Below are 67,857 nucleotides of genomic sequence, written 5' to 3' on the forward strand. Positions count from 1 at the left end.
ACCCAAAGCATGTAAAGTTTGAGTAAATGTAACGGACGTAAACGTAGTGAAAGTGATTAACATGCATATTTGTCGTATACGTAAATAATACACTGTCAATAAAACGTCATTTAATGATTTATTATTAAATCTACTAAATTTCTTTTATACTACAACAGGGGAGGAGACCACGCCTTCATAGAGACACTAGGCAAAACAACAGCTGTACTTATATTGCATCATTGATGTGGCAGGGGTTTTAGTATTTAAGATGATATTTTGTCTTAACATGGCCTTTCATGTACTGATTATGGCACTCAAGTATTCCAACCAAACAACACAAAAGTGTATTTTTATTAGGCACGCAATACGTGTACGCTTGAAAATAAGTTGGCAACACTTAAAGACACTACGACTACGATCAGCTGGTGCAGCATTGCCCATTTCGTTCAATACTTGGATTTAACCAAACCTATAACGTGTTGTTTAGTATTTGAAAGACTAATAATTTCCATGCTTTATAGTAACTGTATGAATAATATAATGTGTAACGCAAGTGCAAAGTGTCTTTGTAGCACTTAGTAACATTCCACACTCGCCTGGCTCGTGCGTAGACATTTCCCTCATGTGCAGCAAAGTGAACCTTCGCACACTAGTTACAAGAATAAATATTCCATTCAACGAATATAGCATCAAGTATACATTTATACATTTATTACATTTTTACATTTATAGGCCCTAAATTGTTTGTTATATTTTCACATTATAATTTCCTTTCAGTAACTATAAAGCATATAAATAATTAGTATTTCAAACACTAAAAATACGGTTTAGTTTAGGTTAAATCCAAGCGTTGAACGAAAATAGAATGTTAACACGAAAAAACATTTGATGTCGTAGTATCAAAATTCAAAAGGCTGTGAAACGCTGCACCAGCTGATTGTAGCCGTAGTGATATTATCTTTTCCTACAGTCACCCGACAAAGTTGGCTTCCTTGTACTGTTTATAGTACAGAAAGCTGCTAATTGCTGCATATTTATACTTTTCCGTACGGTTTATACTTTGCCGTACGGTTTATACTTTGCCGCACATCAGGATTCCAACGAAACAACACAAAACAGCGTGGTTTTATTATGCACGTAATCCGTGTACGCTTGGGAATAGGTTGGCAACACTTAAAGATAAAAATACTATGAGCAGCTGATTGACTATTATAACTACGATTTAACCTGTCATTTCGTGTTTATAGTTTCGGTATTTCTGAACTTTCTGGACTTTTCTTTTAAACGTTTTTAAAACATTCCTACGATCTTAATAAACAAGAAAATACCTTTAAAGCATTTTTAGGCGCGGAAACCACTTCAAATTAGAAAAACATACGGAACTATATTCTCAAAACGCGGAGCACATTTCTTGCCGAGGAAAAATAGCGGAGTGATACGGACCGCGGGTACTACTTTCTCTAGGGCACCATTTGTGTCGCCAGCTGAACCTAAAAACGTGTTGTATAGTGTTTGAAAGACTAATTATTTATTATGCTTTATAGTGACTGTAGGAAAAATATAATGTGTAACACGAGTGAAAAAGGCCTTTGCTGCACTCGAGATCATTCCGCACTCGCCTGCGGCTCATGCGTAAACATTGCTCTCGTGTGCAGCAAAGTGCCACTTTCACCACTAGTTACACAAATAACTATTAAGTGTTGCCAACTTATTTTCAAGCATCCTATATCTTAATAGGCAAGAATGTTTCTTGAAATGTTTTTCTCAGCTCGTGTGCATCGCAGAGATAATCTAAAAAGTATAAATAAAAACCTCAAAAAATTAACATGGGCCTTATGAATTGCTATGCTGGTGACTAAATAACATCAAGAAACAGAAAATCAAAAGAAATTTAATAAATTCCAATCACATGTTTTATTTACAGTGTGGGGTTAAAATAGAGAAGACAGTACATTCCATATTTTTGGCCGAGTTTTCGACCAATGGACGACCTCTAGTTCTATTTATTACATGCCTAATAACAGCACACATTTTTGAGTCGTTTGGTTGGAATACTGTAGTGCGGCAAAAAAATGATTGCTATAAAAGTAAGTAAATGCAGCAATTAGCTACTTTGCGTGCTATATTCAGTGCAAGAAAGACTGCTTTGACAGGTAACTGTAGGAAAATAAATTACCATACACTGTGTAGCTTAAAATGAGTTACCTAGCAAAAAATAAATACCCTAGTTTATGAAAACATTATGTCATACATAACATTGTCAATTTAAAAGGAGTTCGACTGGGCGTATTTCAACTCAAATATTATGTGTGGAGATGAGTGTGGGCTTATTTAGTCCGGACTACACCTTAACATCCTAATCATCTGGGACCACTAGGTCCAGCAAACAAACCATTAAAGGTTTATGATTAGTTCCTGAATTGAACCGGCAACTCTTTTGCTGTTATACGAGCAATGTGTTTTACAAGCTTTATTCTGTGTCGGTTTATTCTGTTTTAACTTTTTAAAATCATAACATGATTTTTTGTATTTGACCAAAAATATTTTGACGACAGAAACATAAAATGCAATAAGAATTGTCTAGTAATTTAATTTCAAACCTTCAACTTTGAAATGAACAATTAAAAAATTGTAATCACTTTCGTTCCACGTGACTAGTAATGGAAAGTTTACAAATGATATATCAGTCTGGCACTAATAGACTTTGTAAATAATTATTGGGGATGAATAATCATCCCCCTCTACACCTCCCAGACAACCATATGGTCGGCAGGTTGACACGTACATGTGATCACACGTGTACCAACCGTACGTAGGAGGCATAAATAGACACAGGGTTACCAACATTGCCTATTATTAGCATACCTAAATTTACTACCGATCTCATGTTTATTCAGTGGATAATTCTTTCTAGATATTGTGTTCTATGCTCTATATTTTTTTATCAACTCGTAGTCACACTAAAACGACTTCATTGCCAAGGGAAATTGCGGGATAAAGAAAGGACGTAAAGGTATCTGGAGGTGTTTCATTTATTGAACGCATGTTCACCAGTGTTTCTTACATAATGTAAATCTTTAATTTTGAATTATTGGAAAACACATCGGTCTGCATGATTTACTGTATTTCTACCAAGAATCAATAATCTTTATTGCCGATAATCTATGAAATACAGACATTAACATAAATAAATTAAATAAATTTAAATATATTTAATATTCTAAAATTACAATTACTTTTAGTTTAATACTTTATGATACAGAGTTGAACAATAATAACAGAAACAGTCAATAACATAATTATTTCTGTTTCTAGCTATGTTCGTCTTTTTCAACTAAAATGTTAAGCTTTAATTGGTATTTAGGAGTTAACAGCTAAAAGCCTGGTTAAATTATGAAATTATTTCGCTAGCAGAGACCTGTTCTAATATCTTTAAACAATCAAATCTGGGGCCTTTTTCATAATAAAGTACAAACTAATATTATTAGTAAATCAAATCAGTGAGAGAACATGTACATTGTTAGGTAACTGTAGGAAAACAATAATTTACAACATCTAGTTAATATTATGGTTTGAATGAAAAGAAACATGAGATCTTGCTTCTAAAAAGCATTGCTCCCTTAGCATTGATTATAAAAATATATCATTATATACTATGTGAACAAACAAAAACACTAACGCTCTTACTACTAAAACAAACAGAAGTATACTTAGCCCTACTAATTATAGCTCCTACTATTCATGCACCAAAGGCAAGTGCATAATAACTTAGTTTTTTTATTGTTGTTTTTAAATTGAAATATTTGTATATCAGCTTAGAATTAGGAAATTTAACGTCATTCAAACAATGTTTATGTCGAGGGTAGGTTAAGTTAAGAGGAACTTGGTTGAAAATATACATATCATGACCATGAAATGCTCATAAAAAGTTATTCATTGAATAGAATGTGAAATCTACAGAAAGTGTCAAAAGTTATAATATAGATAGGTAGTAGCTACCTCTGGATTAGAAAACATCATAACTAATCTATGGGTAGTAATATGAAATTATGATTTAAACATTTGTGAAAAGGCAAATGGTGTAAGCAATATTTCTCTCAAAATGGCAAAAATATACAATTAATTATCTCCTTGAGAAAAAGTTTCAATTTTTAAGGTGTGTACCCTACTCTAAACACATGTTAATTGTTCAAAAATTTTAAAATGATTCAAGTAAATGTGAACTTTATAATTTCACTATTTTTACACCAAAATCTTTCAATACAATTATTCACATTAGCGAAATGTTTAATAATTAATTAGGGATAGATACAACAACAGATATACAATCTCACTTATTTAATAAAATCAATAATCAATGAACCATCAAATATAAGAATAAATAAACATGTCACATGATTGTAGAGAATAGTATATGCCTATTTATAACCCAGCTGTGGAATTGTGAATTAATGTGGTTTGACAGTTAAGATTGTTTACATTTGGGTGGCATAGCAAATTGCAAACATTGTATGTGTTCTCATGGCAGCCATGGAGACCAATCAATATTTACTTTTAAAATCCTCACCTCAAAACTTATAAAGCCAAAAGGGGCAAAGCCCACGGTCAGTATCGAAGTGTGAATAGTCCTATAAAGGTCCTTGGTATGGTAGCTATATTTTTGTATAGTTTAAGCCCAGTCAGTTCAGTAGTTTATGCGTCTATTAGTAACAAACATACAGACAGACACCGCTAGATTTTTATATAATAGTATAGTATATGCTAAGGAACACCAGTCATACCAACTGGCTACCAATGAACTGGCTGTTTTGTAGGGTGATTATGGTCAGTTACTATTGGAAGTGAATCTGGAAGGCTGCTTGTTATAGTTAGACTATGGCTAAACTCTAGAGAATGACAAGTTTTTAGCTTAAACTGAATTAAGTTCGAAATATATGAACTCTGAACTATTGTTAATTGGTAATGAAACTAATTTATAATGACAAACCTGAATGCCTCTTTCATAAGTCTTAACTAAAAATATGTGGCGTCTAGAATAGTAATAGAGTAATACCAATCATTGTTGTTCCTCAAACGGACTACTATATTTGAAATCATTAATTGCATTTCATACTGAGCACAAATGGCCAATCAAGTCTGCTATAACCGCTGAATGGTTACAGTTAAAAAGTTCTTGTTTCGGACCCTTAGATATTTCAAATTATGAATGTTATGGTCAGGAATATCTTGAGCAATCAAAATTATGACTGGTGATAGTAGCATTTTGAGACTCTACTTGTTCAAACTTACGATATCTCTACATTGGTTCCAAATGCCGTCAGCTCAGTCGTTTGTAAAGATGGTATGAATGATATTTTTGAAATGAATATCGAAATGATTTAAGTTGAAACGAGATGGACAGACAAAATGTCTTCTTCGAGTGCCGAACCAAGATTTAAAGTTTAAAAGAATATTTAATTTAAGCTGCTGCTTGCTGGTTTCTTTAAATAGCTTTTGAGGAGAGTCTGAGAAAATAGTTGAATGTGAATTGAATAAGCATTGGATATTTGGTGCTGCAAGAGCCATTGTATTATTATTTCTATATATTTATGAATGTCAGGTTAAGTGTAAGAAAGGCCCATGTGGCCCTAACTTTGCCTGAAAAAACTATTTTTTATTTTCATTTTTTTTACGAGCTTTTCATTATATTGCAAAACCTAAGGGCATTTTTTTATTCTCCTGGCTAAGTTATAATTTGCTGATGTCGTCTACACATGATATGATATCTAATCGCCACATGTTACACGTAATATAAATACAGTAAATCGTTTTAAATGGCTTAGGTGGTAAAAAACAAAAAAATATAAATTGTAAACATAAAAATTATTTGTAAGGTATTGTGACGGACAGATTGTGATCTAAACTGTATTCACCTTATCCTCAAAGCATCCCTAAAGGCTTTCATCCGATTAAGGTATAAGTAAGCAAAGAATCTCCAAATGTTATCTTGCTTCAGCGATTATTTTTATGGTAAGGATCAACGCCTTGAGTAAGGATGACTGTATAATGGAGTGTAATGCCTTGTGTTTGTGTAGCTTTGTTACTGTTTAAGACCAGCTGTTTCATTAGTCAGAACCATTTCTTAAAAGCCCAATAATAGATCAAGAACAGCTTGGCCCAGTTTTGGACCATCTAAAAGCTACACACTTTTCTCAGGATCAACCCGGCGACCTTTTGATTACTAGGTGAGCACCAGTGAGTTACTCAGCTCATTTTATATAGGCAGGTATTTAGATCATTTTCACAATTCATATTTTAACAGTGATTTTCAAACAAGACTCGAGGTTGAATAAGTTAATTCGGATTTTATTCCAATGCAATACATTCCTCTAGTATGTATATTTCGTTTGGTCTATCCCTTGTAGACTAATTACTGCTAAGCATAGCTCTTGTGTCAGCATTTTTGCACCAATGTGTTTTGTACAAAGTTTTCCAATGTGTAAATTCAACACTAGTACTAATAGACATTCCCAATGAAATGTGACGACTGAATTCAATTCTTAGTAGTAGTCTTTATAGTTGGCTTATTTATATTCCTGCAATGCCCTGTGATCAGTTTTAGCCTTTTTAGTGTTCATCGGACTAATGCACCAGCTTCACACAATCAAGAATGATCACATTTTGTTTTACAATATTCAGATAGTCTAGAAGATGACATCCCTGCCTAATCCTATATTCAACAGCTGTATCTCTTTATTGTCTATGTTTTGTCATGGGATCAATAATTTTAAATACAACGCAATTTAATTTGATTTTATTACATTGTGTATCAAGTTTTACATTCGAAAACAGGTACATCAAAAAGTCAATTTGAAATTTGATATGTTTGGATTTTTTAAATGTTTGTTTGATATTTCATCAAAAGTATATTTGTTGTGTTAGAATCCATTTGAACATATTATTTGGATGTTATGTTTTGTAAGTTGAGTTTACTATAAAACAACTGGGCCATTTTGATCACCACTTTTACACACCATTACTATTTCCTCTGATTTCAAACAAAGTAAACTTGTATCGTTACTAGTTCCAATCTGTCTTTCTCATTACTGTAATGTCTTCGTAACACCCATTACTTACACTTCATTCTTCGTCTTCAGTTGATGTCTTCAGCTTTAGCTCAGCTTCACATACACTTATAACTATTTGTTTTTTTTTCATATGACTTTTTACCTTGCAATGCTATTTTAAGTGAGCTTGAAAACTTGTTTGCAGTATACAATAAGCTTGTATTTTCTTGTGATGTTAGTAATTCTTAATTTGGAAAACAAAAACACCATAATGTCATGTTTCTTTCATTTACAAATATTTTTATAAATTTCTGCTTATTAAAAATGTTTGTTCATTATTATTTTTATGATATTCAACAGAATTAATTGAAAATTTAGAAAAGTACAATCTGTAGTTGACTTTTATTATTTTTACTAAATAATATGCTCACTGAGTCATGTATAGATTATAGAAAGGTTTGGAATGATAAGAGTTAAATATAATTGTAGATACAACCTCTTTATTGGCAAACTACAAGAATATAGTAAATACAATATATTATATACAGTATACAATCAATATAAAATATTTCCGTAGAAAGTGCACAATTACAAACTTAACATTTCACAATACACATCGATCTCAATTTCAATTACAAACTGTATTTATTGAGTTTTTGCAAGTTCTAAGAAGATTTCTCTGGAACTGTCAAAAATTCAAGTTCTTCTGACATAAATGACAAATTATAACGATTTATTGCAATATTCGACAGATATTTCAAATTATTGCACAGTTAGTAGAAATTCAGAATCGTTAATTAGCAAATTGAGTTTTATGTTTACAAGGCACAGACTTCTTTTTTAGAGTAAGCTGGACAGTTTTATATTGGTTATTAATTGAAAAGTAAATGCGTGTATTTAAAACGCATATGTTAAAGTACAAATAAGTTATATGTACGATAACTAACTATTCACATCTGATAAAACATTTTTACTAGTTTTATCAGTAAAATTTACTTAGAGAACCGGAAAGGCACTACATCTTAATCTTTACTTTAAAGTTTGGTGCAGCCAATAATTCCACTAATTCGTATACTCGATAATAACACAGCCTATCATCTAGGAAAGCACAAACTCGATACATAGTTTGATATAGAAAATGTTGCTAACAGTGCTACTATTAAAAGCGTATCGTGTATTACTCTAAGGTTTCTAGGAAAGTACCTCGAGGAGATAAAAGTTTATCGGTTACATCCAGGGGTGTGGCAGCGACCGCAGTTCTGAGCACAACAATTGTTCCTTGGCACCCTGATGGTGGGGAGTCCAGAGAGTCCTCGTACATAGGTGTAGGAGACAGGTTGACGAAGGATCTTCTTGGGAGTTGTAGACGCTGAAGACTTCTTCCTCGACGACGTTGAAGAGATGTCACTGTTGGAGTCACTGCTCCTGCGGTCAGAAGGGGTGAGGTTCAGCGTATTCAACATCTTGCAGATTGCAGAGTCGCTGTTCTCCTTGGAGATACAATCAGGAGAGTTATTCCCTGAGCCGGAGTCACTGTTGCCCTCAGATGAACTGGAACGTTCAGAGTCCGTAGAGTCGTACTCGAAGTTCTGTCGCCTCCTGGAGAGTCGTCGGCCGATCGCTCTGAACAGTTTGATGCCCCGGAGTTCCCTGGAGGATGACGAAGAGTTTGGAGACACACTCCTGGAGCGGTCCTCAGGTGTTGGTAGAGACACTAGGAGTATCGGGTGAGACATGACACGGTCACCCATCACGTCACTAGCACTGGCACTACACAATGTGAACTGATATATATCCTGGTAGCTTCACAGTCGCACTGGCGACGCTCTCGTGTCGCGGTCCTTATATCTCCTTGCTACCCCTCGCGCGCAGACTCTCCCCACCCCACACCCTCCGACAATCGCACGTGATTCTTAGCCAAACGTCCAAAGTCTCACGTTCACCACCGCGTGCCCCACCCTTACTGGTTGTTTGTCTTTGATTGCCTTTCTGATTTCACCAGGTATCCAAGAACACTTACAATACCTTACAATTAATAGCCTACAGTTTCTTCCTCAAGAATATTTTTTTTTTTTTTTCAAAATAAGTTGTGTTTTAAATTTTTGTATGTATAATGTATTTGTTTATACGGTTTACGATAACCTCGAATGTATACATGTTTGTTGCAATAGTAAAATTCTATATGATCAGATGAAAATTGTATATTAAATAGTTTATTCACAATGTAGTAACTACTTTTAATTTTAAAGTAAGTATTGTAAATTACATTGATATTTCCATTACTATTTAATTTGTTTCAACTTTCATTTCTATAGCAGTTATTTACAAGGAATTTACAGGTAACAAAGTTTAAAAATTCAATACATTCAAAGCAATCTTTTGTAAAAATCCTAAAAATTACATCGAACATTTGTAAATTACCAATAATTACAATCAGTTTTAATTTGACGAAAAACACAGGGAAAATTTAGGATTTAACAACAATTTGGTTACATAAAAATTAAATAATTAATATTTCGGTTAAGAAAGTTATGGGCTGTAAATAAGTGCATTAACTTTAACTGTCGTTGTTTCTCTAATTAACGATATTCAAGACTAAGCTCAAGTTGTCAGTCATGAGGCGTCAAGAGAACATTTTAGATAGCATAACTCGAAAATAACTTTGTAGCTACCATTCTTTTATTCCCGAAATTATTGTGCCTTTAGGTTTCCATTTTAATTAGATTTAAAACTATGTAACTAGAAAATAGTTTGTTAGCCAGATTGATTGTTGTACTAGCAAAGTACCCATCCTTCGTACGGGGTTGGCGTTTAGGTATAAAATTCTTATTGCAGTTATACTCGTTCTTTAATATCCAGGAACGCATACGTAAGGTCTGTGGACCAAATGAATACCTTAAAACGACACCGATCAGTGTTCAAATAATAAAAAAAATCTCTAAGAGATCTAATAAACAAGATTATTTGTTATTTCTTACTTACTTACTTACTCCTGTGGCCATTGAAAACCAAGGTGGTCTTTGGCCTCGCCAACCATGTGCCTCCAGGATCCTCTGTCCTCTGCCAGCTCCAGGTCTGCTTCCATACTCCTTAGGTCCTTTGTAACTTCGTCAATCCATCTCATCCTTGGCCGTCCCAGTGGTCTCCTGCCCTCCTGTGTACCTCTTATCATTTGTTTCATCATCTCCCTCTCACCTCTGCATTGACCGTTGGTTGAATGTGGCCCAGCCATCTCGACCTTCTACTCTTAACCACTCCCAAAATATCTTGTTTCCTATACAATTCCCTCAACGCCCTTTTTTTCTTATTCCCCACGAGTCTCCGTTTTTTATTGGTTTAAAAATCCTTCTCAGTACTTTATTTTCAAAATTAATAAGTCTTTTTTTGGGATTTTTTGTGAAAGACCAAGTCTCTTAACTTTATAACACTACAGGTTTTATACGTTCTTATTTTGGTGGTTTTGATAGAAGTTTACTTTTGAATAATTTTACTAAGCTCCAATATGATTTTTCTGCTGCTATGAGTCTGTTTTTAATTTCAACATCTCTGTTATTGTTTGTGATTGTTACTCACATATAACTCACATATAAACGTGTTTGCTTTGTAGAACTTGTAGTCTAATACTTCTAAGTGGTCTTCTTCTTCATCTTGCCTACTTATTTTCATGTAGTTTGTTTTACTCTCAATTATTTGTAAGCCCACTTTTCTTGCTTTTTTATTAGTATTTCTGTTATCGCTAGAAGGTCATTTTTACTTTCGGCTACAATGGACACATCGTCTGCAAACGCTAGAAGGTTTATTTTATCAGGAATCCTTGCTCCCCCTTGACTAACTCCAGCGCTATGTTGAATAGTAGTGGCGATAGACCATCACCTTGCGTCACTCCAGTATTTATCTCGAATGTATCTGTATATTCTTTTAAAATTTTTACTTTTCCTCTAGATTCATTTAAAGACATTTTTGACATTTGAATTATTTTGTTTGGTAAACCATGCTTTTTCATAATCTTCCACAATTCTTGTCTGTTTATTAAATCATAAGCTTTACTAAAATCTATGAGCATTATGAATATATCTTTGTTATATTCCCAGTACTTTGAGGCTGTTTTAGAATAAATATTTGGTCCGTTGTTGATCTCCCTTTCATAAAAGCTACTTGGTGGTCTCCTTTTATTTCTTTTGCATAACATTTAAGTCTGTTTAAGACAAGTTTAGATACTATTTTATATGTTGTGTTTATAAGGGATATACCTCTATAGTTCTAGCTTGTCCCCTTTTTTGTGCATCAGAACTATAACTACTTTAGCCCATTCTTTTGACATTTTTTCGGTTCTCCATACTTGAAGAATCAGTTTGTTGTGTAGGCCTATATTAATTAATAGTTCTATTTGTTATTAGTTCTCCTCAAATCAAACAACTGATCGGCCTGATATAACACTCACCAGAACCAACAATGATATAAATCACAGGTGTGTGATATCAAATTAAACTTATGAAACCGATGATTATATGACCACTAATGTAGTATTAATTTAAATTGTGTAATTCTGAACTTTAAATATGTAACGCCACGAGACGAGGTCATCAAATAACTAGTCGATCACAATGAACGCTGTAACAGTCCTCATAACGGCACGTCATGTGTTACTGATTGAATCACTCTTTAAATTGTTTTATTGATGCTGATTTACTATGTAATCCACATTTTATATGATTGTGTGTGTTTATATATAACTTTACTCTAAAGTTGGCAACGTGTTCTCAAACCAAAGTGAGGTTATTTAACGCTATGAAAACCATGATTTTTAACCCTAATTGATATACTTTTTTCGTGTCTTCTAAGACTTGTACTGTCTTTGTGAAACTTTCTACGAAACTCAACGGGCGGATTCTACAAAAAGAATTTGGTCTACTAGACTCCAACTGATTATGTACCTTCGGGTCCGAAATTAATTTCGGATCAATAAAATAGGATTGCTAAGGTAAGGCCTTATAATATCGATTATTATAACTTTACTTTTGGTTAAGTTTGTTTAATTAATTTCTGTAGTTATTTTACTCTATGTATAGATCAAAAAGGTACCACATACATAGTTATGTGAGTTATAACTATGTTATATATTATATTGATTTATCACTCAATCTCATGAACTGTTTATTCAACATGTTGTTTCCGTCATTAATCAAGTTCGTTCTCAATGACAAAAGATTTAGAGCTCACAAAATCTGTGTGATAAAACATGGTGATATGCAAAATGATTATAAAGCTGTGTCGAAATGAAGAAGGTTTTATATTTGAATTGATTCGATCTCACTACAATTTGTATCAGAACACAAGTGTAATTGTTAGACGAATAGAGTGAGTAGCAAGTCATTTATTGGATATTAGAAGGAACATAACTTGTTTTTGGTATAGTTGACTTTTAGTGATTGACTTCCAACTTACATACGAACTATCGTAACGCATTAAAAACAATATTGGACATATTTATAAGGCAGTTGAAATATTAATCTGATCTTCCGAGTTCTAAAACCTATCTCAAAAACATACTAAGGCCCTTGAACATGTATATGTTTTGCATTTAATGCAACGAATCGTTTTACAAATTAGTGTTTACCTATCAAAGACTTATCACCTATCAAAGGCCCTTGAATACGACTGCTATCCTTATTATTCAATATTCAATTTAACATTCACAGCCACGATGGATAGAAGGTTTTGTGATGAAATATTACTATTTTTAGTGTTAAAATGGAATAGAATAAGGCAAAAGCTAGTCAGGTTTGCCCTTTTAATATTTTAACATTTCAGCTATTTCTTATTCGATCTTTTTGAACTTGGTATTTTTTAATAGAAAATTAGAAATGGTAAATAAAAGTGTTCTTGACATTTTTTTATAACATCAGCCATTTATGAGTAATTTAAGTTGGAAAACTTAAAATGGCCTACATTTTTAAATTTAAGATTGAATCAAGATGAATTTTTTATAACATGTGTCTCTACTACCTTAACATACATAGCAAGCTTTGGAAAAATCAGTTAAAATAATAAAAGAAATAAAAAAATAATGTAAAAATACAAAATGGCAAATATCTGGTTAACGAAAATATTTTGGAAAAAATTGTTACTCGTGATTTTCTCTTTATTTTGACCAAAGGAATCAGTGCGTAAATTATGTCCCCAACTTTTTTATACCCTGTATAAGGATGAAATAACACTTCTATATTTACTGGACACGTCAAAACACAGCGTCGCAAAATATACGCTAAAATCAAGTCCACGTGAGAGGTGTCGTATGACAGTGTATTGTTACTTACAACAATACATTATGTCGACGCGTGCACCCTTTGACAACTGCCAATTATTGTTGGGACGAACTAAAGACCGGGGAGTTGCTGTGGGGGTTGTTAAGGGGGGTTGACACCTTTCCGTCACGTGGTCTCTGGTAAATATTCTTCATCGGGTCCTTGTCGCTTGCTAGAACGCGGTAAGAGTGTCTTTGTGTCAAACATGCGTGAACTTATTGTAGGTTTGTGAGGTCGCCAATATACACTTGGAATGGACAATTGTAATAGATCCTTATGGGTTTAGCCAACCGACAGTATTTGACAACAATGCGACATCTGATATCTTATTACAACAATGGTTGAATATCTTATGAGTGGGTTACATGTTTTTATAAATGTATTACTGAAAGTTGCGACGCTACCTTCTGCACTGGAAAAATATTACAATTAAGCGCAGTCGCAACCGTTTGCCGGGGATAGCTCAGCCTACAATGGCTGGGTAAAGTTCCAGGGTCTGCGATAAGGTCAGGGAAACCACTAGGCCAAAAGCCGGGTCTAACCGGTATAGGACTGGCTCATACACGGGCACTGTGAACAAGTCAAAAACAAGTCACCAAAACAAACGTGCAATAATCACTACCAGGCCTACGCCGATTCTCCACACTCCTAGGGGGTCGTTGCTGACTACGCAACTCGGGCTTCGTCCTAACTATCCAATAGTTAAGCCCAGAGTGCCTAAAACGCGGTGAGTTACACGACGACTTGCCAATAAAAACCACAACGCGTGTTATCACCAGGCGGGGTCTACTAGGCCACTATAATCCAATACACAACTCTAATGCCCAAGCCAAGAATCAAACAGTTCACTCAATAATCGTACCACATAATAATATACAAGTACACTATAGGTAGAGTGACTACACCACTAGTAGCTGGTCTCAATAAATACCAAGCCAAACAAGCAAAATTAAATGGCAATTGCACTATTAAAATATTGAGCTACTTAGTAGCAGATAAATAAATATTAAATACGTTCCAAACACTAGATAAATATATTATCTGATAGCCGGTACTCCGCTATCCAAGCTACCAAGATAACGTGTTGGATTACCAAACAAGCTGTTCAGGTTAAATTAAAATAATCAAATGAATAAACAATAACAACCCTACTACTGCTACTGCTACTACCAACTTTGTGTTACTTAGCTGGGCTTCTGTTAATAGGCTAATAATATTAGCTAGAGATATAAAGTCAATGCTACTAGCCTACTGGCCACGTGTTTCCAACTACGCACGCTAAATCGTGCAGCCTAGGTTTGTCGGGCCTCAGAGTTATTAGTAATATAACTAACTCCTGGTACAACGCAAAATAATAACTACTACAGTCAATTAAATTATATTATTTGCGCTCTGGCACCTGCCCAGAACCGCCAGGAATACACTTTTTATTCCTGACACCTGTAAATAAATCCTAACTACCGTCAGGCTTTGACCAGCACGGTTACAACTCTAACTCTCTAACTCTCTTAAACCAAAATACAATAAAACGTCGTCCACTCACCCCAAGTGGGTCACTGTCTCACTACCCAGCTTGAATGCCGACACTGTTCACCGGTATCACCACACTCCGATGTCCCACCAACGTACGCCAGCCGTCTCCACAGGCACAGGACACCAACCGTCACGTACACTCCTCTCTACGTACACCGTACACCCGTCGTCTCCTAGTCGTCCACAAGACACCACACGATCCTCACTGTCCGGGATCCATGACTCGAATGTCTGTCCTAGGCTATCCTGAGAAACTAGGATATCCCAGGCTTATCGGCACTGATAAGCCGGGTCAAAGGGCGCTAGCCAGGTTCGCCGCCGCCGCTTGCTTACCTCAACAATCGGTGCGCGACCAAATAGCAAATAATTACCCCCCTAGGAAAAATAACTCGTTACACCCCCCACTTACATCGGGATGAAAAAAAAGAAAACGGCCAAAAGAAAAAAAATCTTCGAACTCCGGTCAAAACACAATACTCCGGCTCCTAACCCAATGGTAAATCCTACACCACAGGTCTCAAAGCAAACAAAACAAAACTACTTGATGAAACAAAACATCAAAATCATAGTACGCACAAACCATGCACACATCGCTATTTGACTACCCACCACCAACCAAGAATAACTAGGATTCGGTTCTTTCATGGTAGGTCTTAAGGTCCTTAACATGGACGACGTGGGTCTCTCTCCTACCCTCGTCCTTTACCTCATACATATTAGGGGCCACTCGCTTCACTACGGTGCAAGGACCCTGAAACTTAGGGGCCAGTTTGCCCACTATAGCTTCAGCCGCTGAGGACAAGACATGTAGTCTTCTCATGACTTGATCACCTCGATGGTATTGCACCTCACGTCGTCTAAGATTATAATATTTAGACTGGCGCTGGAAAGCCCTCCTCAAATTCTGTCGACAACTATCGTACAACCTCTTAAACGCCCGCTCCCGGTCACTATATACCTCGTCCACGGTTCTCTCACGGTCATCTCCAGGCTCCGGTCCTGTGGTCAGAGACGACCCGATTGCCCTAGGTAGCCTGAGATCCCTTCCAAAACACAGTTTGGCAGGTGAAAACCCAGTGGAGTCGTGAACGGCGGTGTTCATCGCGTACTGGAACTCGGCAATGAGTGCATCCCAAGTACGATGATTATCCTGAACAAACTGGGCTATCATAGTTTTGATAACCCGGTTTGGCCGCTCAACCGGATTGGACTGCGGGCTGTAAGGGGCAGTCTGTCGGAACTCGATTCCCCACTCTTTCGTCAGGTCTCGGAACACCTTAGAGACGAACTGGGTTCCATTGTCACTCATAAGAATCACAGGGGCGCCAAAACGCAGCAATAGCCCGTCCTTGAATGCACTAGCTACAGCCTTGGCCGTAGCTGACCGCAGGGGTCTTATTTCAACCCACTTGCTAAACAGGTCCTGGAAAACTGCAAGAAAACGATGCCCACCTTTGGATCTGGGGAATGGACCCATCAAGTCGACCGACACCGAATGCCAAGGCCCTTGAGGGTTTCGAAAATACATTTGTCCCGCCGGTTTCTGCTGCAATACCTTAAACTCCTGGCACGTGGCACAGGACCTAACGTATTCTTTCACGGCACGACGCCAACCCGGCCAGAAATAGTTTTCCCCAACCCGGGCAATTGTTTTCTTAACTCCCAGGTGGCCCGCCATAGGAGAGTCATGGTTCTCTACCAACACATCCTTAACCTTAGATGGTGGTACACAAGTCCTCCATACCACTCCGCCTTCATCATTCTTATCTTTCCCAAGACGCCTGTATAACTCCCCATCCCTAATACAATAACTCGGGACACGTCTGGGATTGGACAACACACACTCTTTAGTGCGCTGGTACCATATGCCATCTTCTGGCTGTAGACCCTCGGTCTCTAATTCGGCCTCTCGTGGGTCTCCTCCCATCACAGCTACGTCAGCCGGGGTATCGTCATCTTCCCCACCCACGGGCTGACGGGAGAGAGCATCTGCAACCCGATTCAACGTACCCTTACGGTACCGGATCTCGAAATCATGCTGTTGCAACTCCATAACCCAACGAGCAAGCCGACCGGACGGTTCTTGCAGCTTCATCAACCATCTTAATGCCACATGGTCCGTTATGGCCACGAAGCGATAACCCTCCAGATATGGTCGGAACTTCCGCACCGCCCAGACCAGAGCCAAACACTCCTTCTCGGTAGTCGTATATTTCCGCTCTTGGTCTGTCAACAGACGGCTCGCGTATGCCACTACGGCCTCTTTACCGGCCTGGTCTTGCGTCAAAGCCGCACCAAGGCCATCGTTTGAGGCATCTACCTGCAGCACGAACGTCTTCGAGAAATCCGGGCATGCCAAAACTGGTGTTGAGCTCAGGCGGTTCTTCATTGCTTCGAAAGCAATCTCCTGATCTGAGCCCCATTGCCATTTCTCCCCCTTCTTTAGCAACTTGGTCAAAGGCCTGACCAACGACGCAAATCCGTCAACAAATCTCCTGTACCAGCTGGCCAGCCCAAGAAAACTTCGAAGATTCCTCACGCTTCGCGGTGTAGGAAAGTCATTGATTGCCCTGACCTTCTCTGGATCGGTCGCGATTCCAGCATCACTGACTACGTGACCCAGGTATTTTAACCGGGTCTTGAAAAATGACACTTGTCAGGATTCAGGCGCAATCCCGCCCCTCTCAATCTGGCGAAGACGGTCCTCAACAATTCCAGATGTTTCTCAAAAGTTTCAGAAACCAAGACCAAGTCATCCAGATACGCAAATGCCGACGGTTCTAGGTCCGGGCCGATCACCTTGTCCAGCAAACGCTGAAACGTGGCCCCCGCCGAATGCAAACCAAAAGGCATCACTTTAAACTGAAATAAGCCAATCCCGGGCACCGTGAAGGCGGTAACCGGGCGACTCCGTTCATTGAGAGGCACCTGCCAATAGCCACGGTACAAATCGAGAGTACTTATGTACCGGGCCCGCCGAAGCTTTTCTAAAATGGCGTTTATCCTCGGCAGGGGGTAAGCGTCCGGCACGCTGGCCTCATTAACCTTTCGCAAGTCAAGGCACATCCTAAATTTGCCCGAGGCCTTTTTTACCAGCACGATCGGTGAGCTCCATGGAGACGAAGAAGGTTCTATAATCCCATCCTTCAACATAACCTCCACCTCCCCATTAACCACAGCTTGCATAGCTGGATTTCTCGGGTAATGCCTCTGCTTCACCGGAACCACTCCCTCCTTCAGCCTAATAACGTGCTCCAAGAGATGGGTCTTCCCGGGCACATCGTCAAATTTTGACAGCTCTCCCTTCAAGAAGATCGCCAACGACTAGCTTTGGGTTTCCGTCAACGGCTTTATCACTCCTTCGCCCTTGACGTCATCACAAGCGGGATCATAATCCACGCCACTACCAGCCAACGAAGTGTCAGATACTTCGGCTTCAGGAATAAGACGGGGATCTCCATCGTCAGGGCCTCTGGGGTCTTGGTCACTAATTTCGACCGTATCTAGGCAGCCCACTTGACCAGACCAGTCCTCACCCACGCCCATTCTTATCACCTCCGTCACGACCGTCACAAGTCCGAGATGTCGTATGACATCCATACCCAAAATCATATCCGTGGTAAGAGTGGGAACGTACAAGGCGTCTCCAACCCACCGTCTTCCCGCAGCCTCCCCTGCCAATCGAAACGAATACTCGGCCCTAGACCGCGACCCATCTGCCATCCTCAGAGGAGAGGGTTTCCTAAAAGGTTCTACCCCCTGGCGTTGAAGATGATAGGCGACTTCTCGCCCAACCAGGTTAACTACGGACCCAGTGTCCAATAACGCCTTAAAAACGCTGCCCATCAGCACAACTTCAACAAAGGGCCTTGTCTCCGAAACCAGCCGGTTCTCGTCTACCCCACCAACCAGGCTGTTTAGTTTTCCGAGCCACTCGGACCACTCTTCTGAGGTCGTTCGTTTTCGGTGGCCTTGCCCAGTTGACCTCCTGATGTCTGAGCTGGCCTGCCGTTTCCCGCCCGACATCCACACTGACTCACCGTCAAACCAGGTTTGCCACACCCATAACAGGAGACGGTCCTTGGTTTACCACATTCTCGGGCAAAGTGACCAATCTCCTGGCACCTCAAACATTTCACCGTCCCCTTTGGACCCTCAGGCGCTCTAGCTGCTGTCACGGGCCGTTGACCGTGGACCCGATCCGACTTCGAAGCCACCCGCCCAAGCGACTCAGCTTCCGGAGATGGTCTCTCGAAACTCCGCTTCTCGACGGCGGCAGTTTCGGCGCGCTTCTCCACCTTCTTTTTGGGTGTGTAGGCGGTTTCCAAAACCAGCGCTACGTCCGGAGAAGGAGGAGGTCTAAAGGCCGCCTTCTCTCGCAGATAGGCCTCGTAGTCTTCGGCTAACTCAACCATCTCGGCCAGATTGCGGAAGTCCCGCCGTCGCACCATGAGTTTGTACTCTGGTCGCATGTTGTTGTAGATCAAGTCCAATCTACCATGCTCGGACAACGTACCGCTACGCCTAAGCAAGGTACTTATAGCAACCACGTAGTCCCGGAAGTGCTCGCCTTCACCCTGTGTCCTTTTCCGGATCTCCTCATCCAAATTCCTCTGATAACCAGGTGGAAGGAACTGGATCTCAAATTGATGCCGAAAAGCTTCAAATGAATACAGGAGCTCCTTGCAATTCCTGTACCATAGAAGCGCTGAGCCTTGCAACAGCTCCGGCAGCGCTCTGAGCAGGTCCTCTGATGTTATAGAGTACGAGACCATCAGCTCTTCAAGGCGCTCCAGGAACGACACAGGGTCTCGTCGGCCATCAAACCTTAAACCCCACTTCCGTACCGTGTTGCATACTTTGGAGCAATCCTTTGGCTCCACCCTGCTGGCCTCATTTGAGAGCATATCCGAGCCTCGTGGCAGCTCCAAGCTAGAAGGCCGGGCTGGTCTCTCAGAAATATCATTGGGCCGCTGCCATCCCTCGGGTCTACTAGGTAACCCAAAGGTAGGCATTGGAGCAGCCACAACAGGGGACGTAGGGTTGGCGGGTCTTTCGAACCCATAGCCGACCCCATTACTCGGCGAGCCTCTCGCCTGTCGCACCACCGATGCCAGATGTTCTCTAAGAGTCCGGGTATCAGTCTCCAAAGACAACCCAAGGATCTCTTTAACCACCTCTAACTCCCTGCTAAGTCCCACTATCTCTGCTTGATTCGATTCCGCATTACCCAGTACCTGAGGTACGGTTCTCGGGGGGTCAGGAAGCTCCACAGTTGTAGTAGCCGGCGGTACATATGTCGGTGCAGCAGCCCCAGCCGTACACAGCCTATCATCGCTGTACCGACGGGCATTCCGCTGCTTCCAAAACGACGAGAATCGCTGCCGTAATTCCGCAGAAGTACCAGTGGTCACCAAACCATACTGGTCCATCGTTCTCATGAGCTCACCTTTCGAGAGGTCATAGATCCAACCCACGCGACTGTCCCGGGGCTGCGACCCCAAGGACATAGTCGCTGGCGCGGAATAGGTCAACGAAGTTGTCACCGTCGTAGCCACTACCGAGGAAATTGTCGGCCAAACGGGCGAAGACGCCGGCCACAATGACGATGTCGTCATCACCGACAGTTCGGAGCTAACCCCAGAACTAGTCGTAGCAATAGCAGACGTAATAGGCGTACCGCCCAGCACAGACGTCGTATTCGTAGTCACAACCATATTTAAAATTCAAATCCCACGACAAATCCGCAAAAATAAGAGCGAAACCAATTAAAATATTTTTAACACCGTTATAATCAATCAAACCAATTATAGGTGTGAAAGTCAAACCACAAATACACAATAAGGGTTCTCACTCAAATAATATTCAATGATAAGGCTCAATTAATTAGCAAAATTAAAATTACTAACTAATATCTATGTATACAACCACTAAATAAATTAGGGTTCACAACACACCACGCTGTAACAGAAAACAGGTTAGGCCTACCCAACCGACTATAAAATCACAGCAGGTCTGCCTAAAACTCTGCTCAACAGCTCAGGTCCGCAGCCAATCTGCACAAGTCCGCAGCAAATCTGCACAAATAAAATTATTTTGTTCGGGCGCCGTTAATACGTCAGCAACTCAGCACCACTGCCAACCTCAGTCCCTGTTCGCAGGCGCCATCTTGCGACGCTACCTTCTGCACTGGAAAAATATTACAATTAAGCGCAGTCGCAACCGTTCGCCGGGGATAGCTCAGCCTACAATGGCTGGGTAAAGTTCCAGGGTCTGCGATAAGGTCAGGGAAACCACTAGGCCAAAAGCCGGGTCTAACCGGTATAGGACTGGCTCATACACGGGCACTGTGAACAAGTCAAAAACAAGTCACCAAAACAAACGTGCAATAATCACTACCAGGCCTACGCCGATTCTCCACACTCCTAGGGGGTCGTTGCTGACTACGCAACTCGGGCTTCGTCCTAACTATCCAATAGTTAAGCCCAGAGTGCCTAAAACGCGGTGAGTTACACGACGACTTGCCAATAAAAACCACAACGCGTGTTATCACCAGGCGGGGTCTACTAGGCCACTATAATCCAATACACAACTCTAATGCCCAAGCCAAGAATCAAACAGTTCACTCAATAATCGTACCACATAATAATATACAAGTACACTATAGGTAGAGTGACTACACCACTAGTAGCTGGTCTCAATAAATACCAAGCCAAACAAGCAAAATTAAATGGCAATTGCACTATTAAAATATTGAGCTACTTAGTAGCAGATAAATAAATATTAAATACGTTCCAAACACTAGATAAATATATTATCTGATAGCCGGTACTCCGCTATCCAAGCTACCAAGATAACGTGTTGGATTACCAAACAAGCTGTTCAGGTTAAATTAAAATAATCAAATGAATAAACAATAACAACCCTACTACTGCTACTGCTACTACCAACTTTGTGTTACTTAGCTGGGCTTCTGTTAATAGGCTAATAATATTAGCTAGAGATATAAAGTCAATGCTACTAGCCTACTGGCCACGTGTTTCCAACTACGCACGCTAAATCGTGCAGCCTAGGTTTGTCGGGCCTCAGAGTTATTAGTAATATAACTAACTCCTGGTACAACGCAAAATAATAACTACTACAGTCAATTAAATTATATTATTTGCGCTCTGGCACCTGCCCAGAACCGCCAGGAATACACTTTTTATTCCTGACACCTGTAAATAAATCCTAACTACCGTCAGGCTTTGACCAGCACGGTTACAACTCTAACTCTCTAACTCTCTTAAACCAAAATACAATAAAACGTCGTCCACTCACCCCAAGTGGGTCACTGTCTCACTACCCAACTTGAATGCCGACACTGTTCACCGGTATCACCACACTCCGATGTCCCACCAACGTACGCCAGCCGTCTCCACAGGCACAGGACACCAACCGTCACGTACACTCCTCTCTACGTACACCGTACACCCGTCGTCTCCTAGTCGTCCACAAGACACCACACGATCCTCACTGTCCGGGATCCACGACTCGAATGTCTGTCCTAGGCTATCCTGAGAAACTAGGATATCCCAGGCTTATCGGCACTGATAAGCCGGGTCAAAGGGCGCTAGCCAGGTTCGCCGCCGCCGCTTGCTTACCTCAACAATCGGTGCGCGACCAAATAGCAAATAATTACCCCCCTAGGAAAAATAACTCGTTACAAAGTAAATGAGCATTAGCATATATTTTTTGGAGATGTTTCCTAATGTCGACTAGATTAGAAAATTCTAGGCCAACGCAGGGTAAATATTTTAAGATGAGTGTTTGATTCAGGAAATAATGTATCAGTTGTAAACATATCCAATTATTAAAACCGCGATGATAAAAGACTAGAACCAGTTTCGAACCATGAAAAAGCTTTATGTCTTTTCTCGGAATTGAACCACGAACTTCTTTTTTCTTAGTTGGTAAGATCTATATTCACTTATCCATCCAGCTTTAGTTATCTTGGTTCTTTGTTAGAGAAAATTATTCAATCAATGAGAATTTTACTTAGTTTCTAAAATATTCATGTGTTTAAGCCTTCCTGACTACCTAGGCGGGTGAATTTACACACATCAGGTTCGGCTTCAAGCTTTTTTAATTTTTTCAGACTGGCCATGTAAAATTATGATATCATTAATAGTCTTCAATTGAAAATGGATTTTTAAATTATGCTCGAAACCCATTTTGTGATAAACATTGGATTGACAACTGCAATGTACGTAGTCATTACGCCATTTCACCTCACCTCTTTGCCAAAACAAATACATTACATAAATTATCAATTATTTAACTTGGAGACGCCACTACGTGCGTATTTTAACCGTAATACGAGTGAAGGATGAGTGTAGGATGAGTGGCGCGATCTTGTAGTCTTGGTAGTGACTAAGGCCTTAGTGACTATTCCTTAGACACAGCTGTTAATTAATAGCCCAAACAGCTAATGGCAACTAAGGGACCTACAGTTCATAGTGGAATCCGAACCACATTCTTGTCTTGGTATTAACAAATTGGTTTAATTATCTGGATAGTACTGCGGATAGTCGAGGCCCAACGAGCACATAATATAGTAGTCATCACTAGTGCGGTCTTTAAAACACCAGGGAGTATCGCATCCACAGTGCATCTTCATAAATATCCACAATTCGTGACCTCATATTACATAATAATGTATGTATAAACAGCACTAATTTAACCATTTAAATAGTTCACATGTAGTTTGAAACCACCAATTCAATATGGAGCTGGAACTATCGGTTACAGGAGTGGTTTATTACACGATTTGGCAAGGTTTAAAAGTAGTATAATTAATTACACATATTTTTCTCTAGTTTTATAATGAAAATTGATGTAATTTAATTGACCCACCGACAGTGGATGTATTTAAGTAGAGTACAGTAGAAGATTGTAAAATGAACTTACATCACTTTATTATTAAATGGACTAATAACATTTCACATCGATGTAGAATCTTACGCTTATAAAATGTTTTATAACGAGTATTACCAATATCAACGTTGTATAAAGGAATCTGTTATGATAATATGACACAATAAAACAAACATCCTCGGTCACGTTTATATAAAAAGTTTGTGTTTGATTGTTACTCAATCACCAACATAAGCCAACTCCCCTTAACAGACGTTTAAATGACGTTGTTCACCGTTAATGTCAAGTGCAACCCGACCCTCCCTAGTGTGACGCAGAGCGATCACATTTTGTTATAAAAACAAAAAGTTATCAATGAAGACAGTACAAAGACGGTCTTATGGTTAGTACATATTTATACTGTTCACAGTTTTATGTATGGAAACCCAATTTTCAGGATTAACAGTGAAGATTCATATAAAAGCTTCAAATATTTTTTGGAATTTTCTCCGTAACCATTAGGCGCATAATAACGCTTCAATATACTAAATTATTTGTTTTTTTAAGCTCTACAAAATGGTTTGGAAAGAAATTGCTAAATTTTGAGTTTTTAGGGTCAAAAATGGGAAAACCTAGTTTTTACCCCATAAAACCCCCATAGACCCCTGTTTCCATAGTCCGATCATGCTGGTTCGCTAACTCGTTCGAATAAACGTAGGTTTATACCTTTATACTAAATTTCATAAAAATCGGATGATTTTTGCTCGAGTTATCGCGCTAACGGACACATATATAAATATAGATATATATATATACTAGCTGACCCGGCGAACTTCGTATCGCCCGGCGAACTTCGGGGAAAGTTATAGGTTTCCCCTAAGACAGACCGATGGAAAGAAAGTACCGTTACGTTTAATTTTCAAGATGATCTCGTTCGCATCGCTCAATCACGTCCTGGTTGAAGTTCGTTCGCTACGCTCACTCACCTTTGGGTTAAAGCTCGTTCGCTACGCTCACTCACCTTTAGGTTGGAGCTCGTTCGCTGCGCTCACTTGCCTTCAGGTTAGCTCGTTCGCTACGCTCACTCACCTTTTGGTTGCAAATTAGCTGTTGTCATAAATGTAAAAGAAATAATAGTGCTGCACCCTGTTGGTAATCCTTGTAACTTTAATGCTATTGAACATCATAGAACAGAACCAACTTGTTTAATTGAAACAGCTGTTAAGATTCATTAATTCCATTTCTCATAAGGTTAACATGGGAAACTCCAGAGCCACTGGGGCGGAGCCCTTTTAAGAATTTCGAAACGGGAAATAGTTTACGTCCGATTCGCATACCTACAGAATTTACACACCAAATTTCATAACGATCGGTGAAGTCGTTCCGGAGGAGTTTGCAGACAAACACTGTGACACGAGAATTTTATATATTAGATATGAATTTGAACGGATGGTGTTTTTGGTCTCTAGGGACCTCAAAAGGAAAAAGTAAATCGGTCCCGGGTCCAGGTCTTACCATGAGTACTATGGTAATAGTATATTCCCTATTGTTGAAATTCGCTAAAAACTGCATCCACCTCAAGTATAGATTTGATACTAGGTATGCCGCCTCAGGTCCTTCTTACCTTCTTTACAAATACAATTTTTTATTTAAATTATTATGGATTACAAGATAAAAAAATGATCAATACAAACCTCATGATATGTAATTACACGAGCTATTAGCTTTGCTCGATTTGTGTAAAGTCCTGTAGTAGAGAGTTACTCCAAGATCCAAGAAATTATCAATTGTAAATTTGCCTAACTTGGTCCGGAATTTACTTTATTTATTTCTTTATTTATTGCCAACGGGTTTCATCAATTTACAATATTGAATTACAATATTATGAGTTACTCATCATGACTGAATGTACTAAAACTAAGTAACAATGCCAAAATAATGAACAATACAATAAGGATACATGCAAAAACTAAGACAGTAAAAAAACCCTATGCCTAGGAGTAACAAGACATAAATAATAATAAGGACATAATTGAATAAATAGTACAAAAATTTAAGTCTAAGAAATATGTGCATAAAGGCAAGTCAGACTAACCTGGGAAATATAACAATACATATAATTGATATTTGGAGTGATAAATATAATACTGTGGTAACAAGACGAGACAATAAGAAAAACAGTAAAACAGCTGAGTGTAGGACTTTCGGCCTGGGGTGATTATGAGAAACTTACCCTCCGCAACAAACAATAGGGAACGTGGGTGCTGTCTCCAAAAGATTCCCTATAGGTAATTTGAAAAGATTTTGTGGGTAAGAGGGAAGTAGGGAAGGGGTGATATGGGGTGTTTGACACAGCAAGCTGGCCAAAAACTATGAATAGGATTAGGTACGGTACTTCCAAGAAGGACCTGAGCCCCAGAGCACTCCAGAGCAAGAGCAGGTATTAGATGGATTTAAATCTAAGTTTGGGCTAGTTTAGTTACAAACACCGTGCTAAAAGTTGTATATTTAAACAGTTTTTAACCAATTTTAACGACGATTTGACGACATAAGTGTCACCTCAGTTCAAGATACAAAAACAGTGGATATGTATAAATTGACCATCATAATATTAGTTATAGATATTATAGTTTTGTATATACATTATAGCTTTTATAGATAGGCTACTGCAGAAGGTGGGGCCACCATCCGCCTATTGTCACTATAGCTTTCATAAATCACAAACGTTGACGAATTAGTCTCACTTAATATGATTTCAAGGCTTGTTTACATAAGAATCCATCCACTCAATAGTACAAAAATATTATCCATACAACAGTATATTATATTATTACAGTGATACAATCAAATTTTATGTAAACGGTTAAGGCCATTTACCAAATAAAAATATAGGCATATGGCATATCAAAATGAAGCTTAGAGTGTGTAGATTTTGCCGAAAAGTATTGATATGGACGAACTTCCTAAGGGCTCTACCCCACAGGCTGATTTTCAAAAGGCTACGCCTTGCATGTTTTGGAAGTTATTATTTGATTAATTTAGTGAACAACAGCTGGCCAATGCACAATCGACAATATAGTTTGTTTGTTTACATTTTTTTACTTATTTCATTATTTACTTTTACGTTCTTAAAAGAGTCGCGGTGAATGGACAGTGAAGCTATTTATAGCTGTTTGTTACAACTAAAGGAGTAACTAAAGGTGTTCGAACCATGATGACTATGAGATAAACAAACCATGTATGTTGTTCGTTCCAAGAGGTTGTCACCGATCTTTAACAGATCGCAATTTCATTGAAAAGTATTATTATGTCGTGAAAGAGAGCTGCGTGTTCAGGTACAACCTCGGCCAACCTTAGGACGTAAGGTATGAAGGTTCCACTGCCTATAACATCCTTTCACATGAAAATTTCTCGAACTTGGGCCCTTTAAATGAAATATAAAGTCAAAGTTGATTAAATTAATTTAATGGTGGTTTCTGTTCCGTGAATTCACGGGTAGAACCTCTTGTTTCAGTTAAAAGTGTGAATTGTAGTTTAACAGCTGAATGTACATTCGTAGTACATTCATTCAGATAATTTAAACAAGAGACGAAGTATAAAAATAATGATAGGCCTACTTGAATTAAATTACAGTCTGGTGTAAGGTAAACAAAAAACTGCAGTGTTTAAAATAATGTTTACCTAAAAAAACTTCTGGTAGTGTCCTATTTACAAGCAAATACAAAGTGAAAGTAAATAACAATTTGTTATGTAAAAACCAAATAAACACTAAGTAAGTATAAAATACGAAATTAAAAACTAAACCAATGTAACAAGAGACAAGTATGTTATAAAAATGTGTTTAAAATATAATCCTATATATTAATTAACAGTCTGGTGTATTGGTACAACAAAATATTAAAATTAAACTTGTAACTGCAGTGTTTAAATGATCAATTACTACAAAAAGGCTTCTAGTGATGTAGATATTTACAATCAATAAAAGAAATTTACAGTTTGTTGTATACAAAATCAGAAAATTCAGTTGGATGGAATTAAATGCCCCTATGCATTTCATTCAACAATTAATTAATGTAATTTGCAATTTAATAATTGGAACACACAATTCAACATTGTGCATTTCCAACAAAAATTATGTTCGATGGAATTAAATGAACTGTTGTTATTAGGTGAAATAACACAGAACAAGTAAGTATCAAAATTAAACTTTTACGTCCAAAATTTAGCGTACGCAGCCAACGAAATAAAGAATTCAAGTTAAAATTACTACAAGTATTTTGCATTTAAAGGTTTCGTAATACAGTAAAGTTAAATAGACACCTTCTAGTGATGAAATGCTGTTACTTTTATATTTAGTGTTCGCGGCCAACGAAATAAAGAATTCAAGTTCAAATTACTACAAGTATTTTACATATAAATGTTTCGTAATACAGTACTGTTAAATAGGTACCCTCTAGTGATGAAATGCACTATTTTTTATTGTTTAACTACTGTACACGAACATATGTTACATATTTAGCGTTCGCGGCCTAAGAAATAATGAATTCAAGTTCAAATAACTGCAAGTATTTTACATTTAAATTTGTCATAATACAGTACTAAAAACCACTATCATATACAGTATTAAAAGAAGCATAAAAGATTTATTATATGTAGTAAGAATTTGCGTATTTTTGAATCTAAAATTTTGAAACAAAAATAGGTTTATTTGGGGCGGATATCCACCACCCGTAGACACCATCACTTCCTGAGTCTTTAATGCCAAAGATTACAGCAGTATTCTAATACAATAGTAATGTATTTCCTAGAAGGTTGGCTCCAATGCTATTTGCCCTGTTTCCTTTGTCGACGACCCTGTCCACCACCCCACAGGTATTTCCGGGAGATTCCTGGGATTTAGTGGGTAAAGCGCAAGCTCAGGTCAGGTACCTACTCCCGAGAAACCTACCCTTTACACCACATAATAGGGGCAGCCCAGGCCGAGTCAGGGGCAGCGCAGGCCGAAAGTCCGTTTCCCGCGATGGACGTATGATAGAGCTAGGAACGATAATAAATAAATAATGCCTTGAGATGAGATGCCTACATTGACGTTGAATACTGATATTTACTGCACACTGATGGACCTTCTGAGCTGTGAGAACATTTGCTACATCTACTAAAAGATCGATTATTGACATGTTTTACACATTTTCTCTAAGGCTTTGGTCATTATCATTTGTAAAATCTCGAAACATTATTAGTCTTCATTAGCCTTCCAATAGTCTGTTTGGCATTTTTAGTTGGCATTATATAGGACTAATATTCACATGTCGTAGTTAAAAGGATTCCAAATTCACAATCCTTCATACCTTGAGTTTTGTACACCTGCCACTTTGTACTGTTACCGAATAAAAATATAAATACCCCGCCGCAGCAAACCTGCAGACTATAAGAACTTATTATAGTTGTAACTGGACTTCTGTACAGGCCTATGCAATCACTCTAAGGCTATTGTCATCAATTTGAAATAACTGAACTCCTGCTTTAGAAATGCGGGTTCTATATGTTCAATAATGAAGACTTTCTTTTACTGTATTTAAAGCAATATTTGCTACAAAACTAATAGCAATAAGGACAATCAAAATTAATAATTCAGTAATAGGCCTACAGTAGTAAGATATGCGAACCCGTGTATTAATCGATGCTCAATTGTATTGTTGTATTGTATTGTTGTGTTTTTCGTAGGACGGCCCTTTTCTTTTGTACTGTATTTTGTAATTTATTTTACTGTAGCCTATATGGTTTGTAATAATCAAATTTTATAAGACTTTCTTTATTTACATTTACGTTCTGATCATAGCAACCCATAAGGCCAATGTAAAAAAATGTTATTTTAGTTTAAAATTGTACAGGCATTATCAAATTGAAATTAGTTTGTTCAATAACATGTCCACTGTTTGTCGAAATGACCCCGGTAAGTTTGACTTTAATACGTTCATCCATTATTGAGTTAATTGATTACATAGTTTGCATAAGGTCCAATCCCAAAGAGCTTCGCTCGCTTCGTTGAGCTAACAATTATTTTTATCTTTCTCAACAATATGCTAACCGAAAAAAATTTCGAGTAAAGACTTATCTTTTAGCGAATTTTCCTACAGGCAAATTGTACATACAACCTAGTACATTACGTAGCGGGTTGGAGTAGCGTTGGACTTCAACGTACATCCAACTTTACTGCATATTTTGGCTTAGTTTTTTGGGTCTCCCTCCAGAATCCTAAACCAACTTCAGATTGTTACATGTATTAGATACATGTGTGTATTTACCCCCAACACATAGTGCATAGTTACAGAGCATGTTTAAGACATTCAATTAGCAAAGTAAAAACATGTACTGTCCAAATAAAATAATAACTTACTAGTGGGAAACTCGATAGTAACAAAGTATGCAAAATTATAATATATTAACACCATAGTAATGTTAGATAGATATTTTGTACCATGATCCAAATAATATAGAAAAGCCATAAACACGATCGTAGAAGTTACAAATCCATTTCCTAATTAATTAATCGTTTTACTAGGCTACTGACTTAATGAGAGAATTATAAGAAACTTCCGCCAAGAGTCACGTGGTTATTTTTGTAAGGGGAGTGAAGGAGGGGCGCGATCGATTACGTAATCTCTGTTGTCACCTGACTCCAGTAAACGCGGGAAGTTCACGTGCACTTTGGCGGGAGATCGCGGTGAACACGAGCCACAGGACACGGGATACGCTCACGCAAGTCGTCGCGACGTAATTCACGTGAAAAGACAGACGTTAAGACGCACGTTTCCGATAAATATAGTTTTCCGCTAGAATTTCGTTTCACAACATGCAGTTATCCTCAGCAAAATAGTAAATCTCTTTTTTAAATATGAAAATTAAATTGAAATAAATTTTCTACCGTACGAAAATGAGTATAATACTGAAATAGAAATACAGTTCACAGCTTATTCTAGCAACTAAATTTAATCTACAATATGACATCGATAAATTAATACAAATTACTACACTGAACTTCGGTATGTGTCGAATATCCCCAGCTTCGTAGCTCTGTTTTTGGAAATTGCTTTTTGTTGACATCTAAAGTATGGCTTAGGCATTTTAAAAATGAATTATAAACTCAAGGAGTAGAACTACTTCAACTGAAGCCCTCCGTTTTGCGTGTTGAATAAAGATTTACCTAAGCTGAGTTGCTACTAACAGACAGATTTTAGATTAATTATACAAAATTTATATCCTTCCCTAAAAAACTAAATGGCCATTTTACAAATTAAATATTTTTCTATAAGAGATTATATTGCCATAAATCTGTTAAGAAAAATTTAAGTTCTGATAAATAATTATTAATTAGATTCTAAGTAATAATTCAAACATGGTTTCGGTTATTATAGTATACAGTATATAGGCTACAACTTCAGTTTCGATTGAAACCAAAAGCCTCTAACCGTAGCAAACTAAATTACATATTTTTAATTTATGTAACTTTAAAATATTAAAGAAAAAACATTAAATAACCAAAGTTTTAAGTTGGTTATTAGCTCTCATCTCGTGTGCATTTACTTTTGTTAGGAGAATGGAGAGGATGGAGAGCATGGCCTTGGCCGGCAGATAATTTTGTGCAGGATGATAGGTCAAGGATGAGGTTAGTTGAAACACGTCGATAGAATTTCAAAAGTCTTTTTTTTGGGAATGGAGAACGATCTGTCACATATTTACCATGTAAAAATGCTTTGGGGTCTGTCCAAAGCACATATTAAACAAAATGTACTTTTGACTTTAAATTAAAATGAATACCTTTGAACCAAAGGTCCGGTCTCAGGCCACATGGTACGCTGTCGTTGTACTAGTCTTGAAAACATGTATACATGGATGAAGACTTTTCGGATGTTTGACCATATTCAATATGATGTTTTAAATAAGGATTTGATAATGGGTCTTTGTACCTGAAACTAGTCATCCATAGACTAAGTTAAGACTGAAGACGGAACAAGGTACGTAACCTATTATATATTCTAGTCTTGAAATCAAATTATTACGATACTAGCAGAGGACCCGTCCTTCGTCCGGGGTTGATGTATATGGTGCTTTATGAAATCTGACATGAAAAAAGAGTAAAATAAGATTAAATTTCAATAAATGTACCTATCAAAAACTTTTAACTTACTAATTACATAAAAAAAATTTTCAAACAATAAAAGAAATAAAAAACTCAAAGCTTTTACTGATAAGACAAACAATAATTTACAACATCTGGTTAATATTACAGTTTGAATTAAATGAAACAAGACGTGATCTTGTTTCTAAAAAGCATTGCTCACTAAGCATTGATTATAAAAATATCTCATTATATACTATGTGAACAAACAAAATCATCAACACTCTTACTACTTAAACAAACAGAAATATACTTCGCCCTACTATTTATAGCTCCTACTATTCATGCACCAAAGGCAAGTGCATATACAACTTAAGTTTTTATTGTTGTCTTTAAATTGAAATATTTGTATATCAGCTTAGAATTAGGAAATTTAACGTCATTCAAACAATGTTTATGTCGAGGGTAGGTTAAGTTAAGAGGAACTTGGCTGAAAATAAAAAGTGATTCATTATAAGAATAGACTGTGAAATCTACAGGAGGTGTCAAAAGTTATAATATAGATAGGTAGTAGCTACCTCTGGATTAGAAAACATCATAACTTACCAATCTATGGGTAGTAATATGAAATTATGATTTAAACATTTGTGAAAAGGAAATGGTGTGAACAATATTTCTTTCAAAATGGTGGAGATATACAATTAATTATCTCCTTGAGAAAAAGTTTCAATTTTTAAGGTATGTGCCCTACTCTAAACACATGTTAATTGAAGAAAAATGTTAAAATGATTGAAGTAGTAAATATAAACTTTATAATTTCACTATTTTGTACACCAAAATCTTTCAATACCTTATACACATTAGCGAAATTTTAAATAATTAATTAGGGTTAGATACAGCAACAGATATACAATCTGACTTAGTTCATAAACTCAATAATCAATGAACCATCAAATATAAGAATAAATAAACATGTCACATGATTGTAGACAATATTATATGCCTATTTATAAGTCAGCTGTGGTTATTGTGAATTAATGTGGTTTGACAGTTCAGCTTGTTTACATTTGGGTGGCATAGCAAATTGCAAACATTGTATTTGTTCTCATGGCAGCCATGGAGACCAATCAATATTTACTTTTAAAATCCTCACCACAGAACTTTTAAAGCCAAAGGGGCAAAGCCCACGGTCAGTGTCGAATTGTGAATAGTCCTATAATGATCCTTGGTATGGTAACTATATTTTTGTAAAATTTAAGCCCAGTTGCTTCAGTAGTTTTTGCACCTATTAGTAATACACATACAGACAGACACCATTAGGTTTTTATATAATAGTAATAGATGATAATTATTCACTGTCCTACAACGTGGCATAATTTGTGTCATTCCTCTGAATTTCAATGAACAACAAATGTGAAATACAAATGAATTGGGAAAAATTGGAAATCATGGTTACTATTAATGTCAGTAGTACTGATAGCATAACTCTATGAAAAATTGAAATAAAACTTATTCATAAGTAAAAATAATATTTATCAATAAAAAATTTATTACGAAGACCAAAAAGAGTTTTTTATGGTCAAAATATTTTAATACATCAGTTACATACCTATAATTCTTTAAAACCCTTAGCTTTTCAATCATACAATATAGTCTTTTTTAGGTTAAGATGAGTGAAATGATGAGTGACGGTTGAATGATTGAGGTGCAGATGTGTTACTGACTACTTGACTACTAGGACCTCAGGTAACTTGAAATACATTGTGGCAGATGACCTGCCTGCCTACAGGCCTCGTGTAAGCTCTTTTGTATAAATCCGATGTTTTAATATCTAATAATTCTTCCTCCGAAGAAGAGGACACTCATAGAGTTGGGGGCAACTCTATAAGTGTCCCAGTTTCAATCAGCCAAAAAATGGCAACCCTATTGTCCCTATTCCATAAATGATTCCCCAGAGTTCGAAAATATCCCCCAAACAGCCCCCTCCTTGCCCCCGTTGGTGCAGTCCTCTACCAAGGATGATCCTCCAGGTTGGAGGAGGGGGTGGTGGGGGTGACCTTTGCTGCTCACGGAACACTTTCTGATGACGCAACTCAGATGAAAGTGACGTTCTGTGATCCGCCAGCAGCGCGTCCCGTCAGCTGATCTCTAGTATTGTTGTGGCGTGCTTCCGGTGTTTAACCGTACACCTTCCGGAATGCAGCGGTAAGTCAAATCAAATCATTAATTAAGCCAGAATTCACAAAATATTGTACAATTTGTATTGGCTAAGTCATCATTGTGACCCGAGACTTGTTGCCTAGTTGTTGCAGATGTTATGCCTTGAGACCTAGTTTTATTTTTCCATAGCAAACATAAAACTGATTTTGGGTGTCCATATTGTCAAAGTTGAAACCGAATTTACATGTCTATTATTTAAGATATATTATTTTCTGTTTCTAGAGTTTGTCCTGTCGTTTGATTTTTCAAAGTTATGCTTTGTAAAAGTTGAAACTAGACAAAAACATTCTTGCCACAGAATACTACTCCTGTTCCTTTTATATGACAACAGAATTTATAAACTCAAAGTAAAAGACTTACTAGTTATCATGGATAAATTTTTGAAACATGTCATGAAGGGGATTGCCCAACTCCGCGCAGTGGTCAAATTTAATCCGTGGAAAAGTTTTATAGCCCCCGAAGGGTTCAGCCCAACTCCGCGCAGTGGTCACTTTTAGGGCCAAGCCCAACTCCGCGCGGTGGCCACTTGTAATATTAACGTTACCCGTCAATTACAGACCCGTCAAAAAGTGTTTGAGACAGGGTAAAAAGTGTGAAATGTCAATAGTTAAGTGTAAAATAAATGCATTTTCAAATTTAATCAAAATATGTTCCTTTTACAGGAAATTACAACAGGTTACTTATTCTCCATAAGAATAACATGAGAATTAAAAAATAAGAATTCTTTGGCATTTTTTCTGTAACTATTATGGCGCTTTTTCGCTTCGATATACTAAATTATTTTTTTAAGCTTTACAAAGTGGTTTCATAATAAATTGCAAATCTTTATACTTGCATAATATATACATAAGCCCCCGTTCCCACGGTTCAATCGTTCTGGTTTGTGAACTCGTTCGAATAAATGGTTTACACGTTCATACCAAATTTAATCAAAATCGGATTATTTTGCTCGAGTTATCGTGCTAACAGACATACATATATACACATAAAAAGTATATATATATATATATATATATATATATATATGAATTTGAACGGATGGTGTTTTCGGCCTTTGGGAAACAAAAACGAAAAATTTTATCAAGACTTTTTCATGACTGTTTGATGAATAAAAAAACTCAATAATCTCTTCCAATAAGATTTAACAAAAGAAACAATCATAGAAAGTCAGTGGGCATTGAACCTTACACTTCCATTCTGAGAACAACGGTAAATTCCTTACCATTTCCTGCAAAGGGTGGTTATGCGGATGTTCGGGGATGGTATGCGAAGTACCGGGGAGTTAAAGAGTGTTGTTTGGAATACGCACTTCCCTTAGTCATAGTGCATGAACGCCAGTCTTAGGGTCAGTTTCGTGAAGGCAACATCATGGAAAAGATAATAGGTCAGAGAGGGAATCCGTTGGTTGTGTATGAGGGTTTTAAATTTAGGTTGCTTCGGAAAACGTTAAATGTTGGGATTAAGTGGAGGTGTATCGATAAAAAGTGTACGGCGACATTGAATAGCGACGACAGTGAGAGTGTGGTTTTAGGCACAACAGGTAACCACTCGCACCCACCGCCAGTCAACTTACACAGAGAAGTTATTCGGAACAGCGTAAAACGTAAAGCCATTGAGGATGAATGGTTATGAAGAAAATTAAAAAAAAATTAAAATTCCAATTATATTTACATGGAGAATAAGTAATATGTGGTAATATGTTACAGTTTGCTTTATATGGATATACTATACATATTTTGATTAAACAGTCAAAATCTGTTACGTGCCCATAACTCCAAAACGCTGTATCGTTGCCAGCCCGCGGTAATGAATCATTGTTGACTTTGTCGCAACAATGAGATACTGTAACTATTAATTTCAGTTCAGTTACAAAAAAACTAATTTTAAGCTGTTCGAGAAGTTTGGTTGGGTTAGGTTAGAACAGTGTCATCTAACCTAACCTAACTTAACCAATCATACTTCTCGAACAGCTTAAAATCTAGTACTAAGAGAAATTTGGAATTTTATTGTTTCAAGTGAGGTTGATTTCAAGTGAAAATCAAATCAATCAAATGGAAATTCGCTTAGTCCGCAGGTTTGCTGTGGCGGGTGTATTTAATTTTAATGTCATCTATAATATTAAAACGTGACAGGGTTTTTTTATTTCACGATTCTGAATCAACCACTTTTCTGATTTTCATGATTTTTGTGTTGAAAGAAAGATAATTTTAAGAACTAGGGAATTTCGAAGCCATAATTTTAGTTTAGGATTCCAGTTTTTTAGAAATTAAGTTTGAATTTTTTTTTTTTAGTCTAGCAGCAGACGCTAACATTCTAAACTAGCTTTTGGTGTACTTTGCTTAACATAACAGGTGTAAACATTCAGCGTTTGTGGGTTTGTGACACAAATTCAGCATTTGGGAAAAAAAGTGAAAAAGAAGTGAGCCTTTTATGAGTCTAACTATGCATATCATCTTACAAAACAAAGTTGAGTAAAGTTCTTTTTTTAATTTTTAAATAATGTAAAACTTTTCTGGTTTTATTTAAGGTGGTAATGTTTTTATTCTTTTTGTAATCAAATTTAAAGTATAAATTTGTTTTTGAGGTTTGCCCTAATTTAATTTAGTTTTTTTCTGGAAACTGAATAAGATGTTACCATGTTACTTACTGGTACTGTAAAGTATTAACGATTGTAAAATGTTTTATTAAGGTTAATATTGCTTCACATTTTAAAGCTTCTAATTATTTTTGACTATATTAATTTAAATGTTTGATGGTTTAAAATATGTGTAACTTTTGTAGGTTTGCAAAAAAATATTTTTCTTATACAATTTTACTAGGCCAATAATTTGTACGTTATTTTTAGTCCTGGTATTAAAATGAATTGTTTTTTAGGTTGTTTGTTTTGTAAATAATATACACTATGTTTATGTAAACGATGATTAAATTATGAAAATATGTATTATATATAATGATTCTATAACTATTAATGTTTTGTTAAAAATTACCAATTTTGGCTAACTTGCCCTAGAATTATGATCATTTTGTACATAGAGTAATCAAATATAAAGTCAATGATGAAGTTTGAAGTTTTATTAATATTCCTATACTGCTTTGATTTAATTTTGTATTGCAATTCATAAAAAGCTAAAAGAAGTATTTCAGCCAATTTTTTCCCAATTTGAGGTGTATAGCTAACTGTTTTATGAAACAGAGATTACAGCCAATTTGTTGAAGCAATCTGTGGTTGTTTACAAGACTAAAATTTTTGAATTTGGTACTCAAGTTTATCAGCAAGCTTATAAACCCAGTGCTAATATGAATGATTGAGTATTGTAGACTTTGGAACATAAACTTACAGTCACTCTTTCTTACGAGCTTTTTAAAACTTCTCATATTAGTGGTTTTTAAGCTTCGTCTCCTGTTTTGGGTATACCTTTTCACTTTCCCTTCCTTATAAATGATGAACATATCACAATTTCAAACTTCGAGCACAAACTCTCAGTCGTCAGGGCTGTGAGAGCCAAAATTGACCACTGCGCGGAGTTGGGCATGTGCCGCGAGGGACCCGAAGTGACCACTGCGCGGAGTTGGACAGTCGGTTTTGACAGATTTCTGACCACCGCGCGGAGTTGGGATAAGCCCGTCATGAACTAGTGCTAATCTTTAGGTTTCGTTATGTTTGTACTTAAACTTTCTTTCGGAGTCAATTGAATTGTTAACATTGGTAACAACTTTAAAGGGTCGAAAGTCTGGAATAAACATAAATAACGTGTGTCATGTCTATTGCAGATTTGGTGAAATTAAAACTGGTGTTATTTATTCCAATATCCACAATGTTGGTTTATTGTTTTATTTATTGGAGAGTGTTTAATTAATTTCCTTTATTTTGAACTCTCAATATAGAATAATGTCTTAAAGGAGTCGTAATAGAAATCGCCTATAACTGTACTTGTGGTAGGTCTACATCAAATAGACTAATTATTGAGCATAGTAAGTACGTGTATACCCATGTTCGATCCCCGCCAAGTCACCAATGGATTTTATCTAAGTGATAATGCCACAACCCCTAGGTCTAGCCTGAAGTAATGTGAAAAACAATCCCAGGTTCGTGCCCAGATAAAAAACAAAAAGACACCTAGAAAAGACTTTGACCGTTGTCCCAGGACTTTAAAGTTTCTTTAGGCCTATGGCATTTCTAGCATCAATATTGGTTTCCATGGATACAACGAGATAATTAAAATACATTGATATGCTGTTTTGATTGCAATTAATTGCTCCGATTGTTCATTACTCATTGTTGACTATTGATTGATATAGACCTAAATCAAATTTGTATTATTAGTTCTAAAATTAACTGATTGCAAATAATCTGTGTCCTTTATCGCTGAGCTATAAACTAGTTATGCTTGTTCAAACAAATCGCTTCCTCTATATATCCTGAAAATGCAAATTTAAAATGTAGGAAAATAAAAAAAATTGTCTAAAATGCACAAATAAAATGTTATATTATCATATTCGTCTCAGCTGGTTTTATTTATTCAACGAAGTATTAAGTCAGGCCTCAAGAAATGTTGCATCTCACATGATCAGCTGGGAGGTACGTCTCGGACTAACAGCTGTGACTCACAAGGTGAATGGAGTCACGATCCGCACAGATTGCCCAAATCTAGTTCAAGAGTCAACATTTTAGACGTCGAGTCGTAATTATGTGGTTTAAATACCACACCGTGAGAAATCCCAACTAATTTAGAATGTAGAAACTTAAAATACGTAGTTTTTCGTAATCTTGGGGCTCAGTATGGGTTAGAATTTTAGATATAAATGGGTTTGAATATTTTTCCACGGTCGTTTCTTAGTTTGGTTGGTACCATACCTTTGGAAACCAAAAGCTATTGTATTGATTAAAGTACCCACAATTACGGTACCAAATTTAAACCTGTACTAACTATACGTACAGTCGAAAATTGTTTTTAGATAAGTGTGGATTTGGCTTTGAATTTTAGGATATTGAAATTGCAAGTACTTCAACTAAGCCTTGAGAATCATGAAGGTTTTTTGTGTCGAATTTCGAAATAATTTAGATATAATTTGCTGTAAACTAACAAGAGATCAAACAAGCCACCGGATTGATTGTTGTACGTCCATGTCGAAAGATGTATAGAATCACCAGTACTATCATATAAACGTATTTAGGTCATCGACAGAAATCCAACAAGAGCAGTAGGTGCCTCACCGTTTACCCATAAAGAGTGACCTTAGTGAAACCGATTTTTCTCCAATGTCGGTGGGTTATGAAACAATTAAGTCTTGACTTGAACGATCGGCGTTTATAAGCAGTACTAGGTTGGTTGGCTTAAGTTGGAAAAATAGATCTAGTTTTGCTTCATAGAGAGATATATTTTGCTTTAAAATGACAGGACCAACGATATGCATTAAATTTTAGTAAATCGATTCATGCATCTTGCTGGCCACACATATTTTATATGACAAAATATTGGCAACTGTTACTATGCGCTTAAGAACATCGGTAGGGCCATAAACTAGTCCATACTCAAGCGGAAGTCAACTTTCTTAGCTGCCAATATAATATTTCATTTACTCAAGTATCCACTTGCCGGAAGACATTTCCCGTCTAGCGATCACTAAAGTAGTTCCCTTTATCTTCCTGCACACAGATTGCTAATTGTGCCTCTGTGTGGGGAAATGGTGGGAACAGAAGGGTACCAGCATACTATGGGAAAGTAAAAGTAAATTATGCAAATAATCAGGAAGTACGGTGAGCTGCTCATTCTCAGCTGTTACTAAGCTTTGTCTTTTATGAATCTCTTTATGAAAATACTATTATGGCTTCAGTATGCGTTAATGGTTTGTTATACTACCCCTGACTGGTAAAACCTTGTTTTCTTGGACGATTTAATTGTCTTAATGTTTTAATTTTATCTAATCATGTAGTGTGGCAAGAACCCGCAATTCAGCACGTTTTCCGATTATTTGCCGTGGCGTCGTCCTGTAATCCAGCTACTTGGAGGTCAAGAATTTTGGATAAATATGCATAATCTGTGGATGCGATACTCCCTGGTGTGGATTAACGTCCGCACTAGTGGGTACTGCCCTGATAATTAGACCAATTCGTAAATAATTACAAGGCAAAAATGTGGTTCGGATTCCACTATAAGCTGTAGGTTCCTTAATTGCTATGGGCTGTAAGAGCTATTAATTAACAGTCAGCCTAGACAGTAACCAGACAACAAAATCGCGCCACTCATCTCCATTCATACTTGGCTTGAAATACCTACACCTTCGCATGGTCACCATTTCAGATTAAATTATTATTTAATTAGTATTTCCAAAGGTCCTGATACCTCGATGGGCTCAAATGGTCCTGACTAAAGAAGCGTCTGATATATAGTCAATAAAAAAGCAACCAAGATATCAATTTCAAATAAAAAAACAATCAAAAACCTCTCGCTCAATTTTACACTCAGCTTTCATTCATATTCAGCTTATAATACTCACCTAGAAGCCAATATTGTCTTAATAGCAGTGACAGTGGTGATATGTCATATTGATCGCATTATGCTAATTGAGTATAGTGGTTTGTAACCAATTACAAAATTACCAATGTATTTTTGTGCAAAAAACTTAATATAAAGTAAATAGTGGCACATTTTAAAGGAATTTTTAAATAAACTACTGTACGGCATTTAATGCATTGTTCATTATGTAACATAAACACCAACGTACAGTACTACGTTTAGCATATTGTCCATGGGACAATAATAATAATGTCATTAATTGTTTGTTTCATCATCATTTACGTTACTGTATGGAATTAGTATATTTCATCACTAGGACCGAGCTTAAGTTTTGTGTTGAAAAACACAAGCAAAAAAACACACCCGATCTCAAATGAGCGAGGGTTGACAAAACACTTTTTCCAGCAAGCAGCTGTTTAGTAAGTGATTTCATTGTTTCGTCTATAATTGTGTTAGTGTACATGCTTGGGTGTATAGGCCTACTATTGATACGATATGTCGAACTATTGACAATTGGGCAAGTTCGAGGCGAAGTCGAGAACTTAAAACGACCGAGAGCCGCAAAACCCTTACAGCAAGTTGTACGAACGCTATTTTTCACCACACTATACAAAATGTAGAGAATGTAACAATAATGCACACTACCATTCTACACAACTACAAGTTTAAGGTTATGTGAAGAATTTTCTAGAGAAATCAGTAAAAATCTATTTACTTATTTATTTGCTTATTTAATACGCAAGCAGGATTTTTGTGACAATTACTCCTCCGAAACTACTAAACCGATTGACATGTTTTTGGTGTCATTGGGAAGAGCGTAGCGTGAAGTTGTGCAGGAAACTTTCTTTTTAGGCAAATAATTAGAGAGTGAGGCCCTAGGGTCCTTTTAATTTTCGTATTTCTCCATAAGATTAACATGGGAAACAAAAATGGTTATGAAACTCCAGCTGTTGTCAGTAATTAAAAGTGAGAAGAAGAACATATGTTAATTGTAAACAGTCAACAAGATTGCTAATTTAACAGTTTGCTACAAACATCTCCTGACTTGGTTTAAATGAAATAGTTTACTTTTTCATTTGGGTTGGCGTAAATATTACAATGGAAAAAAGCGAGAGAGCCTGGATAAATTGATATACAGTACTAAAAAGAAAACTGAATTAACACTGTGCTGCATTTCGTAGTAATCATTGAAAGAGCCGATTTGCATATTATGGAAACATAGAAAATTCATAGAACACCACCAAAGGAAAACAAATAGAATTTTTTTTTTAGAATTTACAATCGTTATATTATGGACAACCTAATGCGGCTATGAATGGGCTATTGGTAGAAAACACTAAAAAACAAGATCAGCTTTGGAAAAATGATAAGATATTTACAAGAAATGTTGATTATATCGATCTGTTATGTAGATCTTGAGTATTTCCATGATCTTTGAGTCGAATCTTTTAAAGTCATCAGAAATTATGGATGTTATTCGCTTTAAAATAACGTCTAACAATTGCTCGAATTCGAGCAACAGGGACACTAGTAATAATAAATAGTTGCTAAGGAGTGGTGACAATAAAACGAGTCTTTTACAATGCATGTGTATTTTTAATATTCATTAATGTTGCGAACGGCTGATTTTCGGCCCTAGGGCCGCAAATCCTGCTCGGTCCCCAAATTACGATTACAGCTGGCATGGGCAGCAATTCTAAATTGTCCACTGCCCGCATCCAATTAACGTTTGTAAAAGTCTAAAATCATTGTAGTGTGATGACAAATATTTTTTATTTAATGAATTCATGTCAAGGGGGCAACCATGATTTTTTTAGATTTGAAATTAAGTTAAGGTGTCTTTAAAGTTTTAAATAATTGAGTTTGAGTATATTATATTCTGTTCTTATAAAACGTGTCATTATTAGATCATTAAACTGTATCAGTTTTCTCATAAACTTCGATATGAGTATTATATCTTTTTATCAGTTTATAAAGTAGGATTTTACTAATTATATCAGTTTACCATCCTATTTTCAGACATTTTGAGATATTTAGTATAGTACAATATTATGGTGAGAGTTATAACCCAAAACCATGTTTTTTTACCTACAATACAATGATGTTTTCAGTGTGCAGTATGGTTGTAAGTAGAAAATGGGCCGGTTGAAAATTTGTAGCAGCAATTAGTGGAGTTCTTGAACGCCTTCTAGTTATGAATGCAAGCACTGCTACACAGGCTAGTGTTGAGGTTGCGTCGAGCTACTGCAGGCTGTAATTTAACCAGTGAACTGAGAATAACAATAATGCTATTTTTTCTTCTGGGAGGAAGAAAGCTAAGATTCAAATACAGTAAAAGCCATTGTAACCTTTGTTTTAAAAGCTATTCAAGTTAAGGTTTATTTTCAAAGTCTATTTCTATTATTTTGCCACTGATTATTTATTTTTACATATAGCGGTTAACTCAATTGGTTTTTCCAGGAACATATTGACTTCTGTGCTACTGCTAGTGGGCCTTTCCTCTACACTTGCAGTAGAAACAGTTCAGACCTGTCAGTGCAAAGAGTACTGGAACTGCGTCCTTGGGTAAGAAACTACATTGATATTTTGAATATCCACTTACATCCGAACCTTTATTGAAAGAAATATATTTTGCTGTGGTTCAGCTTACATTAAAGTAAATTCAATATAGCCAATTAACATTCAACAAATGAGGTGCAGCTAAAGTAATAGCTTGCAGTTGATCTAGTGGTCAGAGCTTGGATATTTTGTCTTGAAGGAATGGGTTCAAACATCTCCTATAACCAATGGGTCTCTGTGGAATGCAAAATCCTGCCTGTTTTGTAGGACCTTTTACAATAGTTAGCTACACATTGATAATTCAAAATGTAAATTATATTTTTGAAATCCATTGTTGTAGCCTCGAAACTGCTATAGACTAATATAAGGTGAAGGTTATTCCTCGTCTGCCGTTCCAAAATTGTAGTTTGTACTTTGTGGTTACATGTTTCGTCAGAACACCATTGTCAAACTGTCGTAGTACAGGAACATCAAAATCCACTTATTGTAGCTTCGTCAGGTAGACATTTAGTTCACATACACACGATGACACATACACGACGACACATACATGAAGACCCATACGGACGGATAACATTTTATCTGTCCGTACCATGTTATCGGACCATTTACGGACCGTTTTATCCGTCAATTGGAGATGTTGTGGGTCCGGATCCTGGTACCTACCACTACTTTTTACTAGTACAATTCACCCTTGTTCTGTACTGGCTCACCCCTTACATTGCTGGATTGCTGGATACGTTCCAGAGGCTGCCAACAATGAAAACCACATTTTACTAAAAACCCCACAAGACACATTACTACATTACTACTTGCACATATGTTCACCCCACTTCTCTGTGTCAAATTGTTCTAAGCAAACATGTTTATTTTTAGCAAACAAAAAGATTTTTCTTAGTTTGTGATTTGTAAGGTAACTTTCCCAAGTGATGTATGTACACTTTGACTTAGTCAGGGCTGGTGTAAGAGAGTGCATGTCCAAACCAGAAATAAATCGTCAAATTGTCCAATTGGCCAATTGTCCCAGGGGTGGAGTGCCAACAACATACTGTGGACTGACGGAGTCCAGCGTGTGCTGCTTCCCTCGACCTCCCAGACTCGGCACCTCCTCTCACTCCTCGTGTGGTCGCAAGGGAGCAGACTCTGGCATCCAGGGAGTGGCCGGCCCCGGCGAGTGGCCCTGGCATGTGAGTCACCTAGTGTTACCAGTTTACTCCCATATGCTCTTGTAAAGGAGGTTTTTAAAGAGTAAATTTGATCAAGTGAGGTTAGATTAACATATTCATAGGAGTACCAGCTAATCAGGGATTTGCACAAATGGTTTATGGTTTTACCTATTGTTTTTATTCTGAAAATCTTGCTTCTTGCAGTGTTATCAAAGTTCCGTTTTTCTCCTTAAACTCTTGCATCAATAGTGGTTCTAACCTGAAGGAGAACCTATAGTATGTTGAACTGCAGCACTGTTCCTACCTCTTGACCTGTAAGAATTCAAAAAGGTGTGAATACAACCTAAGCTCAGATCATCTGTGGAAACCCCTTAAAAGTATTAAAAGATCCATCAAATGGTAATCATTGAATATATGATTTGTAGATTGATCGTGAGCTATAAGGTATGTGATTAGTTTTGGTTTCTCAGTTATTGGGTTGTACAATAGGGGTACTAGCTGGAACTTTTACAAGGCAAAGCTTCATGTTACAGGCAGCCTTACTGGAGAGAGAGAATGCAATGTATGTGTGTGGAGCCTCTCTGATAGATGAGTCCTGGGTCCTGACAGCAGCTCACTGTGTAGACAAGTCGTGAGTGTTTATTGTAACAACAAGGCTTCATGTTACAGGCAGCAAGCAGCCATACTGGAGAGAGAGAATACAGTGTATGTGTGTGGAGCCTCTCTGATAGATGAGTCCTGGGTCCTGACAGCAGACAGCAGCTCACTGTGTAGACAAGTTGTGAGTGTTTATTGTAACAACAAGGCTTCATGTTACAGGCAGCCTTACTGGAGAGAGAGAATGCAGTGTATGTGTGTGGAGCCTCTCTGATAGATGAGTCCTGGGTCCTGACAGCAGACAGCAGCTCACTGTGTAGACAAGTTGTGAGTGTTTATTGTAACAACAAGGCTTCATGTTACAGGCAGCCTTACTGGAGAGAGAGAATGCAATGTATGTGTGTGGAGCCTCTCTGATAGATGAGTCCTGGGTCCTGACAGCAGACAGCAGCTCACTGTGTAGACAAGTTGTGAGTGTTTATTGTAACAACAAGGCTTCATGTTACAGGCAGCCTTACTGGAGAGAGAGAATGCAATGTATGTGTGTGGAGCCTCTCTGATAGATGAGTCCTGGGTCCTGACAGCAGCTCACTGTGTAGACAAGTTGTGAGTGTTTATTGTAACAACAAGGCTTCATGTTACAGGCAGCCTTACTGGAGAGAGAGAATGCAGTGTATGTGTGTGGAGCCTCTCTGATAGATGAGTCCTGGGTCCTGACAGCAGCTCACTGTGTAGACAAGTTGTGAGTGTTTATTGTAACAGCAAGGCTTCATGTTACAGGCAGCCTTACTGGAGAGAGAGAATGCAGTGTATGTGTGTGGAGCCTCTCTGATAGATGAGTCCTGGGTCCTGACAGCAGCTCACTGTGTAGACAAGTTGTGAGTGTTTATTGTAACAGCAAGGCTTCATGTTACAGGCAGCCTTACTGGAGAGAGAGAATGCAGTGTATGTGTGTGGAGCCTCTCTGATAGATGAGTCCTGGGTCCTGACAGCAGCTCACTGTGTAGACAAGTTGTGAGTGTTTATTGTAACAGCAAGGCTTCATGTTACAGGCAGCAAGCAGCCATACTGGAGAGAGAGAATACAGTGTATGTGTGTGGAGCCTCTCTGATAGATGAGTCCTGGGTCCTGACAGCAGACAGCAGCTCACTGTGTAGACAAGTTGTGAGTGTTTATTGTAACAACAAGGCTTCATGTTACAGGCAGCCTTACTGGAGAGAGAGAATGCAGTGTATGTGTGTGGAGCCTCTCTGATAGATGAGTCCTGGGTCCTGACAGCAGCTCACTGTGTAGACAAGTTGTGAGTGTTTATTGTAACAGCAAGGCTTCATGTTACAGGCAGCCTTACTGGAGAGAGAGAATGCAGTGTATGTGTGTGGAGCCTCTCTGATAGATGAGTCCTGGGTCCTGACAGCAGCTCACTGTGTAGACAAGTTGTGAGTGTTTATTGTAACAGCAAGGCTTCATGTTACAGGCAGCCTTACTGGAGAGAGAGAATGCAGTGTATGTGTGTGGAGCCTCTCTGATAGATGAGTCCTGGGTCCTGACAGCAGCTCACTGTGTAGACAAGTTGTGAGTGTTTATTGTAACAGCAAGGCTTCATGTTACAGGCAGCAAGCAGCCATACTGGAGAGAGAGAATACAGTGTATGTGTGTGGAGCCTCTCTGATAGATGAGTCCTGGGTCCTGACAGCAGACAGCAGCTCACTGTGTAGACAAGTTGTGAGTGTTTATTGTAACAACAAGGCTTCATGTTACAGGCAGCCTTACTGGAGAGAGAGAATGCAGTGTATGTGTGTGGAGCCTCTCTGATAGATGAGTCCTGGGTCCTGACAGCAGCTCACTGTGTAGACAAGTTGTGAGTAACTCATCTGTTATAAAAAATATTTTAAAAGTCTACAGTTTCTGCTATTGAATGTACAGTCCTCTATAATTAGCAATCACTTTATAAAACAGCAAAAGCTGGTCGCTTTTATCTGTCTATACCATTGACTAGACAATCACAATAATTATGTTTAATCAACACCAGTAATTTTAAAATATTCATTATAAAACAATTTAACTAAATCCTCAGACTTCAAAATAATCTTGTTCTCTCTTATGTTCCAAATAAGAGTTTGAATCCATCTTTAATCAAACATTTTCTATCTTACATCACATCTAAAAATTGTTAAGAATTAAGAAGGCCTATGTGTAAAACCTCTAGTAAATGGTACTCTCAAGTATTGTAGGAATATGTCATCTCTTTTAAAACAAACTGCATGATGCCTTGTTTTGGCTTTCGTCATTAGTTATATTTCAGTATGATTTTGACAAACATTTAGCTTTGGCAAGCTTTCAATAAGTAACGTCTACAAACTAGTCAACCCAGTAAGGTGATAACATCATGAATACTTTGATAAAGTTGTTATCGATGTTTCAGCCTAGGATCATTCCAGCAGTTGAAGGTGCGACTGGGAGAACATGACGTCACAACAACAGATGAACCCACAGAGCATGAAGAGAGGAACGTTGCACAGGTTTGTAGCTTAACAATTTTGCAGAATCATTTAAACTTGTGGTGTAGTGACTGCTGGGAAAAAGAATATCAATGCTATTCAGGGCCGTATTTTCTTAACGGCGGTTGCCGGGGGCATCGGCCTAGGAGGGGGCCTCACTTTTTTTTTCTCTTGATAAATTTATTTCTCCCATAATCTGTTTTGTCATGATCCGATGTTGATGAAATCTTTGCGACCGCAAAAGATCTACACTACCGGTATTTCGACGTTAAAGTAGGAGTTGTCACTATTCATCCACGTTCGTGGAAGATGTTCAGGATTGTCTAGGATGTCTCCACAAACTCATAAGATCTTCACTATTTCACTGCGATCAGAGGAGACGAAGATGATGTCACATGTTTTAATTATAGTCTGTACACTACATATTTACGGTGACGTTTTTGACCACTAGACGACCTCTAGTTATTTTTAAAAGCCTCCGTAAGCATATGTAACATTTCCTGTGAGAAATCATAATCCAATGACACTAAGCCATTTAGGGCCAGCTTCGCTTATACCATAAAGACTTGGTATTTCGAAGAAGAGTCACCACATGCGCCTGAAACTCCACTCATCGCTGCATGACAAACGGTTTGTAATTCCCCATTCCGATCTCCAGTATTTGCCTCCACCTAGTCCTCACCTTATTGTCAAACCAAATTTTGTAAGTGTTACTTTTTCATTTCAATCACTCGATATCTAAATTTCAGATTGTCGTTCATCCCAACTTCGACAACAAGACCCTAGTCCACGACCTTGCCTTGGTCCGTATGGAGAAAGCCTCCAGAAGAAGGACCAACATAGACATAGTGTGTGTTCCTTCTGACCAATTGATTTTACCCAAGAACAAGACCTGCTATGTCACAGGGTGGGGGAAACACTCAGAAGGTGAGGATTGTTCTTGTTCACATTTCTGATAGTCTTTATTGGACAGTATAGTAGTAGTTGGTGGTAGTCTCTCACAGTGGCTTAGAGTCATTTCCAACTTTTATGTGGAGTTGGTAAAGATGTAGGCTAGTGAGTTTTCAAAATATGTATTTTGTAGGTTTAGAAAATTTCATGGATTTAGGCTATTTCATGTTCTGGTAAAACGATGAATAAAATATGGACATCCATATACACATATACATACTTAAATAAACATGGCAGCTAGTGAAGTAATAAAAACAATAAATAATACTGGTGTGGATAACACAGAAGGAAGAGATAAGAAATTATAAAACCCATAGAAGAACAGTGAAAGCACAATTGTTAACAAACCTTTAGCCAAAGAACAATTTCCACTTATCTTAAGGCAGTTTCAATTGGTTTGCAGCCTCAGGATTTGAAATTATATTCTCCTGGAATTATGTGAGGGTGTGGTGGACCCAGGGTCCCTCCACATCATCCGAAGCTTATACTTCAATCTAATCTCCTGTGATGGTTTCATGTGTGAATATTGACATAAATGCATCATATCAAGATGTTTCTTCCAGATTAAATGTACCGGTAACGATTATACAGTATACAAAAGTTTACTTTGCATAATGTGTAAGGAAGTTTCATTTTGATGGAGAAAAGTTCATTCACACTCCTATTTTTTAACTCAACAACTTGGTTTGTCCTGAGTTAAATGACAACTCAGTGATTGAAATACAAACTTTCTTGTTTATTGAATACTACTTGGTACTGGGGGCTCAACACGCCCGTCCTGTATTGGAGAGAAGGGAAAAAGTACTGGAGGCTCAGTACGCCCATCCTGGTATCGGAGGGAAAGGTAAAGATGGAGTGCCGAGGGCTCAACACGCCCGTCCAGTCAGTGCATGCTCAAAACGCCCATCTTGTACCGGAGAGAAGGAAAAAAATACTGTTGCTTCATCACACCCATCCTGTACCGGAGGGAAAGGTAAAGGAGTGCTTGGGGCTCAACACGCCCGTCCAGCCAGTGTGGGCTCAACACGCCCATGCAGTGATGTTTGGCCCGGAGGCCCAACTGATTCCCTGCTGCCCGAGTGTCTTCCCTAATAAGCGCACGTTTTCCCCAAAAGAGTGGGGGAACGTACTCAGTACCGGGCCCTGATACTGAGCTCTTTCCCCCAGCACATTATCCTAAGACAACCTGGGGAAAAAGTAATTAGGTAAAAGTGCTGGGAGAATACTGATAGTTTTGTTCAAGGAAAGGCTCTAAGCCAGGATTTTGAATTGTAGAAAAAGGAGGATTAGCTAGCTTACCTCGAAAGTGTAGGTAGGGCATAGAACATGTATAAAATACACTGTGCACACAATATTTCGTCCCCTGAGGGACTTTGTGAAGTGTTGAGAAATAGTTTACAAATTACAAAATTACAAATTATCATTTTGTAATTTGTAAACTCTTATTCTACACTTGACAAAGTCCCTCAGGGGACGAAATATTGTGTACACAGTTTGTATTTTCTACATGTCCTATGGGCCTACCTACACTTTCTTTCAAGGTAAGCTAGCTGCTATCCTCCTTTTTCTACAATTCAAAATCCTGGGAGAATACTGAGTAAGCTACCAAGGGGTAAAAATGTGTATAGCTCACTCGTAATAAGGCACATTTCTATGTGTAGATTAATCACTTTGTTAAAAAGGTTTCACTGTTAATTTTTTCTCTGGCCAATCAAAATCCATGATTCCATTTTCTCGGTGTCCCATTGACTTACTGAGTTTGAGCTGATATTAAGTATAGAAGAATGATGTTTTCTATATTGTGTTTCTTGCTGTAGACTCGAGCCATTCCGTAGTTCTGAAAGAGATCTCAGTCCCTCTGTGGCAGAACAGTGAGTGTGAGGCAGCTCTAAGGACCAGTTTTGGAGCCAGATTTTCACTCTCCCCAACGGCTATCTGTGCTGGGGCAGAGGGCAAGGATGCTTGTGATGTAAGTTAATAAACTACACCTGAAACTCCTCTAAGGAACTTTCTTAATTTATTAAAAATATTTTCTGGTGTGTCCTTTGTCTCAGTCACATGTGCAGCGGACTACAAGACCATGGTTTGGGTCCTGGTTAATGATCACTACATGTTGTCGGTTACGTTCACACTTTTACTATAACGGCTCACTCCTAAACTCCTTGCTTTGCTGGATAAATCCCGTACTTAGGTGCGAAGCAATGTTGATTGTGGATAGGCAAAAAAACCACCTTAAAACCAACCTGAGCTTAAAAGTCCCAGCTTTTTATGTAGTTATTGAATAAAATTGTAAAATTTGTTAGGACTAAACTGGACAGAGATTTAAAAATAAGTTGGTTATATTAGAAAGCACAATCACATAAGCAAGGATTTTAAAAATCAACATTATCGGATTATATACAGTTTGTCTTCATTATTTCTAGCCAACCAAATAAACAAAATAACAATCTTTCATGTTGATGAGGCTTAGTAGAGGTGAGGTGAAATTTCACAATACTATACTGAAGACGCTTGCATACCTTTTGACTCTAAAGACTTTGCACTTCTGAGTAAGCTGTGTGTAGCAAAATCCTCAAACTTCAGCGATTTCCACAGACACACTTGTATGATACTCTCATGTGCAGGGTGACGGAGGCGGACCCTTGGTGTGTGAAGAGCGAGGTCGCTGGTACCAGGTAGGCATTGTCAGCTTCGGGGTCGGCTGTGGCAGAGCAGACGTCCCTGGCGTCTACACTAGAGTGTCCTTCTACCATAACTGGATACATGAGACTGTTATACAGCATAGGAGGAACAGGGGCTGAACTGGTGAACTGGTGAACTGGTGAACAATAGTGAACTGGTGAAGTAATTGAACTATAGGGAACTAGTAAACTGGTTAACTAGTGAATTGGTGAGCTCATGAACTTGTGAACTGGGAAACTAGTGAACTGGTGAACAGGTGACAAACATGAAGAAAAATAATCTGAGTAAGATCTCAAGTGTTTGCCCAGCTTCTTTATTTGCATTGCAAAATATTATTCTGAACTGATGGTCTTTAAAAGCCATGTTAATTTATTATTGAGTTAGAATTACATTTATTTGGATCAATCTTTGCGGGGTTTTGAAACATGTTTGATAAATTTTATATTTTCTTAGCTGTAAAAGATTCAACTAAATGTAATTGCTTTGAAGCAACACATTTGGATATTTTGTTACTGGAAGTCACCTTTCTTCAACTGTTCTTTTGTCTTTGAGTATTTTTGTTATCATTATATTACAGTTCTTGTCCAAATTACATTAATTAACCTCAATATTTTAACTAGTCAGTATAATAAACCCATTTACCCAAGTTTAAAAATGTACTTACATAAACTGTGTACCTCCAATACAAACACTACGAACATTTGTAGTAACTCCTAGAACCAGATAACCAATTATATTTTTAACTTAATGTCATTATTTGGCTTCACTTAATTCATAAAAGTGTAAAAAATGCATTAAAAGTATTGAGTGTATGTTTTTAGTGTAAATTAACAGTTATAATACACTAGCAACTTTCCAGCAGGAGTTTGTTCCTAATATTTTCCTTAGTATACTTCCATTAAATTCACTTGCTTACAAGGGAATTAATCTTCGTGGGGGGGGAGGGTTATATTCCTTCTCTTCTGTTCTAATTTCATATTTTCAACTAAATCTAACTATATTTCTGAGTGTTTTTTTTTCAGACTATGATGTTGTACACTTATTAAAGTTGATTAAAACTTTAAGCCACCCTTCCAAGCAATTACTTGACATTTTAACTGCCTCAATATAATCTTCTCAAACCTTGATCACAAATCAAAAACAGTTTGAAACATTCCAATTCTTCTGAGGAAGCTGTCCCTGTGGAAAGATTTTATTTAGCACATTGATAAAAAATTTTCCTTGAACTTCTTGGAGGAAAATAAAAAATAACTTTTTCCAAATTTTTCTACACTGGTATAAAAAATTAAAATATTTGTTAAACAAAAGTGAAGATTCAGAATGGTTTTGTTGTTTTTCTTAGTATTACCACATTTACGGGTATATATACCACTGGAGCTCAAAATAAACCCTTCAAAATGTTTTCTTTTGAGTTTATTATTACTACCCATGAAAATAAATTCAAAATAACAATGTTATCACTGACTATCATGCCTCCTGCTTCCTAAATAAGAATTCTGGATTAAAATTTGCGTCAGCATTGAGCTAAAACAAAACAGATAACTAAACTTTGATAAATTTGTTTTCACGGTTGAACTACAGTATATCAATTCCTCAAAGCTCAGTGGTATTTTCCAGTTGCATAACTATAACTTGTGTTCCTTAATAGGCTGAATTAAATTGTACTTTTTGAAAACTGTCTAGTATTTTACTTTTTTAACTCCATCCTAATAGGAACTGGTCATAAAAATACATTAATCGATCAGATTTTGTAGAAATGTGTGAATTTTCCAAAAATTGTAGTCTTATTCAGAATACCCGCCACCATACGATCAGAAAAATCATACAGTAGACTCCCTCTTATCCGGACACCTTTTAACCGGACATTGGTTTAACCGGACATCGGTTTAACCGGACTACACTCGGCAGAAATGACATCTCTTTAACCGGACAATTTTTATCAGCACATTGGTTTAACCGGAGTAGATCGGCAGGAAGTGGGCGGTACTGAAACGACCGTTCTCGTGGGAAAGATTTGAGACCAGTAATCACGTGTCTAAATACAAAGCTCTCCTAAATTTAAGTTAAATACTATATACAGTATGCATTTAAACGGTACGTTTTAACAAGGAGTACGGATAAGAGGGAGTCTACTGTAGCTGATCAATTCAGAAAGAAAGGTTACGAGGTCTATGAAGAGAGCACAGCTATAGAAGAAGAGGGCTCTGGGGGAGTGACATTATTGTTATAGTCAAGGGAAGAGATTAAGGTGGTCTCATTATTGACCCCCAAACATTCCAGACAAATGAAAGTGAGCCAAAGGAAGTTAATGAAGAAAAGGTAAAAATATATAAGAAAACCATCCCCTATATTTCAGAAAAATATAAAATATCAAAATTTGAAGTTTATGGATTAGGTACTCATGGTTCAAGAGGAACGATTCCTAAAACAAGTCCAGCAATTTTGGAAGAAACTCAAGTGCTATATCTAACTGTAATATCTTTGACAGCTATAAAATGTTATATTAAAATTATAAGAAACCACCTATATAACAATAATCATAATTTAGGTTTGAACAAACTTGTAAAATGTGTATGTCATATTATTATTTGTACTACAGCAGACTACAATGTGTAGTAGGATGTCAATTTTTAAAATAAATTTGAATTTATATATTGTATGAACTATTTCGTTACTATTGAGTAACTGAATAATGAATGCTCTACTCTACAGAACCTGCAAGGAAAGTAGTTTACATTTCCATTGACTAATAGAAGAACAAGTTTTAACTCTATCCTGCATAGTGGTAGTGTGTGGGATATGGTCATAATCTTGGATCTTGTAACTGTATCATTGTTTATGTAAAGACTACAGGATTTCTCTCACTATTTACATAACCTGCTTATTTCACCACAAAACGAAAAAAAATTGTAGCCTAGTTTCCTTACATTTTTAGCGAATTTCCCTATAGAGAAGTAGTTATTACCATAGGTGGTACTGTAAGACATAGGGCCAGGACCGATTTACTTTTTCATTTTGATGTTCCCAGAGGCCAAAAACACCATTCATTCAAATTTTTATATATGTATATATATATATATGTCCGTGAACGCGATAACTTGAGTAATTTTTGTCTGATTTTGATTAAATTCGGTTTAAAGGTGTAAGGCGAGAAACTTGAACAAGCATGATTAACAAGCATGGCAACGGGGTTTTACGGTTTTATGGGATAAAAAATGGTTTTTCTAATTTTTGACCCTCAAAACACAAAATTTCCCAATTTCTCTTAAGACCTTTTTAAAGAGCTTAAAAAAATAATTTAGTATATTAAAGTGTTTTTGTACAATAATTGGTAACGGAGAAAATTCAAAAAAATTTAGATTTAAAATTCCCATGTTATTCTTATGGAGAAAATTATAAAATGTAGTCTACTTGTTCATGGATGTATTTTGATCAAACTTGGAAAATTTATTTATTTCATACTGCTATTAATATTTTACTAACAAACATACTTCATTAGTTTCCTTGTAGCAGCAAACCTAGGTACTTTTTAAACCTAATGTTATTGAAATAGATTTAATTGAAAATCAATTCAGTCAAATGGAAATTCGCTTAGTCGGCAGGTTTGCTGCGGCGGGGGTATTTATATTTACAAACCATTGTATTTTGCTATTCATGGTAAGAATGAATAACGTTATATAGTGTGATATGTATTGTAAATGATGTTGTATTAGGCCTTTTCAGTTCTAAATTTAAGTAATCTTGCCTTTCCAAAGTTAAAAGTAATATTAAACTAATTAATTGGTTATCTTGTTTAATTAATCACCATTTTTGTTGAGATTTTGTATATTTTTCCTTTCACACACCCATACTATTTATGACTGAACAAGAGTTTTTTAAAGGTAACTTGTAGATTGGGATTGACTCTGGCAGAAGATGCTTCTATTTAAGCAGTAAGCAGCTGAGCGTGGGAAGAAGCTTGAAGTAAGCATGAATGTGTATGGTACTGTACAATAATTTAAACCTGATGGAAATTCCCACAGGATTGTTTATTTATCTGTAATGTCTGACCAGCTGACCTACTTATCAGTTTAATTTATTATGGAATTATTAGGTAGCATCATAATCATATACATTTTTATCAATAAATTACAGTAATAGACCAATTTAGATCTCTCAACAATAGTAATTGTGTTTGTAATTTAAGTTTATCAGTTTTTAACAACTTTATACCTTTAAAAATAATAATACCCCCACCACAGCAAACCTGCAGACTAAGCAAATTTCCATATGACTGAAATTCCACAAAATTATTCCTTACTACATAAATTATCACTTACTACACAAGGATCGTTCGACGCAAAAGGTAACCTAAACCATTTTATATTGCAATTTTCGATCCAGAGGCTAACCCATCATAAAATTATTCCCTTAAAATTGTCAGACGTACTTCCTATTTAAATATCATTAATTATAATGAGTACTAAGTTTGTTGCTACAGGAAAAATAAGGTGTAGTTTTATTGAAATATTGATAGCTTAGTATGAAGTAAACCAATTTTCCAAATTTCATTAAAATATTTCCATAGACAAGGAAGCTATAACAATTTATTTATTCTGCTTAAGAATAACATGGTAATTTAAAATTTACTCCTTTTTGGAATTTTCTTTGTAACCATAAGGCATACAACAACGCTTCAATCCACAAAATTATGTGTTTTTATGAGCAAAATTTTACGTTTTACGATGAAAAATGGGAAAACCCCATTTTACCCCATAAACCCCCGTTCCCATAGTCTGATTCTGCTGGTTTGCCAACTCGTTTGAATATGAGGTTTACACCTTTATACTAAATTTTATCAAAATCGGATCATTTTTGCTTGAATTATCGTTTACAGTATATGAATTTGACCGGATAGTGTTTAAGGCCTCTGGGGATCTCAAAACGGAAAAGTTAATCGGTCCCGGGTCCAGGTCTTACCATGAGACCTACGGAAATAGTTTATTCCCTACACGGGAAATTCGCTAAAAAGTGTGTTTGATAAAATTGGGGATTATGTAGTAATAGGTTCTCTAGACCCAAAAATACTGAGGAGTGTATTTATTTAGACCACACTGGAATTGAAATCATCAATGAATTGTGTATACTAACATTTTCTAAAAATAGGAATGTTTTTCATTAAATACTTTCTGTTATCCTCAAAGATTCCAAGTGTACCTAAACAAGTTCAATGAGTGTCAAGTTAATTAAAAAATAGTGAAATGCACACAATTGTATTTATAGTAAAGAATTTAATACAATCATCTGAGAAGGATGAGATATGTTAGACACTGTGTGGACAGATTGGTAATGTAAGAATTGTGGGAGGAGTCTACAGCTGAGAGCCAAACCGCAAGCCAGACAGAAGGACAGAACCAGTTACCTAATCTACTCCGAGTCTGAAGACGATACAATGTATGAGACTTTGCCGATTTCCTTTGCACCCCTCGCCGGTCTGGAACCGGTTAGAGTCTGATTTTGCATATGTTTTGGCAAGCAGCCTGCAAACAAACCGGTAGAGATAGAGCGACCTAGTCTAATCGTACTTTGTAGTTGTATTTTCCTTTCACGAATACTACTGTAGGTTGTCTCTAGCAGACGTAAACTAGTTCACAAGTTTTTAGCTTATACTAACTTTGAAGTCCCCGCCGATGCATAATTATTATGTACATGCTTTTAAAAGTATAACTTAGACTTGAAAGATTTGTTTTTTATTTCAACCAGGAGAATCTCCGTGCGTTACTCTCGATGCGTTTTTGTAATCGAGCAGACCTGGCATAGGCTTTAAAGCCGGATTTACAATTCCCGATAAATTCAGTTTTCGCCTTTGGTCCCTGATTACTTAATTTTAAGATGCTGTAGCAGTGTAAAACGAATAATGAGGAAATAGGCCATGTGATAACTGCATGTTATAGTTGGCTTATCTTATCATGCGAAACCGCGTTGCACTTCAAGAGCCTGTTGAACAAACGAGATCGCGAAGAGATTTAATATTTCATAATACTTAAGTTGTTTAGTCGTTAATGTAATTTAAGATAAGACATTGCAATGGGGAAGTAAACAGCAAACTAACGACCTTGGAGTAAGTAGGCCTACTACATTTCTTTGCCACTTGAATAAAAAACGTGAATAAAACCATTATTAATGAGCAAAACCGCTTTTCATCATCGTGCAAAAACATCGCTTGGATACTAAATTAGTATACCTATTCTTCACCTAGAAGTCCTTCACAGCGGCTACACTTCTAATCCATTGAGAGTATCAAGGATAGATAAACCATGTTTATTGTAATCAGCTGTTTAGCAATTCGAACTAATCTATCTATATATTAATAGGCAAGCATGTTTCTTTAAAACCTTTTTTCTCAGATCGTGTGCATCGCAGAGAAAATCTACGCATACTGTTAGATAGATATTTTCCTGTAGATGTGCAGAATCCCTTTAAAAATTAAAATAGGCTCGAAAATAAGCACAAAAAAATGAATTTGAAATAAAAAAAATTAACATGGGCTTTAAGGGTTGCCATGCTGGTGACGAAATACCACGAAATATAAACAGAAAATCAAAATAAATGTAAGAAATTCCAATCATATGTTTTATTTACAGCGTGTGATGAAAATTAGAGAAATCTGTTCACTAGATATTTTTGGTCGAGTTTTCGACCACTGGACGACCTCTAGTTACATTTATTTGCTAAGCCGTTGATGGATATACAATACTCGTATGTGACACCCCTAAGCTTGCCCTAAGGTAGGGTGCAATGTAACCTTTTTATACTAACCTTTTTTTAAACTTTGTAAGACAAATTCTCCAATTACCCTATCGAACAAAAATTCACTGGAAAAAGTCTGAAATGTGTGTAATACAATTTTGATAACAAAAATAATCACTTGAGTCGTTATTTTTCATGGTTTGTTAATAAAAAAAACCCCGATTTTTAAACAAAGCAGAAGCAAATTATTAGCAGTTAGTCCTACATCTAATATTAGGAGTCTTAGCTATGTATAACGCTACTATTTTGTAAACTATCTTTAGAATGTGGTCTGTCTAGGAAACAAACTTTTTGTTGTCCACGCAAGGCTAAACCATGCGTCACACTCCACTGCGAGTTCCAAAAACCAGTCGCATTTTGCGAATGTCCAGCATTAGGCAAAACTAGATGCTATGCAAGAGCTGTCAATAATTTAGATTTGAGAAATTTAAAGTATTTGTAGAAACAGACAGGAAATTACCAGACAACCATAGAGTTGTAAAAAATTTAGAAACTTGGTAAATTGTTGAGTTTGTAAAAATAAAACTAATTTTTACAAATATATTCTAAATAATTTCTATAGTCTAAGGTGATAGAATATTTGAATTCTATTATAAGTATTAAAGGATTTGTATCTTATGTAACGTAACTCATCGTGTCTGTTTCCCATTTTATTCGACACGCTGCTGTATGCACCGCCATGAGTTGAACATCCCTATTCTATTTTAACAAATCACTACAACAAGGTAAATAATATGTACTCCACAATATTTTTTTCATGTGGATTTTATGAAAACGATCTTTTACAAAGTTTTCAGCTTATATAATTAAGGTAGGCATACTAAGTTTACGTTTTGCTATGTTGGTAAAGTTGCAAAATGATGTTTAAGGTTTTTTAGGTATTAATGATTAGTGATAAGTATCATTATGGTATCATCAATTAGACATAATCTTTGTAGCAGATTAACACCACAATCACAATACAGTACAACAGATTAACATTACCTTGATCAAGAACTTTTTCACTTCGTTTTCACTATTGTTTATTGTAATGACTTTTCCAATACTATTATTTGTTATTTTGGAATACAAAGAACTTATGACTTATGACTCTTATGAGATTACATAATAAATAACCCGCTATAGACACAGGTTTTCGTTTGTGAAATTTGTGTCAAACCATCGAGTTAATGTGACCTGTACATACATGTACAGATTACTATTCCCGATTATTTTATTTTTAGTTATCTGGTAATTCCAGGCAGAAGAGAAGCCCTGAATGCCTGTACCTTGCTCTACTGTAGGTGTCAATGACTCCCCGCTGCCTACTACTACAACGCACACGTGTGATACGATCGATACATCGACTATCGACACTCAATCTGGGTAATATATTAGTCCAAGTGGTCCAATTTGACTTGTCATTCACAAATTAAAAACCATTTAAGTACTTTTCCGAACGTTTAAAACAAACAATTGATTATGAATTTACAGCGGATTGCGATCCGTTCGAGAAAGACCTATGTAACAAACATTATATAACGATTGTTTAAAAATGATGTAATGAAAACAAGTGTAAAAATAATTCTTATTGACTTTTGATATCCTAAATATTTCTCAACCTTTATTTGCCGATCAACATTAAATTACGCAACCAACTGATTTAATACTAGTGAACCGTAGATTCTCAGAAGAAGTTTACATGATTCTGAAGATAGTATCTATCTATATAGGCCAGTAAAATTAGATAAAAATAATACATTTTGGGGAATTAATTCCCAGCAAGCTGGAAATCGTTTTAATATCTTCATTTGGTCCCAAATAAGTGTAATCTGAGTTTGCACCGTCCTATGAGGTGAGCTTACATTATGGCAGCCTAAAATAAATTAAATTTTAGCACTTTTTTCAGTTTTTTCCGAGTAGCTCAAAAACAGTGTATCGGACGCAAACCACACCCTTTTAATATAAAAGAAGATTAAATTCTGCGTAAAATGAGTATATAAATATCCTAATTCGGTTAAGTAGTATAGCCAAAATGTTAAGATTTAAATTATAAATTTTCGTTTCATTGAATTTTACATTTTGCGACTTTCCATAACCCCATACTATCTTTGAAAGAAACACACTCGTGACTATTTCCTTCTTCATACGAAGTAAGAGTGGGGAAAACAGCTGATCAAGTATTCCCAGCTGTTTGCAATTGTATAGTACAACAATATCATTGCTAAGTGGTCGTCATCAGTTACTTTGGAAATGATGTTGTGTATACGACGTCGTTTAAAAATAATTGAGGGCATTTACCAATATTCGTATTCGTTCAAGCAAGTGCTATGACGTAGTGATTTGTTATCTATCACATTTAGCCCTGGAAAGTCGACACCCCATCATACCACTGACCCCCATAAGAAAACAATCTATAGAATGAAAGTTGTAGAGTATAATGTATTAATAGTCAAAGGTATAATATAACACGTTAAAAAGGTATTTCAATTGAAAATTTCACTCATTTTAAAAGACTTAATTCTGCATAAACCTTAAAATCGGGTTCCGTGAACTGTCCTCTTGGCTGCACTTCCTCCGTAAATGTGAGGATATATCTCAAGCTGCGGTGGATTGTCAGAGACTGTCCTCACCTGGTTCTCATTCTACGGTGTTCGGTATTTGGGATACACCCTCATCTTCAAACAGCTGAATTTGAGCATGACTCACCATGGCAGCTAAGGCAAATTATTGAGCATTTCATATCTACTTTACGGCAGCTGCACTTTCCTGTACACCCTTTTGCACATCTGCATGACACTGTATTGAGGATTTAAGTTGGAACTGGATTCTTTGTGTTTATGGTTGGAGTAAACCATGTTCCGTCATCCTCCAACCCCAGTTGAGTGGATCCACTGGTCTATCATACCAGCTTTGTATTTGGTGGTAGACTCGTAGAAAGTGTTGGGCGGCGGCTGCATTTGTTAGTGGTAGAGAATCTATATATTGAAAGTTAACTTTGAAATGGATTTTGAGAACATTTCATAACGGATTTGGTCCAGTGAAGTATTATTGGCTTTAGATGAACAAACAGTTGACCTGCTAAAATTAGGATCTCAGGATGAGCATCTCCATCTGTATGGTGGAAAACCTTTACAGCCCCCTGCAACGTGTTCTTCTCAAAGAGTTTAATAATCTTCAAGTTCCCTTGGCGATAGAATGCAGATGGTATTTCACCCACTGATTGCATATAGGAACAGAAGGTTCTCTTTGACAGGAGAAGAGAAGTTGAAATGCCTGGGAGAGTAGAACATGTTCTAAGAGGTCCTCTTTCCAGATTTCCTGAGGTAAAGGTTTGAGGAATTTGGTGCTTTGGTGGTTAATAGGACCAATAGATCAGTGTCATATCCAATTATTATGGCTTTCGCAAAGTTCTAAGCCATTTGAATGGCAGTGTTCGCTATGAGAATATCAGTATTTTCAGAGCTTGTGTGACTTCAAACCCCAATTTCACACTCAGCATGGATATAAGACGACCTTTGTTGTTGTAGTTAAGAGAGAAATTGATCTTTCAGCATGGTTGCAGTCAACGTTTTTATGAAAATTACGTTTGCCAAAGATTACTTGCTTATTATTATTCCTTGTTCTTTAACAGAAGTCGAGGCGTCAATATGTAACGGTCCCAGATAAAATACTTAGGATCGTTCATGTCTGAACATGTTAAACACACTTAATATCATGATATTATGAAATCATAAAGATAAACGATAACCACGTCATAACACTTGTTTGAACGAATACAAATATCGGTAAATGCCCTCAATTATTTTTAAACAACGTCGTATACACAACATCATTTCCAAAGTAACTGATGACAACCCCTTAGCAATGATATTGTTGTACTATACAATTGCAAACAGCTGGGAATACTTGATCAGCTGTTTTCCCCACTCTTACTTTGTATGAAGAAGGAAATAGTCACGAGTGTGTTACTTTCAAAGATAGTATGGGGTTCTGGAAAGTCGCAAAATGTAAAATTCAATGAAACGAAAAAATTATAATTTAAAACTTAACATTTTGGCTATACTACTTAACCGAATTAGGATATTTATATACTCATTTTACGCAGAATTTAATCTTCTTTGATATTAAAAGGGTGTGGTTTGTGTCCGATACAATGTTTTTGAGCTAATCGGAAAAAAAATGAAAAAAGTGCTAAAATTTAATTTATTTTAAGCTGCCATAATGTAAGCTCACCTCATATGACGGTGCAAACTCAGATTACACTTATTTGGGACCAAATGAAGGTATTAAAACGATTTCCAGCTTGCTGGGAATTAATTCCTCGAAAATTTCTTATTTGACTGGCCTAATATATTAATAGGCAAGCATGTTTCTTTAAAACCTTTTTTCTCAGCTCGTGTGCATCGTAGGTAAAATCTACGCATACCTTTAGAAAGCTATTTTCCTCTAGGTGTGCAGAATCCCTTTATAAATTTAAATAGGCTCAAAGATAAGCACGAAAAATGAGTTTAAAAATTTGAAAAAATTAACATGGATCTTATGCGTTGCCATGGTGACGAAATAACAACGAAATATAAACAGAAAATCAAAACAAATGGAAGAAACTCCAATCACATGTTTTATTTACAGTGTGGGGTGAAAATAGATAAGTGAGTACAGTACATTAGATATTTTTGGTCGAGTTTCGACCTCTCGTGTAGAATAAATAGTTCAACATGAAATTAAAATTTGACAATCGTTTGGAACACATATATTTTATATTAAATGCATACATCAGATTGACTATGATATGTGCCTATATAAATACTGTAACATGGGCTTCACTCATCACACTGTGTATATTAATTTATTATCTAGCATTGTTAGACATCATGCATAGAATCGAATTGAAGGTTTGTCCGATGGTAAATAAGTTACCAATTTAAATAATATTATTTTGGTTGTGCTTTTATGTGATACTAAAGGTGTAAGGCTTTTTGTGCTAGGAGCATATTAACTGGGGCTTTACGAAAAGTTTGCTAATACATAAATTTAAATACAGTATATTCGAATGAAAAGTATTATAAACCATTATTGAGCACTTGTAATTTTTACTGGTTAAAATATAGATTTAAATCAAACCTTTTAAACTCTCATAACACTAAAACTTACAGACTGATTTCGTGGACTCAGTAGGGAGTGTTTTGTTTTTCGCTTGATCGGGGTTTTTGTGGTTTCTAAACGTGGTGTTCATTCTGTTCACTGTTTAGTTAGAAACATGATCACAGTATACTGTAGGCTATCAGTATCAGTAAATAATACAAGGTAGAGTTAGTAGACAAACTGGGATTTGAACTACTCTTGGAATGCAAAAAGTTAAATATTCGCGAGCAGAAAAAATACAGACCTGTCTTGGAACAAGTTTTAAATCCAGCCTCCTTGGACGTAGACCACTGACCGAAAGTTCAAAATACTGAACGAAATAGACATCATCATCATTATCACATGCTGGGAAGTATCTATACAATTTATTATTAATTAATACTTCCCAGCACGTGATGATCGAATATGTTGTCACTAGCTCCTTCCCAGTTAAATCGAACTTGTAGTAAATTCACTAAGCAAGCGATATTATTGTAGTTTTGTTTTAAATACTTAATCTTTTGAACAGAACTTACGTTTGCAAAACATGGAATTGCATTGTAAACCAACAAGGATTCTTTCCAAGACCCAGAAGTTTCTACAGTGGGCCTACTGACGTCACCTATGACGTATTCTACTCCACCCAAGTCTTGATACCGTACATAAACAACTAAGATAACCTCAAAGTAACAGCTGAAGATAAGGCTTGAAAACATATGTTTTTAAGAAAATATTTTCCCAAAGTACCAGATAGCAGTATTATATAAAGCGTGTCCATTAAATGAACAGGAGTTTGGTAAGTTTCCGTCAGAGAGAGCACTCTATGAACAAACGAGTTTTATCTTTCCTTTATTTTATTAAGTTCTTCATGCTTGTTTGATAAGATTTAGTTGTTTGTATCTTCTGCAGACCGTTGCACATTCTTCAGGGGAACACCGACAACTTCAGTCCCAGCAAACGTCAAAGAAACTTTTTGTAAGTACCTAGATGTATTATCTGTTTATTTAATAGTTGTGTATCTTCCTTCGGTTGGTTTTTTATAAAATAATAATATCGGAACCAAGTGAATAAACTTGATAGGAAAATAAATTGGACATATGGTTGATTAAGAACTAGTCTTATATTAGTTGTTGTATTTTATCGTGAAAATGACTGTTGATGCATTTTTATTGCACATAACATAGTTTTTTTTATGAACTTGGTTTGAAAAGTTGTGTTAAGTATTCAATTCAGTTCTAATTTAAAGAGTTTCAAATAAAATCAAACAAATCCCTTTAATTTTTCGCATTGTTTTTTTCTTCTTAAAAAAAAATAGTTAACTAACCACACAGACTATCTATAGGCCTACGATTCATTATTTTACATCATGGTCCAATACAACAATTTAACCGTCTGATAAATCTTAAAAGTACTATGGTTAACATCTTTGACTATTAATACAACAACTTCTGTATCCAATAGTAAATGATAACATACTATGTTGGTAGATTTCTCATCCTTATGTATCAGCTGAAGACGATTTTATTGGTTCCTTCAGGTGCACTGCAGGGGTGGTGTTTTGTTTACAATTTGTTTCTTGTTATTTCAGTCATTTAAACCCTTGTTTAGCCAGATAAAACTATCTAATCATAAACAATATCTCTTCCCCTATTTATATAACCAAACAGTTAAGCACAAACCATGGAATTAACCCTAAATACTGTAACTGTAGAAACAAAATTTCGCCGACACTAGCGATCAGTAACTCATAACTCATTTATTGAACCAAAATAACAGATACAAAATTTGCATTGGTCATGTCAAATAATCTCAGTGCGTCTCAGTGTCACCGACATTAACTGAGACGCGAAAAACGAGCTTCAAAATTTACAATGGGATTACAAGTGTTGGTTAGTACTTTGTTGGTATCAGGTCTATTCATGAGTACGATATTAAACTTGAAACGGTCTCGAAAATATTATACTGTACAATTTAACTTTAAAAAATACTTATTCTCAAAAACCGCATAAAAGACACGCAATTGGGGAAATAAAAACAAACGTATAAAATACTAGCAGAGTACCCGTCCTTCGTACGGGGTTGGCGTAGCAGACAATGGCTATATGGGCTGATCTGTTTTTTTTTTATCCTCAATGTACATAATCTTAAAACAAATACATTTGACACATGCTTTTGATTTTAAATTTTAATTAAGCCCTAAACTCAGTCAGTAATAAAAAGTAGTTACGTAATAAAGTTGATAACAAAGTTAAATTTTACTCAGCTGATGATAACGTTTACGATAAACAAATTTACTCTTATCACTATTGGACAAATGATGATGAACTATGCTGACGATGATAACATTGGCATTGACCCACTGTATGTTGTATTGTTGATATGGATATTACTTTCAAGGACATACATTACTTTATTCATCTTTTTATGTCTATTTCAGTATATTTTTGATAAATTTATTTGTTATAGTCATGGGATTGACGTTGGATACAAATTGATATTTTATTTGTAAAGTTTATTCAAACATCAATTTTAAATAGTGTGAATATAGACTTTTCATCCTGTTTAAAATAGGAATCCTTTTATTTATGTTTTGGAGACGTTTAAGTGACTTGGTATCGATTTAGGTAGGTACTTTCCTGTTAAAGGGAACATTCATTATTATCGATGATTTTTAATCCATACATCGATATTTTTGTTTCCCTTTACAACCCAATACAAATTGACAACTGATCTTGTTTAGGCTAAAATCTAGTCTATTATATCGATTAAAACTGTTCTAAGCTAACCTAACATAACCAACCAAACTTGCTGTACCGTACCATTTTAAAAATTCCGTTTGATTACAGAAAAGGTATATGGGGAAGATTAAACGGAATTTTTTAATGTTAAGAGTTTGGTTGGTTTTGTTAGGTTGATTTGGAACAGTTTCATTTCAATATTTTTTTTTATACTGAACTATATTTATTTATCGTAGTTGTCAGCTGATAGATAGGTTTCAATTCGTTAATATCGATATATCGATTGAAAATCATCGATAATAATGAATGTTTCCTTTAACAGGAAAGTACCGTTTTGGTATCTCATTTTAGGATAGGTTTTATCATTTTTTTAAATCTGAGATTATAAACCATAGAACAAGCCACGGCTTATAAATTGTTTAGCATTGTAGCAAATAAAAGTTTTAAAACTGTTTATATAACAATATATTATGTTTATTTAATCTATTACTTAATTTTCGTTATATCTTAATCTTCATTGCATAAAGTAATGCATCGGATGTAATATTTATTAACCTAAATTAGCCCCCCGATTCCGTTGTGTATGTTGGTTTTTTAAATCCGTGCAAAAACACTTATTTTTAGAAAACAGGTGATTTTTCCCCACACAATTAAAAATCACATCCAACCCGAATCTCCGTAAAATTGAGTTTAATATAAACCCAATTATATAACAACAATAAGTGGTTACGCAACAATGACAAAATCTGATCCAATTGTTGTAGTGGATCCTGATTGGTCGCCTGGCGCGGGAGAGGGGAGAACTATAAGTAACCATGGCAACGGCGGTGTACCACTCAACAACATTTGGTCAGTGTAGTCGCAAAATGAAGGGGACGACCGAGGACACGATGGCTCCGGTGAAGCTGCGACCTCTGAGGACTCCTTCGGGGACGACCATAGCAGCTGATCTAGCCTCTGCATCCAACCACGAGAACCCGTGAGTCAGGTTACACATTCATTGTTTACGTAAATGATAACAATATAGTTCAAATGGGCATTGTATCCAATGGTTGGTGTTACTTTCGTACCTATTAAGCTAAGTAACAAAGTGTGTGTTAAGTAACATTTCTATTACTTTTAAATTCATACTGCACATCAGTTATCTAAGGCTAAGTCCTTTAAAGTGCGGTTTTTTTATTAGGAATCCCATAAAAGATAACGTGTGAAATATACCAACACAGATAAATGTGGTAGTTAATATAATTTTTGAAACTCCAAACCAACAAATTATTTGTTTAAAAAGTAAATATAAACTGTGGTACGGATCGGTGTTACCGTACGTGTTCAGCAAAACAATCATAAAATTATCAATTAATTTAACATTATCAGTGGTAAAAATATGGAAATAAAATGCTAAATCTTAAGCAAAATAGGGTTTTAAATTAGTTTTAGAGAAACTATACCATTTTAAACTGTTTACGAGAAATACCGTACCACAAAAGTGGTGAAACCTTTCCTATCTCCTCACAAGCCCATAACTGTGTCATTGATTGTTATCATTACAGCGAACAGTTGTTTTCTTATCACTTCGATTTGTTTTACCACTGACTCAAAACACACCACTCAGTTTACATACAACTTTTACTTGCGAAGTAATTACTCATTTTTACCTTAAATTTTAAGTAAATTTCGTTCAAAATTGTTTACAAAGAACGTTTGACATGGTTAGTCTTTGATTACAGTTACAGATTGGTAAAATAAAGATTAAAATTACAAAATTAAATGGGTGATTCTCAATTATATAATTGAGGTCATTGTGCTACTGGTCAAGCCCGATGATAAATGAAGATTATGTAACACATTCTACCTTTAGCGCCCGGGATACGTTGAGTACAAAAGTTGTTATATAATCAAAAGGCATACACGTGTGAACATAATAATAGTAGTCACTATAAACACTTGATTTTCCCTGCGTTGAAATGTGAATTTTGCTCTCAGTTTCTTGAACATCTCAAATGTTGACGAACTTATCGTCACCTAGCGACTGTATAGTGCAATGTGCCAGTCTGAGTTAGTAAAATCCAAATACGTCAAGTAGGATTTGGCATTGTAAGTTTTACAAGTCCATTAAATACTAGATTTGTTTACATCAAAAATACAAAAATTTAAAACTG

General features: G+C 36.5%; 1 protein-coding gene and 1 pseudogene across 2 annotated transcripts in view; both read left to right on the top strand.

The window, feature by feature from the left end:
- The first annotated feature begins 33,997 nt into the window (after window positions 1-33,997).
- LOC129003943 (phenoloxidase-activating factor 2-like) lies at window positions 33,998-51,207 on the top strand (annotated as a pseudogene).
- A 12,573-nt stretch (window positions 51,208-63,780) lies between these two features.
- Window positions 63,781-67,857, top strand: part of LOC129003857 (purine nucleoside phosphorylase-like) — a 14,309-nt gene continuing 10,232 nt past the window's right edge. For both annotated transcript variants that reach the window (XM_054432183.1, XM_054432184.1), the window contains exons 1-2: window positions 63,781-63,938; window positions 66,466-66,680. In XM_054432183.1, the coding sequence (XP_054288158.1) occupies window positions 66,517-66,680 (164 nt within the window). In that variant the 5' untranslated portion in view covers window positions 63,781-63,938; window positions 66,466-66,516. The remainder of the gene's footprint in view (window positions 63,939-66,465; window positions 66,681-67,857) is intronic.

The sequence above is a fragment of the Macrosteles quadrilineatus genome, unplaced genomic scaffold (genome assembly GCF_028750875.1).
Source record: "Macrosteles quadrilineatus isolate MER2022 unplaced genomic scaffold, UCM_ALF_1.0 Scaffold_9__3_contigs__length_116548681, whole genome shotgun sequence".
NCBI classification, from domain to species: domain Eukaryota; kingdom Metazoa; phylum Arthropoda; class Insecta; order Hemiptera; family Cicadellidae; genus Macrosteles; species Macrosteles quadrilineatus.